This window comes from Phycodurus eques, chromosome 15 (genome assembly GCF_024500275.1).
Source record: "Phycodurus eques isolate BA_2022a chromosome 15, UOR_Pequ_1.1, whole genome shotgun sequence".
NCBI classification, from domain to species: domain Eukaryota; kingdom Metazoa; phylum Chordata; class Actinopteri; order Syngnathiformes; family Syngnathidae; genus Phycodurus; species Phycodurus eques.
This window is the reverse complement of record NC_084539.1, coordinates 9,719,131-9,784,144: the sequence shown is the minus strand read 5'-3', so window position 1 is coordinate 9,784,144 and position 65,014 is coordinate 9,719,131. Positions and strand designations below refer to the sequence as shown.

At 39.3% G+C, this 65,014-nt stretch overlaps 3 protein-coding genes across 4 annotated transcripts; all 3 read left to right on the top strand.

The window, feature by feature from the left end:
- The first annotated feature begins 15,139 nt into the window (after positions 1-15,139).
- lman1 (lectin, mannose-binding, 1) lies at positions 15,140-32,344 on the top strand. Its single transcript, XM_061697728.1, has 13 exons — positions 15,140-15,469; positions 17,830-17,984; positions 19,910-20,017; positions 20,459-20,520; positions 21,195-21,294; positions 21,387-21,510; positions 23,487-23,545; positions 23,699-23,831; positions 24,859-25,046; positions 26,324-26,400; positions 31,100-31,265; positions 31,343-31,467; positions 31,904-32,344. The coding sequence occupies exons 1-13, from the start codon at positions 15,184-15,186 to the stop codon at positions 31,938-31,940; spliced, it is 1,620 nt and encodes a 539-aa protein (XP_061553712.1). The 5' UTR covers positions 15,140-15,183; the 3' UTR covers positions 31,941-32,344.
- A 1,785-nt stretch (positions 32,345-34,129) lies between these two features.
- Positions 34,130-44,065, top strand: cplx4a (complexin 4a). Its single transcript, XM_061697731.1, has 3 exons — positions 34,130-34,876; positions 38,278-38,365; positions 42,439-44,065. The coding sequence occupies exons 1-3, from the start codon at positions 34,713-34,715 to the stop codon at positions 42,664-42,666; spliced, it is 480 nt and encodes a 159-aa protein (XP_061553715.1). The 5' UTR covers positions 34,130-34,712; the 3' UTR covers positions 42,667-44,065.
- Positions 44,066-51,670: 7,605 nt separating this feature from the next.
- Positions 51,671-55,262, top strand: rx3 (retinal homeobox gene 3). 2 transcript variants are annotated; one of them, XM_061697730.1, is made up of 4 exons: positions 51,671-51,686; positions 51,914-52,151; positions 52,980-53,242; positions 54,362-55,262. In XM_061697730.1, the coding sequence occupies exons 2-4, from the start codon at positions 51,926-51,928 to the stop codon at positions 54,806-54,808; spliced, it is 936 nt and encodes a 311-aa protein (XP_061553714.1). In that variant the 5' UTR covers positions 51,671-51,686; positions 51,914-51,925; the 3' UTR covers positions 54,809-55,262. The 2 variants fall into 2 exon arrangements, with proteins under 2 accessions (XP_061553714.1, XP_061553713.1); XM_061697729.1 differs by lacking the exon at positions 51,671-51,686 and having other exon boundaries at positions 51,885-52,151.
- Positions 55,263-65,014: the final 9,752 nt, after the last annotated feature.

Sequence of the window (65,014 nt, the reverse complement as noted above, 5' to 3'; positions counted from 1 at the left end):
ATTTTGCTAAAGTTGTTTTTGTTTTTTTTGTTTGTTTGTTCATGCTACGCCAATCTCATGTTGCGAATTTGTCTCACAGAACTATGACCTAATTCTTGTAAATTTACAACTCTCGCATATTTTTTTCCCCCCATGAAACTATAATGTAATTGATGTAACTTTACTACAGTATTCTGGTTATGTTATTATACAAGTTTTCTGCGAAGAAATACAACATTATTCTCATCACATTACAACTTTTTTCCCCATAAAAAAGCAACTTTGGTAAAATTCCGATTTCATTGTAAAAAAATGTTGGGGTTTTTTTTCTCCCTAAATGAACAATTATAACTTTTTTCGAACAGAAATACGTTTCATAACGGGTGGCATTTTCTGGTAAAATTAAAATTTGTCTCTCATAAATTCCCCTTTTTTTCCCTCATCATACGACATTACGAATGTTCTCATCATGCCACTATTCTGGTAAGGCTACATCTTTTTCATGATAAAATGGCAATTCCTTTCTCAAAAAGATAATGTTATTCTTGAACAAAACAAATTTTTTAGCTCTAAAAACCCATTCCCATGGAACAGCTCTTTATTTTATTACTTGTACTTTATTTTGAACGTCCGGGAAAGAGGTCAAACAATTTTGTTAAATTAACTCAAGATATTAATCTTATAGATTGATGCCACATGTAAGATGAGTCCACTGTGAAGCTTTGTTGCCGTGGTAACAACATAACAACTGGTGGATGATAAAGTAAATATAATTTTTTTTAAGGCTTGTTGACATATTTCACAGCACTCGAGTAAATCTCCACTTAAGTTTGCTGACGTAATATCACCCGTGTGAATCGTTCACACACTTTGGATAACAACATGACAAATATCATATATACACAAACACACACACACACACACACACACTCTCCAGGCTGACAGTGTGACACGTAGCAATAGAAGTGTTGTTACTGTCCTTACTTTTGTTTCCTTCATGTGCTTTACACCTATTTTTTCTTGTAAATGTGCAACTTTATTCCTTTAAACTTAAAACTTAATTATAATTATTTATTTATTTAAACCTGTCTTGTTCCGCTGCATGGCCTTGCAGAATGGTGGAGCTGTATGCCTTTGTGCTGGAACAGTTTGCTGTGCAACAGGGGAGTTTGAAATACTCCCTCTGCTTATTTTTTAATTTTACTCGGACTAGAACATGGGGACTAGGACATGCAATAACTAACCAAGAGAACCAGATAAGAGAGGAGAGACAAGGGCGGGACAGGATGTGGGGAAATGAGCAAGGCAGTGCCACTCTCGAGTGGTGCGGTACGATTCTTTTTTAGTGTCTAAATACCTGAAAAAACCTGTGAGTTGATATGTTAGTATAACCTGTGATGTTATTAGTGATTCCAGCACAAGTCAAGAAAGTCTATAGTGTTTCTATCGAACCTATTAGTGAATGAACACCATATGTTAGTCAACTGGCGTACGGAGTTGCTGAGCCGGCACATTGAGGAAGGGTGAGCACCCCACCGGTGACAATCGTGAAAGGAACCAGCGCTCCACAGCACCCGGCCACATCCATCAAAAAAAATAAAAATAAAAAAATCACCAGCGCCCTGCGAAGCCCCACCCCCGCGCCAAAATGCCGAGCCCCGGCACGCACCCCCCAAAACAAAAGGCCACAAGCTCTAAACAGGGAGCCAAGCCAAAACCCGCACACACAAACCACCCAACGCGATGAAACAGTCCCAAACAACCACCTCAACAACGCTACATCAGGCGCCCAAGAAAATGGAGGCCCACAACTTGCACACCCCCCATCCAAACCACGCAAACTTCCCCGACCCAGCTCCCCAAAAGAACCGGAACCAAGAACCGCCTGGATGTGAAAACCCACCACCCACCCTTTCACTATGGTTACCAGGTCCCCGAACTGGCAACCATTATCCCTGTACCGTGACTGTGTGTGGTGGAGTGTCCATCCATCCATCCATCCATCCATTTTCTAAGCCGCTTCTCCTCACTAGGGTCGCAGGCGTGCTGGACCCTAGCCCAGCTATCATCGGGCAGGAGGCGGGACGCACCCTGAACTGGTTGCCAGCCAATCGCAGGGCACATACAAACAAACAAACATTCACACTTACGGGTAATTTAGAGTCTTCAATCAACCTACCATGCATGTTTTTGGGATGTGGGAGGAAACCGGAGTGCCCGGAGAAAACCCACGCAGGCACGCAAACTCCATACAGGCGGGGCCGGGGATTGAACCCCGGTCCTCAGAACTGTGAGGCAGATGCTGTAACCAGTCACTCCACCATGCTGCCTGGTGGAGTGTCGTGCATTCAAATTGGAGAAACTGGTGAGGGTGAGGGGAGACGGTCACAGGGCAATAATGACCTGCCACCGTCACCCCCACCCAGGCCGACCGGCTCCCCAAAGCATATGCCGATGTATGTAGTGCTTTAAAAATCTGCAGGAGAGAAGCACGGCTGCCTCTCCCCCAGTGCAGTGAAGGAGGGGCCGCGGCCAGACCGGAACCAGTACAAATGTGTCAGCACCCCACCATACCTGGTGCCAGTCGCCCAGGGGACCCTGAATGAGATATGAATATGCCCAATGTGCAAAATATGTACAGTGTGAGTATTACAAAAAAGAGTGTGTTGAGTAAGAGACTAGACTCCTGCGGGTCAGGCCCGTCCCGACCGGTCAGCGGACCACAGAGAAGAGGGGGGAAGTAGGCTCAGGGCATCACCCGAATCCGAGCGACCCTAAAACACTTGATGTCATGTGAGTAAAAATCTCACATTATTTACTATGCTGGCAATATTTATTTTTAATTTTACAAAATAAAACCATTCTTAAAATTATGATGTATTACTATTCTCATAACTATGACTTTTGCTTGTATGTTTTGCTTATATACTGTATATATTTACTATTATTTTCGTAATATTAAGACTTATTTAAGACTTATCTAGTTTTCGTAAAATTTGTCATGTTTTTGTGTGTCACACAAAAGTCACACTTTTATTAAAGATTTCATAGAAATCCCACCTTTGTTCTTGCAAAACTATGACTGACTGACAATTCTCGTAACATTTAGTACGCATTTATAGTAAATTGGGCTTTTTAATCAGTTAAAAATGGCAACTTTTTTGTAAAATTAATTAATTAATAATTAATTCGAAATAACCTTGACTAGATTACAACTTTTTTCTTGTAGAAATCCAACTTTCTTCACGTGACAATGAGATATTTTCCCATGTCTAACCCTCGCCCTATACTGACATGCCCTGTATTTTTGTAATACACTCCTGTTGTTTGATGTTTTTCCACTAGAGGGAGACTTTAAACAGCTAAAGTTTTGAATCCTACTTGTTCCATCGGTAGCAAACACAAACAAAAATAACAGTAACTCCATATAAATAAAGTTGTACCTTGACTTAATGGATTTTAATTTGTTCTGTGACAAAGATTGTAGCTCCCCATTGAAATCCTGTGAAATGAATTCAATTGCCATTATTCCATTTCAGCAACACCCCAAAGCAACCGTTTTAAATGTTTTTAATAAAGCAAAGCAAATTTATTGATATAGCGCATGTGCTTTACATGATTATAAGTATTTAAAAACAAAGAATAAACAGCTTATAAACATTTAAAACAGATTAAAAATAATAATAAAAGTACAATTAAAACAGCGTACAGTGCAAGAAATATCATTTAAAAGTGGAAATTCTCTAAAAAGCATGAGAAAAAAACTAAAGTTTTTAACCTGGACTTAAAAATATGCACACTTGGGGCAGACGTCACTTCTGTTGGCAACTTATTCCATTTGTGTGCAGCATAATAGCTAAATGCTGCTTCACCATGTTTGCTTTGGACTCTGTGCTCCACTATTTGACCTGAGTCTGTCGATCTCAGAGCCCTACTGGGTTTAGATCCCATTAGCATTTCTTTCATGTATTCAGGACCTAAACCATTTCGTTATTTATACACCAGTAGCAGAACTTTAAAATCTATTCCAAAGTTGACTGGAAGCCAGTGTAAAAACTTTAGAATTGGAGTTATATGCTCTGACCTCTTTGTTCTGGTCAGAACCCGAGCTGTGGCATTCTGAATGAGCTGCAGCTGTTTAATGCTCTTTTCGGGGAGTCCAGTCAGAAGACCATTACAACAGTCAAGTCTACATGAGATAAAAGCATGGATGAGCTTCTCCTGGTCTGCTTGACACATGCGAGCCTTCACTCTGGATATGTTCTTCAGATGGTGGAAGGCAGTTTTAGTAATTGATTTGATATGACTGTTGAAAGCCAGGTCGGAATCTATCAGAACACCAAAGTTTCAGGCTTGGTCTTTGGTTTTTAAAGAGAGTGCCTCCAGGTATTTACGAACAGCAATCCATCCATCCATCCATTTTCTGAGCCGCTTATCCTCACAAGGGTCGCAGGAGTGCTAGAGCCTATCTCAGCTATCAATGGGGAGGAGGCGGGTTACACCTTGAACTGGTTGCCAGCCAATCGCAGGGCACATAGAAACAAACAACGATTCGCACTCACATTCACACCTACGGGCAATCCTTTATTGGCAATAAAGAAAAATAGCACTGTATTGTATTTTTTAAAAAAAATGATTTTTTAAAAAAGGAAAGAAATCAAGTGGTTTTATAAAGTGTAATTCCTTTACGCTGGGGATGCCATCTTACACCACAAAGCAAACAAATAAATAAAATAAAATACCAAGAGACTGCTCGAAATACTTGTAAAATGGGGCACTTGTGGTATCACCATTTAATTTGGATTATTTTCCATTAAAATAGGATCACATCTGCTTTATTATATTTACTGTGTCCCAAGTTCACAAGGCTGTGATAGGCCTCTTTTGGGCTCCCAGCTGCGTTGTGAGCAAGCTAAGTTTTTTCTTACTTAGGTCATAAAAGTTTGTTGTTGTTTGACCTTTTTTTGTTGTTGCTGACCTCGCTCACATTTGGAAGAAGAAAAAATGTAGTTCTAATCTTAGGGGCTAAATGTCATTGTTGTTTTCTGGCGTGGTAAGAACGTTGTTAACTGCCCCGTTGGTGTCGTTCATCACTTGTGCTTCTGGGGCTTTCCAAATAGAGACTTCAGAAAATTATGGAAAAAATCTGCCTGGGTCAAACTGTCGCCATTATAAAATTTGCATTAACTACAGTGTGATTTTTAGTAACATTTTTGTATTCTTAACTGTCTTACAAATAAGTTAATCATGCCATCAAATGCTGAGGAACCTCCAACCTCTTTCTAGTTATTATTGTATAAGTGTAGTTTTCCAATTAGTTTCACAATGTTTAACAAAATTCAGATTTCTTTTTTTTTACTGTAATACAATGACTATTCTCATACGATTATAACATTTCTGATAGAAATACGACTTGATTCTCATAACATTAGAACTTTTCTCATAAAATTACAGAATAGTTGTATTTCTAATTCTATGTTACATTGTAATCAGAAAATTGACTTTTTTGAAATACATCTTTATGCTTGTAATTTGACAATGTATTACCCCATAAAATGATGATGCATTACATTTTAATTTTGAAAATACAACTTTAGTCTTGGGAAATTAAGATTTTCTTTCATGAAATAATAACGTTATTCTTTTAATATTAGAAAAATAATCAAATTTCATCTCATAAATTTAGATTTCTAAATTATACATTGCATTCTAAATTACAACTTTATTCACATAAGATTAAGATTATTTTTTTCTTTTTTCTTTTTTTCTAATACTTTAACCTTTTCATTGCATTATGACTTTGTCCTCCTTGCCTTCCAGAATTAGTTTTCAAACTTCTACAATAGGTTTGAATCATAAAAATACAATTGTGCCATTAAATTTACAATGTTATTCTCATAAAATAAAACATCTTGAAAAAGTGTTATTGTAAAATATGACTTTTTATTTTTTTTTTAATAATAAGGGTGCAATTTTGAGGGAATAAATCCTGCAATATTGGAACTTTATTTTCACATAATTGTGCCTTTTTTTTTCAACTTTGTCTCATGAATTACAATTGCAACTTTATTACTGAATCCCAATGCGATATGGTTTTTTTTTTGTATTGTATATGATTTATCGGAACTCATTTCTCATAACATTACGGAATATGTATACATTTAGTTTTAATCATAAGTACAATTTTGCCTTAAAATGAAGATTTTACTCTCACAAAATTATAACTTCATTCTAGTAAATGTACCACTTTTGTCTGATACTATTTTTCTTATAATAGTCGGATTTTATGCTTGTAACATTACCACAGTTTCCCAGTTCTTGGAAGGCTACATCTGTATTCTCTACACTGTAGCTCAAATAACAAAAACACATTGCACTTCAGGGAAGATGGATTCTATTTTGAGTTGTGGGCATAGATTGATGGTGAACTGCATGCCGTAATAGTAGAACTGGGCCAAGTTATTATGAATAAGGAAGTGGCAATTACGCTGAATGGCCACTGCATGGAATGGAATAAGCGCGCTTGGTAATTATATAGTGCAGGGAGGGGCGACTCATGCTGTACCTGATTGCGTCAGCGCGCCCACACAATAGCCCCGCCGAAAATAATCTGGACAAGTGAGATGGTGAAAAAGAGTTGAATGCTACAGCTGAACAATTCAGCACTAAATTGTGCTCAGTTTGTCGACATTTTTCCGCACTTGCTTTCAAACATATTCAATGTATTTTGGGGGGGGCGATGAAAATGACCTCAGTGGGACTTTAAGTAGCTTTTTTTTTTTTTAAGGAGTGTTTTTCCTACGGCATATTTCTACTTTACAGCATGTTTCTGCAGGTTTTTTCATCTTGGGTACTTTACTGCACAACCTCTATTATTTAAACAGTGTATACACGATCCTTTGAGGTGACATCCGACCTTGTTTTAGTTGTTGAATTTACTGCTGCTTTGGCAACTGAACGCACCATGTATACTTTAGGGTTGTGCCATGATGTCATATTGCAGACCAGATGCCGCCAAACGCATGGAGCGCCACAGTCCCATCTGAAACCACTAGATAGCAGTCCTCGCTCACTACAAACCAGATGCTGACATTCCACACGCAAGGCAATTTCAAGCATGAAGGTGCTCGGATCCACAGGGTTCAGCGAGGTGTCAATTGGGTGTCCACAAACTCATTTGCAGTAAATTGTTATGTCGTAACATTTTTAGAAAGTGTATATCTAAGACTGGGGATGAAGAAAAATGTAACGCAGATAATAAACCAATTACTCTTCTCTAACTTAGTTTGGGCCCAATTAAAAGTTCGATCACAGTGACTCTCAAAGTGTGGTTGTGAGCGCCCTCTAGTGGTACGCGAAGAATCACTGAATTCAATATTCAAACTGTGCATAATGTTAGTGGTATAAGCGTCTTTTTTTTTCCATTACAATATATTTTTTAGATAGAGTTCAGTTTTATTTCCTTTTTGAGTCCAACGTAGTTGCATTAAATCTTTTAGAACTGTTTGTTTTCAAACATTTGGGTGCATTTTTTATTTAACTCGTGCAGTACATTTTAATTGAATCATTATTTAAGTATTTTTTTCCAACATTCAAGCACAGTGGTAATGTTACAGTGTTTTACAGCAATATTAAATATAATTTTAGGGGGGGGAAAATGCCTTTTTTTAACACTGAGGCCGACCATGTTACTTTATTTTATTGTTGGTCAAGATGGTGGTATTCAGACAGTGACATTTTTTTTAGGTGGTACTTGATGTAAAAGGTTTGAGAAACACTAATATGATTGTGATCACATAAATCTCAGTTGCTGGTTGTTTTTTAAACAAAAAGGCATATGATTAAAGGAATGTGACATTTTCTCACATATATATATATATTTTTGACAAAAGTACAACAAATTTTGTGACCGTACAACATGTGTTTCTCCAAAAAAAAATCTAACTTTATTCTTGTAACATTTTACGATTCAGGCCTTGTCTTTCATGCAACGTTTGACTTGACGAAAAATTGCGATTTTCTCCACATCATCAATTTTCTCAACATCTTTTTTTTGTTAAAAAAAAAAAGGTTTTACAAATTTTCCTGTAAGCTTACAACAATGAAGACTTTTTCTTGCAATATTATGACTAATCTCATAACACTACGGCCTTAAAATTAAAATACCACTTTATTGTCATAATATATTATGACTTTCTTCTTAACCTACCAAACCTTTTCTTGTAAAAATGCATCTTGTTGTTCTAAAATTATGACTTTATTCTTGCAATTCTTCCAAGAGTTTTTCTCAATATGATACAAGTGATCTTGTAAAATTACATTTTTTAAAGTATTTTTAAGTTGTTTTACTATAGGTTTGAATATATATATATATATATATATATATATATATATATACATATATATATTTTTTTTTTAATGTGGTTATTCAACTTGGCAACCCACTCTCAGTTGTCACCTGTCATTAACGCGACAATGTCGTCAGCATAATGATCAACACTATCCGCCTTTTCCAAATTCGTCTTTATTTGTGTAAACAAGCGAGAAAATCATGACATCATTGCGCGTTGTGCCTTTGTGTCCATAATGAGCCCATTTTCTGAGCATGCGTTTGATTAAAATGTCGGCCCCCACGAAATGAAGAACTACTTCCTAACAAGCTTATCTTGTTAGAGGAAAGTTGCCACTTCATTTACCCCTGCGAAAATCTCTTGTGGAAGTAATTAATCGAGGGTAAGCCTAAAAAGATTCCAAATATTTACTGAAGTGGACCCTTGTATCCTAATTATATCTCCCCCCCCCCCACCTCCCCTCATTATTAACCCCCCCCCCCCCCCTAAAAAAGATGCACCCCCTGAATGGCAGAAAATTAGTGCTACCCAATTCATTAATGAATGCGTTTAGTGTGGGCGGCGAATTAAGCGCCCCAAAAATCCTCCATTCGGGGAAGATTATGACAGAAAAAGAAAAAAGAAAAATACATTGTTGCGGCTAGAAGACAGTGCTAATGCACTTCTAATGAGGTGAAAGGCACCCTTTAACATCCATCCATCCCCCTACCCTTGTTGAAGGAAGTATTGAGAGAGTGGAGGCAGACAATAATAAGAGATTCCAAACAGGTAAAAGAGGATTGAATGGCTCTCTTTCTGGGACTCCTGGGGGGCCCCGGGCTTTGCCAGCACAACAACACTTGGCCCTGGAGAGAAGCCCCCCCCCCCACACACACACACACACACACCACCACCATGACCTCGTGTTGTGAATGGCCAACACTGAACCGACACACACACACACACGCACACACACTCATTGAGTTATCTTTACTCGGGCTTTGTCTCGTCTAATTGGAGCTGATGAGGCCCCTAATTGGTCGCTTTTTCACAAGGCCCGCCCACTTCAAGCCATGGCAAGCATGAGCGGAGTTAATGAGAGGCCTGCAGAGTAAAAAAGAAATCTGTTTCAGCGAATGGAAGAAAGGGAAAGTTGAGGGTATCTCTTTTGAAAAGACCAGCAGGGCACATTCAAAGTGGGAGCGGGGGGTCGGTCCCCCACCACACTTGTGCGCAAAAAAAGGGGGGAACCGTGCGCTATTGTCACTGTCGCTTAAATAATGAGAGAGAAGATCGCTCCTCAAATGAATGTGCCAAAGTCCGACGAGTGGTCTAACCCACTCCAGGACCACACTGGACCGCGTTGAAGCGAAGCCCCCTCAAAGGTAGGACCCTTGGGCATTGTGAGGATGGAGCATGTGCAACACTCACTGCAACTCTCATCAGGGCTAATCATTAATTTGTGGATGTTCCTCTGCGGAAGCACTGAAATAAAACTGAATTTCGTGATCGTAGACAGCCGCAATGTAGTGTAATTCGCCGTACATTCCCATACACACAAAGGTGTGTGAAGGCAATTGCAGTAGGAATCGCATGGTGACCCAACAATACAATAAGCCGATAGTATTACGACACAGCGATTGCCCGACAACCGATACACACTGGTACCTCAACTTACCAGTGACCCCGACTACAAGTTTTTTTTTCCATATAGGAGCCATCGTTCTGTTTTGAATTATGAGCCCAAGGTGACGGCAGCAAACTCAATTGAACTCACAACAAGCAGCAGTTTGGCAGACAGTGAGGAATTCTTCAAAAAGGGGCTTCGAGCTGCTTATCGCCACTCCCCGTCGAAGTGCACTGTCAAAATACACGTGGAACAAAGACAACGACACACATCATGGACAGTATTTAGATCAACCACGTAACTTTGCCTTAGGAAGGTCCGCTAGCGTAACGCTTGCACACGACGCCATAGATGGACTAACGAACAGTGTTGAGGAGTAGCTAATTACATGTAACGAGATTACATAAATGAATGACAAAACTTTTGGAATTGTAATCTATTACATTACTGGAAGAAAAGGTGTGCTTAAATTACAGTTGCTTTTGGAAATTTTCATGATTGCAATTTTAGTTACATTTGAAAAGTAGCTGAAAAACCTTCTTCATATGCCGTCCTCCTTCGAAAACCAACGCTTGCGATTGGTTCGTTCTGGTCATGTGCCACTCTGCTGTAATCTCAAACGTGACATATTTTTCCAAATAAACACATTAAAGAACATTGACTTTTTCAACAGTTTCATCTTCAGAATTTTGGACTTTTATGGAACATTCACTTATCTGGTTTGTCGTATCAAGCGATATTTTCTAAATTGTGCAGATTTGTATCTTTAGGTCAACATGCTGTACACACATAATGCAACAAGCAAATGTGTAATTATATATTTGCATTTCATAACGTTTTGCTAACAGTTTGTTATTTGTGTAAAGAACAAATCTATGGTTTCAATCCACTTTTTTTTCGGAAACATCCAAGGGTTCTGTTGATGCGTTCACTCATAATTAAACGGAAATTTTGCAGTTCTCAACAAAAAAAAACAACAACATTTTGTCATATGTGTTTAAACTGTCTGTATGAATTGACAGTAGGATATTATTAAAATGATCTTTTGAAAAATCACCCGTCTCTAGCCCAATCGAATGCCTCTTATTCAATTTTTATTATTATTGTACAACTGGGCATGGTGGGACAGGAATAACCAATCAGAGAGGGTAGTGCAGGAGCCATGGCCGAAGAGATGTTAACCATTTGTGAGCACATGCATACCGTGCAGTGTGTGTGTGTGTTTGTGTATGTGTATTTCATATGTTGGTGTACACAGTATATAAGGTTTTGATTTTGGTCTTTATAATCGCTTGATTTTACACATGTATATATTGGATCCATTATTTGGATACATTTATACAACAGAATGTAGCATTTTGTGCATGAATAACCTATTATTGTACTAATATAATGTTGGAAATGAAAACTACTTTGAGACTAAGGGTTAGGACGAGGTAAGTTGCTTACTCCTACTTCTTTGAACAAACCGACTGGTGTAATTTATTGCCGCTTTTTTCTTGATTTTATTTGAATTGATTTTGTTTCACACATGTCATGTTCCAACAACAGTGCATAATTGGCTGGCCAAATATTTGTACTGGCTACGGGGATGAGCTTTTCACTGGCACCGCTGACCCATTAACGTCCCACGGGTTGTCATTGTGCACAACTAAATCAATTCATTAGCATGGCTTTTGTGATTGAAAATCCCACGTTTGCCCACAAAGGAGTGCGGGTTTAACTCCCTAATGAGAACTTGATGCCACAAAGGCACAGAGCTCTTATTTATTTTATTCTCTAAATCCACTGAGGTTTTTAAACTGTGCTCCAAGAGGTGACAAATAATTTATGATATCCAATACTGTAAAAAACATTTTGCCTCTACCAAGTCTGCTGTGTTTCTAGTTTGCAGTGGCGTACAACGCCTTTTTAAGCTTCTTGAGGGGGATCAAAATACAGTAAAATCATGTTCCTATTCTATTATTTTGAACCAAAAATGACTTTCCAAAGAATATATCATAAAAAAATAAGGTGAATTTTATGTGCTATCTAAGAGGGTAGAAAATAAATTCTACAGTAATCCCTCGCTGTAGCGCGGTTCACGCTTTGCAGTCCCGCTATTTTGCCGCTTTTTTGTTGTTGTATTATTACAGTTGTTACTCTATTTTTTTTAGAATGTGTACAATATTTTTTGTGTTATCTAGTTCTCTTGCACTCTCTCAATATATTATGTGTTTAAATGTGTTTGTAAAAATGTAAATGTCATAAATAGCTATGCAAACATGCCTAGGGTGTAATTAAATAGGGTATAAATAACAATAGAAATGTGTTGTTGGTTTTTTTTGATTGAAAAAAATATACGGAATAGATATATCATACAATATTATCTTGCAATATATTTTTGTATTTTTAAATCAATATAAAAAGTGTATTTAATTTTTTTTAATATAATAAATACACATAAATGTACATATAATATGCACCAATAATACATACTATTATAAAACTGATACAATATACACTATTTCAGTTTTTTATTCAAAAGCATATTCATTTTAAAAAATTACTTTTCTAAAACTAGAAAATACATGAATAAAATATTGTCTCCAAAAGTTGTGTTTTTTATCCATCCATCCATTTTCTGAGCCGGTTCTCCTCACTGGGGTCGCGAGCGTGCTGGAGCCTATCCCAGCTATCATCGGGCAGAAGGCGGGGTACACCCTGAACTTTGGTTTTAGCATTTAAAAAAAAAAATCACATCTGTTACGCAAGTTCATAGAATTTGTGGATAAAAGACATTTCGGCGTTTATAGCGTGAAATGACACAAGCAGAGCACATGAAACCTTATCAGTGTAGAGCCCCACAGTTCACTTCCTGCCATTTGCTGATCATGCCAGAGACGAGTCAAAATCCCTAGATTAGTGTCACCACAATAGCCCTGTTTTGTTGCGGGGGACAACAAGAGCAGGCCCACGCCGAGAGAAAGGGAGCTCGTGGAGGTGGGTGGGGGGGGAACCAGTGAAAGTCTACAGAAGGTGAGTGGCGCTTCAATTGTGTCACCTCGTGTCTCCCGCTGATGCTTTCACAACCCACTGCTGACCCAAAACGTACGACACAGCCCATCGGTTGAACTGGGACGCTGCTTGCTTTCAAAGATAATAAGAGTGCTTTTGATTGACACATCATCATTATTAACAAAATTCCAATTCTTTATGACGTGCTGGAAAGCATGGGAGTGACTATGTAAATTATAAACATCTATAGGACCAGAGTGTGAGTGAGGAGATACCCAAGAAATTCGCATAGTTATAAGTTATTTGTCGATTTTCATCCCAGGTGATTGACTTGGCCAATCCATAACATTCCACTTCTTTGCCTTAAAAAAAAAAAAAAAAAACTGTGGCTGCTTTCGCAGAATGTTTCGGGTCAATTTTTCCATCTGCACATGGCCAACTATAAAAGAAATAGGCTATCATTATTAAGACAAAATATGTTTTTTACCAAGGCTACCAGAAGCGGGTGGCGGGTTCGTTGGCAATCGCACCCACTATTTTATCTTGGAGGCCTATAAATTATAAAAACAATATCCTTTGGGTCACCTTTAACTAAAAAACAGAGATCTTCAAAAGAGATAAAATCACCCAGTATAATTTCTTTACACTGAAATAATGACTTTAAAATAACAGCAATACCAGCGCCTTTTTTTCCCTTATTCGACACTTGTTCATAAAATTAAAATTGGTTATTGTTGCCTCATTTAAAATGGTATTGCAGCTACTTTCTGTTAACCACGTTTCATTTAGTAACAAAAAGTCCAGATCATAGGTTGTAATGATATCATTAATCAACTGATTTATTACCCAGTGACCTGATATTGAAAAGAGCTAGTCTCGCAGAGATAACTGGAGACAATGGTTCGATAGATTCACATATTATCCTCACAAAGTTTGTAGTTGTTCTTTTTTTGTGCCATATTTCTTTGACCAACTTTGTGTCCCTTGTAATTACAGGGATCAAAAATGCCTGATCTCCATAGGGGTCTGGCTTATTCTGGAAAAGACCCCGCAGATATCAGTCAGATTTGCAGATAAGGTTCTTCATGGGTGGAGGAGGGGCCCTTCGCATTTTAGTGGACGGTGGTTTCAGGCGAGGGGGGATGGGAGGAAAATCTTGCCGTGGTGTGCGTTGGATTCCAATATTGACAATAGCCTTCATCCTGTCCGTAACACCTAGCAGAGAATTTAGGCTAATAGAGAGTGAGTTTTGTGTTGGGCTTTGCTCCAATGGGGCAGGGAGGTGTGTGGGAGATTCAACCTGCTGGCTCATCTCATTTGTCATTCTCTCCTCCGATTGTTTGAATGACGCTGATGAATCCGTCTGTGCCTCGTGTCGCCTTATCTCTTGGCCAAAAACTAACTTAGGCTAACGCAAGCACAGTGTTAGGGTGGCACTGAACCCCCAACCCACCCTCGGAACCGTCACTGAAAAGGAACCACGTTTTCGTCTCTCGTTGACCTGATGACGTATTCCAACAAAGGTTAAGGAACGGTGTCATAAACGTTTGATTTGACTCTACTGTTGCCGCATCTCTCCCAAAGTCAGCTGGGACGGCTCCAGGTCACCTGTGGCCGTTACTCTCGTCAGGATACGTGGTAAAGAAAATGGATGGACTATTTTAAGTTTTTCTCGATTTCAATGTTGAAGTGAAGTGTTCATATTCAAACTGCATCATGTTCTAGTGGCTTACAATAACAAATACAGGTACTTAGGTCCTCTGCCTAATTTTTGATGAGCAAGCTTGGGCCTATTCTGTAACTGTATTGAAATGACGGTGGTATTTTGTAGAGGTTGTACTTGGTGAAAAAAAGTTGGAGAACCACTGCTGTGCACGATTGATGGCGATGTGAATACCATGCACCACGTGTGGAAACTAAATATAATTTGCCGTTTAGCTGAGGCGCTACTGTTAGTTGGGGTTTTTTTTTTTTTTTTTTTTTTTTTAGGTCGGAGGAAGGCTATGGACATGCTGTCGCACTCTGACTCAGAATGTAATGACGCGGCCACAGTCGTGCACCTGTAAACCCGCTGTGTTGGCTTCATTCAAATCAACAACGTGTGTCGTGTCACATCTCCGGTGGCCTGCAGCATGTGTGTGTGAGAGCGAGATCCGTGGACCAATGAAAAGCCGCCCTGTTGGCCTCCAGGCTTCCCGTCATGCGCGTGTGCTTCCGCACTGAGCGCTACGTCAGCACTGACACGGAAACATGGCGGTGCCCGGAGGAGCAAGACGGCGGCGGCAGCGGCAGCGGCGGGCTTCGACCTCGGCGGCGGGGAGCTTGTTCGTCGCTCTTGTCGCGGCGCTGCTGTGCCACGGCGGCGTCGTTCAAGTGACCGCCGACGACGACGTGGCGGACCCCGTCGCGAAGACGCCGGACGCGGCGGACACGGCGGACGCGGCTCCCCACCGCCGCTTCGAGTACAAGTACAGCTTTAAGGGGCCACATCTGGTCCAGGCGGACGGCACTATCCCCTTCTGGATACACAGCGGCAGTAAGTCCAGATGTCAACGTCTTTCCCGGCATGCAGCACACACAGTGGCCGGTAACGGCGCGCGGCGCTAACCTCAACATTGACGCCTCAGACCAGCAAACCTCTTTCACATACATGTCAACCTAAAGTTAGACACGTCACAAGCTTACAATGAACCTTTGGCTTGTTGCGTCACACCGATGATAGTAGACTCTACTGTACCTTTCTGCGCCCATTCATCAAGCACTGAGAAGGTACAGCATACAGCCACAATGGTGTTGTTTACATTTGGGAATTGATATGTTGTGATGTAGAGTGTATGACATGACATAAGAAACGTCATGAGAAAACTCATTCAACCTTACATTTTATCCAATATTAAATACAGGCACCGTATTTTGTTTTTATACAGTGGTGTTTGAGATTCGAGTTCCATTACCTCGCTCGTTACGCCAATCACTCAAATTTTCAAATCATTTCCCCCTCCATTATAATGAATGGAAATATCATTAATCAGTTCCAGCCAAAAACAAACCCAGAAATTTATTTATTTTTTATGAGAAACATGAACATTATAATATTGTACTTTATATAAAAAATAAGAAGACAATAATGACATATTTAAATAGAATTAAACACTTTTTGTCACACTTCGCATCAATTGAATGGACATTTTGCTGCTCCTTCTGTCTGCTCCTTTTATCAGAGCACATCACACACATGACAACCAAAAACTGATGAATGCTTTGTTCGGGATCTGTAGCAGATAAAAAAAAGTGTTAGGGTTATGTGTATACTAGACTTTACACCAATCTGATTGGCAAAAAAAACATACAAAAGCCAAACGGACGCAAACTCTGCACAACACCCGTCCATACAACACCCTTCCGACAGTGACAAAGTTAGATTAAGCATGTCATTAACAGTATTTGCTAAAGTGATTTAATTGCAATGAAGTAATTTAATTACAGTAAGATAGCGGAGTAAATGTCTTTTGCGGAGCCATTGATCGGATCGGCGAATTATTATTACATTAAAGCCGATCAGCATAAAATGCTAATTACCGCCGATACCGATCAGATCAGTGTAAAGTCTAGCAAAAACGGGCGCAAACTTGATTGTGCACGCAAACCAATGTGGAAGTTGAACTACTAAACAGGCGCAACCCCAATTGCAGCTGCAAAAAGTGATAAATTGCAGCATGTTTCACATTTGAGTGTTGATTGAGTATATGTAAATAGATGAATTAAGCACGAACAATGTGATTTTTCAAACCTGAGAAGAATTACGTAGTGCTGTCAAAATGAAAGTTGGTGAGGAGAACCTTTCTGCTCGTGTAAGCACTGGTGAAACGCCAACACAAATTATCGCGACATATCATATATTCAGCAATGCAATTTTGGAGCTGTGGAATGGTCAAAGGACTGACTTGGAGCAAGTCACAAGAAGGAGTCATGCAATATCACCTAGGCTAAAGCTCCTTTCAGCCCTGCATTTCCGTGTGAAAGGGCCATTTTAGCTCACTGTGACAATTAGTGCTGGCCTCTCCCGGAGCAGTTTTCCTGGTGCACTGTGACTGTCCCAAGTTTTAAATGCAATGTTACGCAGGATAGGCATATACCTGTACATTAAATTACCACGCACTGAAAGCATGACTTATGCCATTGCTGACTTTCCCCAAGTTATCAGGGCGAACGATTAAGTAATATGTTTGTTTGCCTGGTCGACTAACACTTCCAATTCCAGCACTTCCAACTTCATTTTGTGTTTGCGGTGTGCTCCAAAATGTTCCATGTTGATCAAAACCCTTTTTTTTTTTTTTGTTCAAATACGGGACATGAGCTTTCTGGGTGGTTCATGTCCAAAATAATCACCACGGCGATGACAAGACTGGCCTCCCCATCTACAATTGCCTAATTAAGTGCCCCTATGGAGCCAAACAGCTCGGTCATCCAAGGAGAACATGTTTCATGTCTGAAGCTCTATGTACACTTGACCTCACTTACGAAAGGAGGTAAAGACAATGTTGTGCTTATGGTGTTTACCTGAAAGATTTTCTCAATTAACTCTTGATTCTCATATCCCATGGTTAGTTTTGCAGCCCTTTTTACACTTGTTGCCAACAGCGCGTGCTATCTTAGTAGCTTAGTAGAGCACATGCAACACACCTACCAACAGCGCGCGTCATCTGTTAAAGCGAACATACAATGTAGTGCCTGCTTTTGTGGATCTTAGTGAATCAAGCCTCTTTGTGTTTACTTGTGATAATCAGAACGATGTAAGCTCTGCAGTACTTTTATGACATGGCATGAGAAAAAATATGAGAAACCTCATGCAAAGGTATCAGGTGCTCTAAGGCTTTTCTCTCATCTTCATGCTAGATGCCATCCCCAGTGCGGACCAGGTACGAATCGCGCCATCCCTCAAGAGTCAGCGTGGGTCCGTGTGGTCCAAAAACAAGGTGTCCTTCGAACACTGGGAGGCCGAGGTGACGTTTCGGGTGTCGGGAAGAGGCCGAATGGGAGCGGACGGCTTGGTAAGAAAATTTCAGCTCTTTAAATTGATCAATAATATGCTGTAGCGTTAACTATTTACATCAAATTGTACCTTTTGACCCTATTGTGGACACTTTTGATAAATGGATATTTTATACTAATGACAAAACCGATGTTAGTTTAAAAAAAAAGTAAAAGAAGGGAATAAAAAACATTCCAAACGGGTAGAAAAGGCCTGCAGTTTAAGGTCCCGTCGTATACCAACACAGATGAGTCTGTATTAGCCACCACCCTGGCTGATTTCAGAAATGACTGTGTGTGATCATAAAGGTACAGATTTACCTACAATTAAAAAGAACAATAAGTCTCTCCTTCCTATGACCATGTCGAGGAAGGTGGAACAGTGTTTCGCCGGCGGCACGCCACAGTGACAATAAGAAAAAGCACAAGTAAACCAAACGCAGGTGTGGTGAGTTTAAATAGCCCAAAGGCATCAGCTTCCTTTTCACTGGTTGCCTTACAGGTTGTGTGAGAATCCATCGTCTTTCCTCAGTAGTCGACCGCCAGCAACAAGTATAGCATGTGTACCAACAATAGTTGACTATTTATGGTAGAGCTTTTATGCTGACTCATCAGTTTTGTGTGTCGGGTCTCTGTTGAAAGGGGTGTTTAGAAATTCCTGACATAATTTTCCCCCCAAAACAGTATTGTAAATAATTGCATTGTTACCGTTGACATATACCAACAATAGGTATCGACAATGTCGCTGTCCAATATCTAAATTTCATGCTTAATGAGTTTTACTGGCAACAAATGTATAATAAAAATAAATGTGAAAATATAAACACTTTTTTGAATAGTTTTCAGTTTTATTAAAACGCACATTTGAAAGTGTTCTTTATCGCCTGTTCTTGCTCGCTCGCTGCCAAGAAAGAACTATCATATGCTTTGAGGAAACAAAAAGAAGACTTTCGCTCGTACAGTTTTACAAATAATAGGCAAAGCTTGCTTGCTTCCATTTGTTAATTTCTCACTTCCAGTTGAAGTTTACGGTAAATATGACATAAAACAAACACACAAATGTCCAACCAAACCAAGGCCATCTAACAAAAGTGGGAACAAAGGGGAATTAAACCCCTTAAAACGTTTAAGGCAACAATATGTCGTATATGTTCTCTGAATAGTGGTGTCACGGTAACAAAATTCTGACTTTGATACTATACCTGAATGAAGTACCTCAATACCAGTACTGGAACGATACCGCGGCAAAAATCTAAGCATCCGTAAATACAGTGTAATGAAAACTGACAAAACAACTTCAAACACTTTTATATTTTTTATTCATTCAAAACATTACGATAAACTTTAAAAATTATGTAATAATGGAATTAGCCCATTTTAACAGTCAGTATATGTTTGATATATATACTAACATAAAAATATATATATATTACACCACCCGTCTCTACAATTTCTTGTTCATTATAATACCTGATGCCACAAAAGGCATTTTACCTGACGAATCCATCCATTTTCTACACCGTTTATCCTTACAAGGGTCGCGGGTGTGCTGGAGCTAACTGGGGGCGAGAGGCTGGGTACACCCTGAACTGATCGCCAGCCAATAGCAGGGCACATATAAACAAACAATCATTCATACTCACATTCACACCAAGTTAATGGCAAGAGTGAAGAAGCTTTTGGAATGTCTGCTAGTTCTAGTTTGCATTGTTCAATTGAAGATCACTGTGAAGACTGGAGCAAGCTGGTCTGCGCAGACTTTGAGGCAAAATGGGGACTCAAGGTCTGGGCCTGCCATTGTCACTTATTTCTTTCTTTTTAGTTTTGTGCTACAATCTACAAACATGACTGTTGCTTTTTTTTTTTTTTTTTCTTTTCTTTTCTTCCCTCCTTCTTCTCTCCAAATAGACAAGCACTGAAACAAACTCTTATGTTGTACCGACAGGCCATCTGGTTCACCTCTGCTCAAGGTCGCCAGGGACCTGTGTACGGCGCCTCCGACAAGTGGAACGGAGTCGGGATTTTCTTCGACTCCTTCGACAACGACGGAAAGGTCGGTGTCAAGTCAGCAGATTCAGTTTGCATAAGTATCTTAAAAGTTGTTAAATGAAGGATAAAGTAAACATTCCTCCCTCTAATTCTGAATGTTAGCGCGCTGTGGCTAAGACTAGGAGAAGCAAATGAGCGGAATTGCAAGAGAGAATTTGTTTGTTTTTTTGATGTAGCTCCCATGGTTAAATTGTCGACTGCTGACCACACATCGTAACCTTAACAGGAATTAACAATGTTGATTCATTTAACTCCCTTGTTTATACAGATCATTTTGCAGTGTTCCTATTGCTATTTTCTTATGATTTACCCAAGGAAGCTAATTATTTAACATTGTTTGCTTGTCGTCATGACAAATTGATCAGCAGGTCATGCTTGATCATGCTTAGGTATGAGGTTTGTGCATGTATTTGTCCAAGATGAACATGTTTTATCTCCCCTCCAGAAAAATAACCCAGTTATCATCGTCGTGGGAAACAATGGCAAACTTGTTTATAACCACAAACAGTAAGTAAACACTTCCTTTGCGGCGACGTCACTGCCGCCACCTCACATTTGAGCAATTTAAAAGAAGATTAGGAAATATGATTATATTTGCTTGAAAGTAAATAATCCGCTATCTTTCCCTAATCTCCCATGGGCCAGTGAAAGCTTGAAATCACTTTTTTCCTGCCTGCTGCTGTCGCAGTTTGTCTTAGAATCGGCACTGTTTACGCGAGCTGAGACTCATGGATGTTTTTCATGGACAGTATTCAATCAACACAGGGTCACGTCCAACAACAGGAGTATGTACAGACAAAAACAATGTTGCGATATATTGTGTTGTTATCACAGTTATAGTGACAGGAGGCCCTGAATGAAACTTCCCAAGGGTGGGGATTTTTGTCAGTTTGTAATTTCCAGCTTCAGCTCTTTAAATAACACACTTTTTACATTGACACTTTTGGCTCTATCTTGGCCACTTTGGATCATTTCAAACTCATGGAAACTAATTATTTAATTCCTTGTTATTTACTGGATTCAATTAGACAATATGGGTAAAGTGGGTTTCATTCTTTACTCAACAGGGAGGGGTTCACAGTGTCATGATGTTATTGCTGTCAAAGTAGCGCTATAATACCCATTACTGATTCCCACGGCAGTGGAGATCACAGTAGTGACGCAGTAAATTGTGTTGGCAGTGACGGCAGCACACAAGCCTTGGGCACATGTTTGCGGGACTTCCGTAACAAACCATATCCCGTCAGGGCCAAAGTGACGTATTACAAAAAGACACTAACGGTATGTGACGACACACTTGTTTTTTTTGGAAATGTTTGGCCCACTTCTTTTGTCGATGTCGGCTGTAACGCTAATCCTGTGGTGCTTGCCAGGTGATGATCAACAACGGTTTCACTCCCGACAAAGATGACTTTGAATTCTGCACGAAAGTGGACAACATGATCATTCCCGACGAGGGCTTCTTTGGCGTCTCGGCTGCGACTGGCGGATTAGCAGGTATTTTTCTGTGGTGAAAAACAGGGTTTCCAATTAGGCTTGTCAACCAGAGTTATGGTTTCAAATAGGGGTGGGTAAAAATATAAATTCATCAATGTGTTGCGATCACTGTTGCCACAGTTACCTTGAAAAAGTAACTTGGTTACTTATTACTTGATTTAAAAAGTAACTAAGTTATCAGATAGCTCCAGAACTCCTAACAGTAGATACATGCAATTCATTATCTTATTTTAGTGAAAAAAATACAATCCATCAGGTTAAATATCAGCACAAATCGGCAAAATGATAAAATGATGCTACATCTGAAACCACCCAGGAAAAAGTCTATTACCCTGTCAGAATTTGATAGTTGACCAAAAAACTGCTGTTCAGCTGCTGAAACTATCAATGAGCTGTGTTAACTCAATACCATCTGACTTTTTCAAAACTATTGCGAAGTCCGTCCATCCATTTTCTGAGACACTTATCCTCACAAGGGTCGCAGGAGTGCTGGAGCGTATCCCAGCTATCATCGGGCAGGAGGCGGGGTACACCTTGAACTGCTTGCCAGCCAATCGCAGGGCACATACAAACAAACAACCATTCGCACTCACATTCACACCTACGGGCAATTTAGAGATGTCAGTTAACCTACCATGCATGTTTTTGGGATGTGGGAGGAAACCCGGAGAAAGCCCACGCAGGCACGGGGAGAACATGCAAACTCCACACAGGCGGGGTCGGGAATTGAACCCCAGTCCTCAGAACTGTGAGGCATACGCTCTAACCAGTCGTTCACCGTGCCGCCTATTGCGAAGTCTGTGCTAGCTGATTTGCAGCAAATAATCAATTGCTCATCAGTCAGGCGATTTTCCTAACGCTCTTGAAGGACCTGCCATTAAACCTCTTCTAAAAAAATAAAAAAAAAAAAAATAGAATGCTGGGCGCTTCCATGTTAGCAAGCTGTAGTCCCATCTCAAATCTCCCTTTCATCGCTAAGATTGTTGAGAAAGTTATTTTTAATCAATTTAATCAACAGTCCTTAAATGGTCCATGTCCTACATGGAGGAAAGGAGTTATTTTGTAACCATTGGTAGTGATCTAATGGCAATGACATATGGGGTCCCTCAAGGGCCAGTTCTTTGACCCCTCCTGTTCAGCCTGTATCTGCTACCCTTGGGTCAAACTCTTCAGAACTTGAATTTCATCGTTCATAGCTATGCAGATGACACACAGTTATATCTAGCAATGTCTCCAAATGACTACAGTCTAATTGAGGTGTTGTGTCATTGTCTAAAACAGATAAATAACTGGATGAGCCAATGGTTTCTTCAATTAAGCCACAACAAAACTGCCATAGCTGTTTTTGGCAATAAAGAAAAGAGGATTGCTGTTAGGAAATACCTGGAGTCACTCTCTTTAAAAACCAAAGACCAAGTCCGAAACATTGGTGTACTGATAGATTTCGACCTGACTTTCAACAGTCATATCAAATCAGTTACTAAAACTGCCTTCTACCAGCTGAAGAACATATCCAGAGTGAAGGCTTGCATGTGTCAAGCAGACCAGGAGAAGCACCTCCATGCTTTTATCTCAAGTAGATCTGGACACTGCACTCCCCCAAAAGAGCACGAAACAGCTGCAGCTCCTTCGGAATGCTGCACCTCCGGTTCTGACCAGAACAAAGAGGTCAGAACATATTACTCCATTCTACAGACTCAGGTCAAATAGTGGCGCACAGAGTCCAAAGCAAACATGGTGAAGCAGCATTTACATGTTATACTGCACACAAATGGAATTTGTTGCCAACAGAAGTGACGTCAGCCCCAAGTGTGAATATTTTTAAGTCCAGGTGAAAAAAAAAACACTGTTTTAATTGTATTTTTCTTTTTGTCTTTGCTTTAAATGTTTTTAATCGGTTTTAATGAGTTGCCGTGTGTATGAAATGCGCTTTGAATGTGCTTTGCTTTGTTTAATTCTATGTGTTGTACTCCCAGATGACCATGATGTCTTATCCTTCTTGTTATTCCAACTCACGGAACCGGGCCACACGCCGGTAAGTTCCATTTACTAGAACTCCTTTTCCAAACCCCACTGCTTGCGTGTGAACGAATCAGTCCAAGCTTCTTTTGAATTCACTCAAGCTTTTCTTTTTCTTTTTCTTTTTTCTTTTTTCTTGTTTTTTTTGTCTGCGGTGGCCCTCTTGAAGCCCCAACCTGAGGCAGAGATTCCTGAAGAAGACAAGGACAAGTACCAGGAGGAATTTCACAACTTCCAGCAAGAGCTTGACAAAAAGAGAGAGGAGTTCCAGAAAGAGCACCCTGACGTCCAAGGAGAGCCAAGTTAGTGTTGTGGTTGTGAAGTTCTACATAAAATTCCAAATATATTCTTGTAAACTATTTTCTCTTAATCATTTGACTTCATCGTCATATGATTAGGACTTGTAAAATTCCAACTGTTCTTGTAATATTACCACACGATAGGTGTTGGGACATTCTCTCTTAATATGACTAACTTTTCTCATAATACTATGTCATTTCTGCTAACATCATAATATTTTGTAATTATGACTTTTTTACAATTACATACTCAGAACTATTTTTACTATTCTCGTAAAAATAATTCTCTCCATTTGACTCAATTCTCAGTCATTAATTCAATTAGTATTATGAGGGTTTTGTCTTGTAAAATTCAGACTTTACGACTATTCTTGTAACATTACAACACTTAAGATAAAACATTTTCTTGTAATACTGCAGCTAATTTCGCGTTACGTTACAACATTTTTCTTGTAATACTATGATCTTATTCTTGTCACATTCCAACCATGTTATCTCGTAAAAGATTTTCTCATTATAATTTGACTTAATTCTTGTTTCATAACTGCCTTGTAAATTTCCCACTATTCTTCTAACAGACTTCTTACAACACTAAAGATATTACGAAAAAAATATTGTACTATATTGTATTATGTATATGTATTCTATGTATTTTCTCATAAAATTAAAAATATTATTTTTACAATCTGTTTTCTCTGTAAAATGCTAACTTTATTTTTGTAACATTACTATCTTGTTCTTGTAACTTTTTTTCTTGTACAATTATTGACTTTAATGACTAAATCTCATTATTTAATTCACATAAAATATTTTCTCATAACATTATGCCTTCGTTCCTGTATGTTGGGCATTATTTTAGTTAGATAATATATTTTTTTAGTTCTGGTATATTGATTAAAAAATGTCTCTTGTCAAATTACAACTTTATTTTTTCAACATTTTGACTTATATAGTATTCATTTAGTTTGTTTTATGATGACAAATGAGCGAACTTATTATTTCTACGGTGTTTGAATTTGTTTCTCCGCAGTTGACGAGTTGTACGAGAGTGTGAACGATCGAGAGATCCGTCAGGTGTTCGAGGGTCAGAACCGCATCCACCTGGAGATCAAGCAGCTCAACCGGCAGCTGGCCATGATTCTGGACGAACAGCGCCGCTATGTGACCGTCGTCACTGATGAGATCTCCAAGAGGGGATCCAATATTGGCTCGGGGCAGGTAGGTTCCAATATGAAAAACTAAAATAGGAAAATCACTCCTTTATTTCGGTAATGTTATGACTTGTACTGCAGCATTCCAATTTTTTTTTCCACTTGAAATGTTTTGTCTCCTTGTAAAATTAAATTTTTTTGGTCGTTATTTTCATCACATTACAACTATGTTCTCGTGACCATCTTGTAATATTACATTATTCTTGTAAAATTTGACTAATTTGTCAACTTACCTCCTTTTTTCTCGTAACTTGATTATTTTAGTCTTGTCACATGACTACTATGTTCTCATAACTTAATGATTACGATGATAAAAATGTTTCCTGTAATAGTACAACTTTCATCTTGTAAAATTGTGACTTTTTCCCATTGCTTTAGAAATTTTTCTCATAACTTAAAAACATTTTTGTCATGATATCATGACTTATTTATCTTCAGATTACAAATATATTCTCATAACTTGTCAATTACAATAGTCCTAACTTTTTCACGTGAAATGACAACCCGTATTACAACTTTCATCTTGTTTATTACTTTTTCTTTCCATTCTTTTCTCTTGAAGTTACATCTTAATTTTAATGTTTTTTTTTGTAAGTATACAATTTTTTCTCCTAAAATGATAACTTTTAATTGTATTACAAATGTTTCTTGTCAAATCAGGACGTCATTTTTGTGACATTACAAAATTTTTGTAAGGTTATCGTTTTTCTAGTCAAAATTGTACGTTTATTTTTATCCTATCGCTGTCGGGACAAGCCGAAAGCCACACGAACAATAGCAACTTTCATTTTGTAAATTGAGGACTTTTCTCGTCGCTTCACAGCCTTTTTTGTGTGTAATATTTGACTAGTTTTGTAACTTTTCAACTTAATTCTAGTAAAATCAACCCTTTTTTTCTTCTCACTTAACGTTTTTATCAGCATACTCTTGTCACATGACAACTTTCTTCTCATAACGTAGAAAATTACAACTTCATTTTAGTATAATTACTTTTTCTATTAACACTACCACATATGTTATTACATTTTAGAAAACACAACTTTTTCTCTAACATTACAATTAAGTCATAATCGTAAAATTATTACTTTTCCTGTGACGTGGCATACAAGATATTACATTTTTTTGTGTCGTGTTGCCATTTTATCCTTCTTCTAGGCTTGCCTTGCTGGCCAGTTGTTTACGCTCAAATCACATTTTTAAACAATCGAGACAAAGTTGTCCGAAGAATCTTATTTTCCCAATGGTAGCCCCTCCTACCATGCTGTTGTTTTTTTTTTTTCCTAGCTGGACGTGGCGAACCAACAGCTGGGCACTATCGTATCCTCCCAACAAGATCTGCTCAGGAACCTCAACGAGTTTAGGTGAGTCTGTTTTGTTTTTGAACATCCACTGAAAAACAAAACAGAGTGAAAATCCTGGCAGTTAAACCCCCCAAATCATATTTAATCTCAGGCTGCGCACATCTCAGGTGTCTGCCTGCCTGACTGCCTGCCCTGGTAATCCCATGAAAATGCTTATATGACATACATGAGAAAGTAAGTCTGTTTTTAAAGGTGCATATACAAGGCATGATACGCACACTAATACCTACCCACTCATAATCTTCTTAAACTTAAAGGGTCTTATACGCCAAAAAAAAAAACAACACAAAAAAAATGTGATTTCCTCGCATTTGAGTGAGAGCCTGCCTGATTTGAAGATTTGAAATATATATATAAAACAATGTACTACATGACATAATTAAAATCCTGATGGCTGTTTAATTACCTAAATTGAAAACCTAATAAAATATATGTTTTAAATTACATAAAATAAAGAATATTAAAAATAATAGATCATGAAATATTGTCTGTGCTTTGCCCCACAGAGGAGTATTAGAGCTAGGCTAAAAAGAAATATTCAGCTATGGAAATTGAGTTATACAATTACAAGAATAAAATGTATATATTACAAGAAATATCTTTAGCGTCTGAGACGGTAACACAACAAAAGTCAGCTTTTTATTATGCCATCCTTGCACACCGTATAAGCCATGCGTCCGAAGATGCTGATTGATCGTACTTTATGCATCCCTGCTAAGTTTTGTGCGTCTCAGACGCGGGATGCACATCAGACGAGATCCCTGTGTAGACAAATTACTATACGTTTTGTAGTAGCTTTGTACATGTGCGTTGAAGAGGCGGGGCCCGGTGGGGTGGCATGTGACGTCGGCGAGTCTGCGTGTGAGTATCTGCGGTGAGAGCTGTGGCCGACAGCAGGTTCTACGTGTGTGCAATCCTCTTCTCCAAAAATAGTACTTAATTCTGGTATGATTACTTTTTTCCCTCCCTTGTAAAATTATAGCCTTGTAGTTCATCTTTATTCTTGTAACATAACTTTTTTCTCATAGCATTGCGATTTTATTTTCATAACTCACATTTTTTTCTGGAAGTATAATGACTTTATTCTCATAGCATTACGACTTTTCGTTATCTTGTTATAACCAAAAAATAGGTCAAAAGGCTATGATAACAAAGTCATAATATTATGAGAAAAAAGTCATAATAGGATTGTCGCATTTTTTTCAGGAAATAACTATTCTTGTAACATGATCTTTGTCTTTTTTCTCATTTTCTGATGTTATTCTATAAAGATATACACCTTTATTTTCACAACATTGCAACTTTTTTTACTTGAGCCAATATTACTTTTTTTGTATCATTTTATCAACTTTTTCTCATATGACACGCTTGTTCTTGAAAATAAATCAATAAAACAAATTCTAGTACTATTCAGGCTTTTTGTCTCCTACCACAACAATTTTTTTTCTCATAAAATCACAATTAATTGACTTAAAAATCCAACTTTGACACCCTTTTTTTCTTGTAATGTTAACAGCTTTATTCTCGTAACGTTCCGACTTTTGTCACTTCCTTTCTAATGATGTGAGCATTTCTTTCCTTTTGAGCGTGGCCCTAATACTCCTTTGTGGGGCGTGCTGTTTTGATGATTAAATAATGTCTCCTTTTGTGGCCGTCACCGTTTGATTGTGTCTTAATTTGAGCGTGCCATCTGCATGACGAATTAATCAGAATGATATTAAAGATTTCATTTTATGTAACATTAATCTGTGTCATGTATCATAAAAGCAAGCTGTCTGTGTGGCCTAAATCCCATGTATACATGATTTTTCTTTATTATTATAATAATAATAATAATAATTATTATTATTATAACGTTGTACCCCGCCTCTCGCCCAAAGATAGCTGGGATAGGCTCCAGCACGCCCGCGACCCTAGTGAGGATAAGCGGAATGGAAGATGAATGAATGAATGAATAGCGTTGACCCACAACTCTCAGGTAGGAGGTGTCTTGGTGATCATTTGATTGACGGCAGCAAAAGGCCAGTCCAGAGTGGAACGTGCTAACTGATTTATGGGGTCACAAGATGAAGATTAGACGCCGGCTTTATTATTAAACACTCACTTTCTCAAGGGAGATTTTCTTTATTATTTCTGAAAACAAATTAGATTTTGTTGATTCGCATAGAAAAGGCCACGTCTTAGCCGCATATCAGATTAGGCGACTTTAAATACATCTGTCATACATGGCCACAGCACGGTCTGTACTACAAATGACGCTCTGCTGGACTTCTTTTCGTCTGTCTTTTTTTTCCCCCTCCTCCATCCTAATCATCTTAGACGTGTTTTAAGATGATAAGAGAGAGTTACTGCTTACTGCCTGCCTCTATTCAACTGGAAGAAATGTAATTTTCTTCTGACCTATTGTATGAGCAAGGTGACCCAATGAAAACATAGGATTAAACCCTTTTTTTATTATTATTGAAGTACTTGAAACAATATGAAATACAATATTTTATGATGAATTACATTTTTACATTATATTCAGACAAATACTACAATACATGAAAGCTGTTGTTTGCGTTCGTCTAAATGTAAACACGAGTAGCGTGCCGTTGCCTTCATGGTAACGATGACCTTCCCAACATGACCACCACGTACACACGACGATCAGCGGGGCAGGGTTATCTAGTGTGAATACCTATATTCGGGAAGCCCAATGGAAGACGTTGTGTGAGGTCATGTGACTTTCTTGTCGTTTGATCGGTGATCTAGACTTAAACGTCACTAGCGCTTAAATTGGATTGACGCAAAGAGCGCCCAATGCGGAGGTCGAAGTCGTAGTCTCACGCACGAAATAGTTGATAAATAAGAAATAATTGATTAATCAATGTAGCGAGCGACATTCAGATCTTTGTAACGGAGTAAAAGTACCGTTACTTTTTAACAGCAGAAGCAGCGGAAGTTTTTTTCCGGTCTCGTCAACTCCTGTGACTAACCCAAACCAGGTCCCGAGCGCACAGGCCGCATATTAGTCCGCCGCGGCGTAATATTCACAATTACATCTGTGTGTGGATGTGTGGAATGAATCTAGCTGCCAGCGTTCAAGGAGTACGAAACAACTTATGGGATGGCCTTTGTGCTGGCATGAAAGTCTGCTGCTTCGTAGACCGCTGGTCCGACGTAGCATTTAGCACATTGGGGTTTACTGACCCGAAGCCGCTGGATCCACGCAGTTGTTGGTAGGTCTAACGATGCTCCGCGGAGCTGTTGGAACGGATTCCAGTTGTTTTGATGCCGTGTTTAGTCGTCGTTTGGCGAGCCGAAGCAGGCATGGGTTTCGTCATGTGCAGTATACATATCCTCTGCCATTGACTGTACATCACAAATCTAACGCAGCAGCTATTGTCATTTGATGAGCAATTTGTGCCACATACACACACAACAGCCTTCCGCTGCAGAAGTTTGGTTGAACGGACAACTAGTTAGTTTTTTTTTTTCTTTTGGCATGATTAGGGCCGACAGTAATTTTCCGATGTCTCAATAAAAGACACTTTTGCCACGTTGCAGAAAAACATGCAAATAATAAGCTATTTTTTTTTCACAAATAGAGGATAGGTTCCAAAATGCTGGGGTCCACTATACTTTATTCTCGTAACTACTTTGTTTTCATGTCATTACGACTTTACATTTTTCTTGCAGCATTCCAACATCTTTCTGGTAGCATTATGACTTTTCTTGTAATATTACAGTCTTATTTTTGGAGCGTTCCACCTTTTTGTAATAAAAAAAAATGTTACAGCTTTATTATTGTAATGTTGGCCATTTTTCTCATACTATTATGGCATTGGGGGGGGGGGAAACCCCTACATTATTATTGCAACTTTTTTTTTTTCCTCGTAGCAATGCATGTTTTTGTCATAACATTGCATTTTTTTCAGGTAGCATAACCACTTGTCCCGGCAAAAAAAAAATTCTGGTACCATAACTTTTTTTTTTTGGTGGGATTACATCTTTTTTTGTTGTAGCATTACAATTTTTTTCTTGTAATACACATGAACAAATGTGCTGACATTATTGTTCGAGCGTGCTAATTCTGTCTGCTAGCATCACGGCTAGTAGTTGTACCCTTTCAGCCCTTGTAATCGGATGTCGGAACATGTTTTTATAAGGGATTAATTTGGCAATCATGACCTGTTTTATCAGATGGTAATTTTCTGCTTTTCGAACTTTGGCTACACAGATCCTCTGGTGAATAAGGATTCAAAGATTAGACGGGAAACAATTTGTATCACTGTTTTTAAAAAGAAAAAAAAAAAAGGGGGACGATACCCACCGTATGGTACGTCATGTTTGCCAACATGAAAATCTGAATATTTTGGTTCGATTTTGGTTCAATTTTTATTGGTCAATTTTTATACGGCTTTTGATCTCCACGTGAACCGTTTCTATGAATGCCTCTATCAAAATATATTGCCGTTTATATTTTCTTTTTCTTTTAAATTGCTTCTTTTTTGTCAAAAGAATATGGCTAGTCTTGTAGCATTACGGCTTTTTCTTTCATTATTACTTTTCTCCGAATTTCCGACTTAAGTCTCAAAACATGGCAACTTTGCCGTCTTTATATTTTAACTTGACATTTTAACTAACCGAAAAATCTATCTCAATTGTGTGGGGTCCCCCCCCCCCCCCCCCCCAACGACATTCTTTATCTCTGCAGGAACGCCTTTTACGAAACTCTGAAGCAGATAAGCGCGTCCCAGCAGCATCATCAGCAGGGCGGCGGTGTGGCCACGTATGAGAGCGTTCAGCATTTCAACGACATCAAGGAGCACCTGCACTCAGTCAGACGCGACTTGGAGCACCTGGTACAGCGTGGCGCTCAGGTCAGAACACGAAATTAACTTTAGCGTCGTAGCGTTATTTTTTTTTTCCTGCATACTAATATGTGGACTCACTGCAGAACCCTGGTGAGAAGGTCCAAAAGTGCCCCGAGGTTCCACCCATGCCCTCGTGCTTGTCCACTGTCCATTTTGTCATATTCATCGTGGTCCAGTCAGTTCTGTTCTTGTGTTACATCATGTACAAGTAAGTTTGTTTTTATTTATTTTAATAATTGAAATTAAATGAGCCCTTAATGCCTCAAGATCCGGCCCACCCGTGAAAGCAAATCATGTGTGCCAACTTTCATATTTCTTGCTAAAACCTGTACTAAAATTTCAAATTGTCATATGTAATAAATGATTGCATGGATATATTTGAAGCATTTCTTGTTACAAAACCCTTTTAACAGTAGCTTGAACAACGCTTGAGCAAACTGTTATCCTTCACTTCTGATTTCAAAAGTAGTTATCCATCAATTTGTAGTGTACAGTGTATGTTATATGTTGAGGCGATTCAACAATTATATGGTTTCACAGTCATAACAGGCCTGCCCTCTGAGGGAAACCATAACTATAATGTGGCCTGTGACAAAAATGAGTTTGACGCTCCTGCACTAATATGTCATTTTTCTCTACTGCAGAAGCCAACAGGAAGCAGCAGCCAAGAAGTTTTTTTGATGCCAAAAAAACATTTTAATCCAAATGAGTTTGTAAATGAGGGAATGTTTATTTTGGGTGATTTTTTTTTTTTTTTTTATATTTTTTTCTCCCCCCTCCTCAAATTTTCTAAGTTATTGTATCTGGAAGGAAAATATGATTTATGTGGAAGAATTTAGTTTTAATGAATTGCTTCCAGAGTCTTAATTTGGTGCTGTTTGCAACATGTGACACGCAAAACTTAATCCTGGCAGTATTTTTGTCAAATCACATCTTTTTGAATTTTTGTTTAAAAAAGGAAAAAGGAAAAACTCTGCCTTAGTGGTTTCCGGGCACGTTGCTGATAACAAACCTGTCTTTTTTTTTTTTTTTTTTTTTAATGTACAATTTTGTATGAATAAAGCTGGAAACTTGGTGGAATCTGACACTCTCTACTGAGGTATTTTTCCAAAAACTCATTGTTTGCAGAAACATATGTGGCAAATTGGACGGCCCACCCTCCGGTATCGGGCTCATGTACCGGCGGTTTGGCCGTCCAATTCTCCATCACTCGCTTTAATATCATAATTCGCCGATATTGATCGCCTCCGCAAAAGACATTTACTCTGCGTCGGTATATTTTGAATCCAAAAGCTAGTTTATTTTTAGCCTTGTCTCGTGTCTTTTGACATAGGACTGTAAATATCTGACCGCCAATTCAGTTATTTAGGAAAAAAAAAAATGTCGGCGGTGTGGGACAGACAGCACGTAATGCGTGGATCAGACGACAAGACAGATTTCGTCGTGTGTCGTGTGTATTATAAGAACAAAATGGGTAAAAACGTGTGTTTGTGGTCACCTGTGCTCGGGAGAGGACTTTAATTCAACGATTGCGTGAGGTATGTTCATGTACTTTTAATACGATACAGCTCGCAAGTAGGCAACAAAACGTAACGTAGCCTAGCAAGCTAGTGCTACCACTAACTGTTGTACGTAAACAGGCCGGCGTTCTGTCGAATCATGCTCAAAAGTTTCGGTGTGTGTGAAGTAATTTAATTACAGTAAGTTAGCACCCATTATTTCTTTCATGTTGTAATGTTGGTTTGACCTGACTGATTAGAATACACGACCTGACTAGAGCAGCGATTTCCATCCTTTATGGAGCCAAGGACCATATTTTGTATTTGAAAAATCTCACAGCGCACCAACAAACAAATGTCACAAAAAGTGGAGACATTAACTACTGTATGTAGTTCCTGTCATCTAATAGAAGAGCATTTATTTGTGATGTTTATTTCACTATGAAATGCTCCCACACGTTCAATATTTTCTCTTTTTTTTTTATTCCTCTTCTCAATTCGGCGTCGCAGTTTGCCCGCTGGGTTCCCGCTCCTTTAACCGAATAACTTCACTTCCGCATTTCACTTCCCAAGCATCAGTGACGTAAACGCGTTGCGTCACATACGCTCCTGCATGTTTACGTCTCCACGACAATCTAATCCGCGGTAAAACTGATTCGCAGTTTTGCTTTTTAATGTTTTTTGAGGCACAAAATGTGAATTTTTACACGCAAACTGCGATGCGAGACCACTTAATTCGAGCCTTGCAGTGTCTTCTAGTTTGCGCTGAGGGTGGCCGGTCGGTGTGGTGTCTCCATGTTCTTAAAAAGCGTGGCGCAAACGGGCCAACAGAATTGAGGCAAAATTCCGAAAATGTCCATTGTGTAACATTACATTGTGTAGCTACTACTATTCCATTTGGAGAGGTTTTTGTACCTTTGAATTCCTTTGTCACTTTGTGACATTTAAAATGCCGGAAAATGAATAAAAAGAATCTTTTTCACCCAATCTCGATCATCTGATTTTCAGATGATCGGATCAAGACATCGCTCGTATTAACCCAATACCTAAAACCCTAACCATATATGGGCCACTGGGAGCTAGAGTGCGCTAACTCCGTTTTTGGCATTTTACAGGAGAGTGATTTGAAGTGTATGGCTGCCACTAAATGTTTAATGCAATGCTGGTATAAATCAAACCCTCCGTCAAATCTATGAATATTTCACAGAAGATGGTAAATAACATTCAACTATGCTAAAATGCAGCTGCAATAGGACTCAAGATTAAAAAAAAAAAATGAACAAATTGGGTGCACTTATATATCAAAATTGGGACTAAACCTTGATTTACACCAGAATTCATCTTAAAAATAGGGCTTTTCTCTTCATTTCTGCTTATAATTTAAACCTGAGAAAAATGGAGTTAGCCCACTGCCTGCCGTCCTTCTCTCTCTCAACCGTCATGAGTGCCGTCCTTCTCCCTCAAACAATAGCACGACACGGAGGAAGGTTAAAGCGGGGATAAACCCGACCTGTAATCCCGCTTCTCTCACCGCACGTACTCTGCTAATACAATTAAGCGACCGTCTCGGGTTCCATCTCGAGTTTTGTTTTGAAAACATGCTTTTCGGTGCACAAATCAATTAAAAAAAAACATGTAAGTGTTCTGGAAGGCCTGCTTGATTTAAAAATAGATAGGAAACAGGCCATCTGTCTCTTAGCATAGCGGAGCCGGGGGAGGATTTAATCCAGATTATGGCCGAAGCACACAACCTTGTGTGTATGTGTGTGTGTGTGTGTGTGTGTGTGTGTGTGTGTGTGAAATTGTATGTGTTTGTTGCTTGTCATCAGTACTCCCTTGGCCACATAGACAAGCAGCAGGTTAGCTCGGGAGCTAAGGGAACCGGAGCGGAGAAACCAACCCGACCCATTTGCCTCGTTCCTCGTCCGCCCCAAAAAACATCCAAAAAGTCACCATGGCTTTCTTAATCAAGAGCATGATCGGGAATCCGCTTTCGGGAATGGGCCTGGGCGGCGGAGGAGACAAGGAGGAGGAGGCCGCCCCCTCGGACCCGGCCAAGGCGGCGGGCATGACGCGCGAGGAGTACGAGGAGTACCAGAAACAGTTGGTGGAGGAGAAGTAAGTGAAGGCCTCCATTTTGGATTAGCGCGGAGTGACCTTGAAAAGACCGCTTGTATGGCACAAACTCACCTTCATTGGAAGAAATAATTCAGTTTTGCCTTTGCATAACAAACGTGCACCTATATAAATAGAGTATTTTATAAAGGACGATAATAATAACCTTGTCCAGGCTACATATCGTGTATTAGTTGATCAATAATCTGCCTTAATCTACAATTTTATTTGGATTTTTTTTTTTCTGTGATGATACTCAAAATGATTTCAGTACACAATCACAAAATGGATTCAAGTGATGCCCGTGCGTGTCAATTAGTTTATGTAAAAATGATTATTTGATTTTAACAATGTACAGGCTACATTGTATTAGTGTTGTACGCAGATTAATAATTTGCTTTAAAATGGCATTTCATGAGATATTTTTGTTAAACATTCCCCAAAAAATCGTGTCAAAATGAAAAAAGACTTAACACGTTTTCACTGAGATTTTAGGAAGTATGGGAATATATGGACTATGTATGGTGAATATATATGTATGTTGTCCAGGCTTCATGTTGTGTTCACTGGAATCAATAATCTGCCTTCATCTGGCATTTAATTAGGATTTTTTTAAAATAAATTCTGGAAGACATTTCATGCTAAGATCCTAAAAAACGATTTAAGTAAGCAACCACAACATTATCAGTTAGCGTGTGTAAAATTAGGTTTGGAGCACATATTTGAAGAGAGAATTGTCAATTAGTAGTCTTATAGAAGAAACATTTGTTTACAAGCATATCATTGACAAAAAAAATCGAATCTTGTAATAATGAGTATTTTTTTTTTTTTTTTTTTGTTGATGTGTTGGTGAGGACACGGGCGAGGGGGGTGGTATTTCAGAGCATGAGGCAAATCTCGTCAACCCGAATTACATAACCAGATTTCTCCACCTCCCTTGTTAATGGAAAATGTGCTTTTTTAGTTTTCATGTTGAAAAATCAAAGCATCTTTTCCCCATTTCAGTTTGTATGAAGTCCTCTGAGAGTAATAAAAAGCCACTATGAAACTGTTTTGTTTTTTTTAATTATTATTATTATCATGTCATCAAATATGTGGGCATCATGTTTTGAGGGAATTTTTATAACAGTTCTTCAGAGGCTTAAACACTATCCAAGGTTTCAAAAACACACCAAACCTTAAAAAGAAAGCTGTGTTTTGTGTTGATTTTTACTGTGCTCCTCCCAGTCTGGTCTGATAATCCCAATCTTTAATTGGCTGAGGGAAAAGTGCTCACCTCAAAGAAACTTTGCAAAGTCAAACCTGGGACAAGCACGTTCACTTTTCTAGCGGGGTGGGCAACCTACAACCCCGTGGGTCATATACTGACCACAAGAGCATTTTTACCAGCCCGTTCATGAACTATCGCACACGTGATCATTTAATTGATCATTGTATAATTGTTTTTCAGAAAAACTCCCTACATTTTACAAAAGCGTACATTTGGTCAAATTGTCTCGGCGGTGCTGCCCAGACATTTTTGAAAAATCTTCAGCCCCAGTGAGGGTCGGCGTGACAGGTTCATATCGGTTGCAAATATCCGATCATTTTGAATTTGATGTCTGCACCATGTTCCCAAAAAGATGGGACAGGGGCATGTTTAGCACTGTGTGTGACATCACCTTTCCTTTTAACCAGGGGCGCGTTCTGATATGGGTGAGGCGCCACAACAATTTACCCGTGCCATGGGCACAAACACACTCCAATGCCATCACAGATGCTGGCTTTTGAACTTTGAGCCTATAACAATCCGGATGGAGCTTTTCCTCTTTGGCCAGGTGGACACGACGTCAGACTTTTTCACTTTGCATCCGTCCATGTCAGATGAGCTCGGTCTGTGAAAAAATGGCAGCAGTTCTGGGTATTGGCGATATATGGCTTTCGCTTTGCACGGTAGAGTTTTAACTTGCATTTGTAGATAGAATGATGAATATAGATAGATATTTCTCCAGATTTTCTTGTCTTATTTTGATGATATTATGGGGCGAAGATGATGAAATCCCTGAAACCATTGCAATTGTACGTTGAGAAACATTTTTTTGTAATCTGCTGGACTATTTGCTCACACAGTTGTTCACAAAGTGGTACACCTCGCCACATCCTTGCTCGTGAACAACTGAACCTTTCGGAGTTGCTCCTTTTATACCCAATCATGATACTCACCTGTTTCAAAGTTACTTGTTCACCCGCGGAATTGACCAAACAGGTGTTTTTTGCGCATTCCTCAACTTTCTCCGTCTTTTGTTGCCCTTGTCCCGGCTTTTTTCGGAATGTGCATTAAATTCAAAATGAGACAAAGAAAACAATAAGGTTCATCAGTTTTAGCATCAAGTATCTTTGTAGAGTATTCAGTTGTCTATAGGTTGAAAATAATTTGTATATCATTGCATTCTGTTTTTATTTATGTTGTACACAAAGTCCCAACTTCATTGGAATTGGGGTTTGTAATTGTCCAAAGAACATTGTTGGGGTGTAAATAAAGACAAATGTACGAAATTGGGAGTTACATGTTTTTCTTTGAAAAGCGATGACGACCCACTCCACTGAACTATTTGATCATCATTGCGCTTTGAAAGTAATTTTACCATCTTTTTTTTAAATTTTTTTTTAAAATTAAGTCACGTGATTTTCATTGGCAGCAACAATTGGTGTCATTTAATTTTGGGGGTTGGAAGATAACACACACCACAAACACTCCTCTGCTATTTGGTTATCACTTATTACGGGCCTTGAAAGACATTTTCAGAAATGTTATGATCATTAAAATTGAGACAAGCGAGAAGGTATAAAGATCTGTGAAAAATCCTAACATTTTGAGTTTTTTCTTTATACCTGATGCAAAACTCATTTAATAGATCCCTTTTCAGGTATAAAATGTTGAATTTTAATGTTTTTCACTGGACAGCAATAATTTGTATTGTTTTTTTTTTACCTTGTTTAATGGATAGAAGAAAACACAAAAAGGAAGAGCCACTCCTCTTAGCTATTTTTATATTCTTATTTTTTATTTTTGTATTATTTGTTTTTAATTGTTTTATATTTGATTGGCATGCTTTGAAAAAATGTTTCAGAAATTTTACAATGGTTAAACATGATGTAGAGAAATTTATTCTGCGTGTCGTCACAGTCCAGTGAAAATCACAAAAGTTTTTCTTCATACTCAAAATCCAAAGTTCATTCTGGGGCTTTTTTTTCATTTTATTATTTTTAGAGCTAAATATAAAGCGAACAATAATTTGGAGTTACAGGTATGTGATTTTTTTTTTTTTTTTTTTTTATGTGGAAGTCTAAATGCTTTTCATTGCACATCGGCGAGTTAAGCAAATAGTGTAATAAGTTATTTTTAATGTATGAATGTGTTTCAGGATGGAGAGAGATGCAGATTTCTTGCACAAGAAGGCAGAGAGGGCAACGCTGAGGGTGTGCCTCAGGGAAAAGTACAGGCTGCCTAAGGTAGGCACATTCAAGCCATAACTGTCCTAGAAGAACAGTAACGGATGCGAGCATTTTATATAAAAATTTAAATTGCGCAAAGGTGGAAATAAATTCATCAAGTGCACATTTATTTAGAAATCCATGAGGCACTTCAGTGTCTCAATTACCACCCCCAGAAAATGTGGACTAATAATTAAAAGGCCACATTTGAATTATGATTTATTCATAGTTTTTATTTATTGTATATCTATTTTTAAAATAATTTGTTATCACAAATGTTATACTTTTTTTTAACTTTATTGTTGTTTTGTACATTTTTGGCAAAAACTGTGTTGATATGTTTTCGTGAATATCGTAACTAACCCTAAAAGTAAAAAGCATGTCACACAAATACCCATTTAGAAATACGTCACTATCATTTTAACTAGCAATTGAAAAAAACATGTATCTCCAAATTTTGCAAGATTATTTAATTTTTTTCCAATTATGAAGAAGAAAATGTTTATTTTTCAGTTAATAAAATGAAGCAACTGATATGGTTATTTATTTGGGGTCGATCAGAAGTACGTACTTCAAATGGTGGCAGCCTGGCAGGTGTTTGCTGACTCTCATTTAACATTAAGTTTGAATGTGATTGGTTAATTCTGCACCCAACCCCATCCCCAGTTACTGTATAAGGGGGTGTGCACACATTTTGTTTTTACTTGCCCTCTCGAAATTATTATTTTTTTTCTTCCAATTGAGTTGTACAGGTTATAGGTCACATTAATGGTAGAAAACGTTTTGAAATTGATTTATCTTGATCGAATTTTTCCATATGACACAAAACATTGCATTTGAGCAGTGGTGTTTACACTGTTTTATTTTTGTTGAGAGAAAAAAATACAAATACATTGAGTTATGTTGCAACCGATCATATCGACTAGTAATTTCCCCCAAAAATCTGACAGGTGTCTCCAAATTTGGGTGTGGGTTGTATTCAAAACATGAAGGAATAATACTATTGTCTTTACAAGCTAAATCAAATTTTGCTTTACCTGTTTTTTTTTTTTTTTGCAATTTGTTTGCATAGTTTAACCCCTCATGCCACTATAATATTACATATTCATAGATAGACTGTATTTATTACTGTTCATTTAAAATCTAGCTAACAGTGACCATCATCACTGAGCATTAATATCTGATACATTCTTCAGTCATTAGGTGTTCCTACTATTATATATCAAAAAAGAATATATGGACAGGTAGGAGCATCAGTTAGCTTGGCGGTGATTAAAAGAGGAGGTGCAAAGCGTGTCAGCAGATTATAGACAGGAAGGTATTGACCCATGTGACCCTTTGTGGAAGCCAAAAATCCAGTGAGCAGAGATCCCGGGATCACTTGCTATTGCGTCTGTCCGCGTGATCGGACTTCTTCTACTTGGTATCTCCCATACACAGAAAAAAAAGGACTATTAACGAACATTTAGTAGGCATGGATGGAGCACAAAAGGTACGTCGTTCATTATTTAAATGTGGCTCCTAATGAACCGTTAACGACAAAAGGGAACCCCTATTTAAAAGGTGTGATTTTAATGCATGCTCATGACCTTGTCTGCTGTTGTGTGATGGGAAAAAGAAATTTTAAAAAATGGCTGCTCTGTGGCCTTTTAAAGCACATGTATGTATAAATCTAATTATTTCACGCTAATGATGTTTACATTGTACGTGCAATAACAAAGGCCAACGTGTTTTTATTGAACGTTAAATGGATTTGGAGCATCGTGACAAAAGTAAAAGCATACAATGGATTCTTTCTTGAAAGCAAGGGTGACGGGTTAGTTGAAGTGGTAAATACTTTCACTGAATAGCAGCATGGAAACAGGAAGTTGTCGTCCCTCATATGGCATTAGCATCTCGTGCGATTCCGTGGACGTTATCTTTAGACAGCTGGCCGCGGATAATCCCCATGATTGGACGTTAAAATCACATGACGCCGTCCATGCAGGCATGATTGTCAGAAATAGATCACCTAAACCAAATGAGAGCTTTTACTTTGAAATCCAGGATGTTCTTCCACGTTGTAAATGCCACCCCGAAAAAGTACTTTTACAAAATAAAATGACAGAATTTGGAATTTCATGATATCCAATCATATCATCAGGTCTCATGATTTTAGTTGCAATACTGTTATAATTGACAGTACGCTATTCTATGAACTGTACGTCAATAATTGATTGGTTATATTCACATTATTATTTTGAATATTATTGATTTATTTCTGTGTTCTATTGTACGGACTTGTATATATTTTGGTTCATTTTTTGTTAAATAAAACTGTCAATATGTTTTAGTGTCTATAGTGTAGCGCACAAGTGTCAAACTTAAGGCCCCGGAGGGCAGATCCGGCCCGCCGTAGCATTTTATATGGCCCACAACACCAAATCTTGTGCGTCGACCACATGTTTCTTGCTAAAATAACAAAATTATAAAATTGTCTTCACTTTTAATAACTTGATATGGCTAAGTTTTCTTTTTAAATATCAAGAAAAATGTTTAAATTGTCACAGGCAATCATATCAAAGGTCTATTTAAGAAATCATAGATCTTCAAATTTAATGTTTTTTTGTTTTGTAAAATAGATTGTCTTAAAAAAATGTTTTCTCCTTGCGTCGTACCTGCTTTTCACACACTAACGGATTCATAATAGTAATAACATGGATAAAGAAAGATTCATCCGCTTGTTTACAGCCTATGTAATCTTGCATTCAAGCCGCAGCCTCACTTTACAGTGTTTCAGTCATTTGTGGGAAAACAGCATGTTAATCCGGGAAAAAGTTGTTTACCATTCTCATGGGTATGATTTTCAATAAGTAAGAGTACCAACAAACTGAGCCTCTCACAAAGACTTTTATATGAATGAGGTGACCCTTCTGATGAAACGTCAGCAAACCAGCAGAGACCTCTGCCAAAGCCAAACAATCCTAATCCTCGGATCAGCACCAGATTCTACACCTTCCTATTGCCACCACCTACGAACGTGTTATTTGTTGTTCGGATTCATATACTATTTACTGAAATCGGGAATGTTATAGTGTTAAATGTGGGGAAAAAAAGAAAAAAAAAATATATATATATATATACTGTTTATGACTTTTTTGGATAAGTGCCAAAATTCAACCAAGTTTCGTGAAAATTGAAAAAACCCTTTCGGCAAAGGTACCTGGACTGCCCACCAGTAGAGTGTCGAGCTCTTCCTCTGTTGACCAATCTTGGGATGGAATAGCCTCATAGATACCCACCTTTTATTAATGCCTTAATACTCGCATGGAGATTTACATATATTTATTACTGATCAAATTATCACAAAGTGTGCAGTGTTAACATAAATGAAAAACAAATCGGTACGTATGCCTTTTTTTTTATCTGGACCAAAATTCACCAAGTTTCGAGAAAATTGATGGAACACGTTTTGCGTAATCCTACGAACAAATGGCAAAACAAAACAAAAAACCCTGTTAGCCTCCTTGCCGTTGGTAACTGGAATGCCAATCTTTGCCAAGGTGGACCAATTTTTCGGATGGTATAGCCTCATAGCCATCTGCATATGCCTGAATTTTTATTCAAAAAAGATTCATTATTACTGAGGAAATGATTGGAAATATTGCAGCGTTAACAAAAGTGCAATAAATATGTTTGCCTATTTGTAGGTTCACCCCACATCCACAATGTTCAATAAAATGGGCCTAAACTTTGAATTTAAAAAAATTACAATATTCGCCACCACGGTAAAAAAGACTTGGCTATTCGCTATTGTTGTGTCATTGCAGTTACGTTAAAAATATTTACAAAAAAAACCCAAAGAAAACAAAACTGGGCACTTGACCTTACCTCTGCCAAGACCAAACACTTTTATCATAAGAACACACGCATTATTAGCGAAGAAAATAGTGAAAATGTCTGAAAACAGTTTAGCATAATTTTCCATAATCATTCAAGCTAGCTAACTACCTGAGAAATGCCAACGAAAACAGCTTCCTTGGTGGAGGTAATGGAAACTATTTGTCTACAAACTCCAGTTTGAGTGTTTTTGTTGTTGTTGTTTCATGCAGAGCGAGCAGGACGAGAACATGATCGAGATGGCCGGCGACGACGTGGACGTGCCCGAGGACCTGCTCAAGATGGTGGACGAGGACGCCACCGAGGAGGAGGGCAAGGACTCCCTCATGGGCCAGATTCAGAACTTGCAGAACATGGACATGGACCAGTTGAAGGAGAAGGCGTCGGCCACCGTCACTGAGCTCAAGACCAAAGCCGAGGAGAAGTGCGTCGTCATGTGAGGAAAAGTCAAGGAACAAGAAGAAAATCCACCATTAGATTTGTTGTTTTAGCAACACTATCATCACCAACAAATCGTTAGGTAGCCCGCAGACTACCGCCAGCAACAAGAACATTTTTGTTTTCCCATTTGTTCGTTGGTGGGTGACTTCCTGGTTCTCGAACAGAAGGCCGTGGCCATTATGATTCAGTCATCGAAAATAACTTCCTGTATCCGCACCTTTATACAGATCTTCACTAAACTGTAATGTAAATTTTGTGAAAAATATTTTTGTGTTCTTATCTTAATTCCCCTAACTATCTGTCCTACTATTTACTGTTTATTCACGTTGTGACAAAAAAAAATGTCTTTTTTTAAGAATATTGATAGAACAACAAAGATAGTGGTGGCCCAAAGACTTTTGCACTGTATTTAAAACAAGACATTTCTTGTTGACTTTTAACATGATTACAGCCAATATTCCTGATTGTAGCAATGCACAAAAAATCCTCAATCCACCCTCTCAGAAAATATACAAATAAAACCATCTAAATAAAACGTAAACAATAAAATATGAAAATGTAATTAAATTCATTCATGCCACGTGCTCGAATCTACAGCTATCTTTTAAAAAAAGATAGCCTATTTTAAAAAATCGTAAATTTTAACATGACCACAGTCACCGTTCCTATTTGATTAATCGTTGCAAAAACACATTTAAAAAAAATAAATAAATCCCCCTACTCAAAAGATGTACAAAATGTTATAAAATTTAGACAATAACAATTTCATGAAAATAATATAGATTAGGTTCCCTAATTTACCAAAATGAAATTTTGGGAAAAAAAAAAAAAAGCCGGGTTCAATGTCTGTTTATTAACTGCAGCAACACCAAAAGTCTTTAATCTCCCCACTCAAAAATAAAATATACAAAATAATATATGATACAGACACTAAAACTTAAAATTTGATTATTATCTATTCCCCCCCAGGTGCCCTGACTTCCCATAAAGACCTTTTGGGGGCAAAAAATAATAAATCCCTCCCATGTAAATACCCTTCTTATGGTTGCTTAAAAACTTTATTTCTGTTTGCTGTAACAAGCGAGACCATCATAGTCTCCTAAAATATTTTTTACAGCCAAGTATGTTTAAAGAGAGTGTTTTGGTTTCCCTTTCGCTTTAATGGTTAAGTTAGTTTTTTTGTTGTTGTTGTTTTTTTTGTATCTGGTGTTTGAGTTAATTGAGACCAGTTCTATCTGTTATCAACGCAAATCAGGCGCTTGTTATAATGTTCTCACATTAAGATATATATATATATATATATATATATATGTATATATATCCTGTATATATATATATATATATCCTGTATATACAGTGTGTGTGTGTTTGTGTGTGTATATATATATATATATATATATATATATATATATATATATATATATATATATATATATTGTCACGCTCATGTTTAACAACCAAACATGATCGTAACAATATATATACTGTAGATACAGTATATATAAATATATATAAATATATAAATATATATACACATATATACTGTATATATACATATATATCATAATATCTACAGCCCAATGTGATTTCAATAAATGTGTATAAGAACGTGTGGGTCAAATAAAGATGTGTATCATACAGTATTTTTGTGCATGCTGGATGCTTAATTATTCCTGTTTTGCTCTTATTTCTATTGACAAAGAGAAACCTGGTGACTGTATAAACATTGCGTAATCAATATAATCAATATAGTGATAAATCATATCTTTATTCCTCACAGTACAGTGCTGATACATAATTACCTATTGTTTCTATTTTGTTGTTTCTATTAACAAATAGCGAAGAGACACAACATCAATGAGTAAGGAGTCAGCTGTTATTTTGTATTAATAATAATGACGATATACTGTATTGTATCTTGATTTTCCAAGGTAGAGTATAGATACACCAACCTCAGATATTGTTTATAGTTCCTATTTTGCAAAGAGTCACAACCCACCGTTACTTTGTTTTAATAAATAACAGAATATAGTGTGTTAAATTAAAAGCGCGAACCCACTACAAGCGACCACCACCCCAAGCGGATAACAATAAAGGACTAGCTGACGACATGAACACCTTCTACTGCAGATTTGAAAAGGACACTTTTCACACCACGCACCCACCCAGCCGCACCACGGACCACCATCGCACCTGCGTTGACCATTCATGAACAGGATGTAAGACAAACAAACAAAACAAAACAAAACAAACAAGCTACAAAAGACCAACAAAGCGGCGGGCCAGACCTTGTCTCCCCATCTTGCCTCAAACTCTGTGCGGACCAGCTCGCTCCAGTCTTCACACAGATGTTCAATTGATCTCTGGAACTGTGTGAAGTACCATCTTGTTATTACAGTCTATCAGGACCTGACGTGGGAGACCAACACCAACTCCATCCTCAAAAAGGCCCAGCAGAGGATGTGCACTTCCTGCGGCTTCTGAGGAAGCACGGCCTTCCGCAGGAGTTGTTGAGGTAGTTCTACACAGAAGTCATCGAATCAGTCCCGTCTCCATCCATCGCAGTCTGGTTTGGTGCTGCCACAAAAAAAAGGACAAACTCCGACTGCAACAGGCAATCGGGACTGCCGGAAAAATCGTCGGGTGGGTACACCCTTGAGGACTTGCACGCTGCCAGAACTAAGACAAAAGCATGCAAAATCCTCTTGGACGCTCCACATCCTGGTCACCGCCTCTTCCAGCTGCTTCCCTCAGGTAGGCACTATCGAACAATTCAAACTAAAACCAGCAGACATTCCAACAGCTTCTTCCCTCGTGCCATTAAATTGCTAGAGGCGAAGTGACTCTCCGTCGTGTGAATTTATGTTTTTATGTCTGAAAAGTATTTTGTGTCAAAATGGCTGTCCATTGTCGTACTGGAGAGGCTCCAACTACCGGGGACAAATTCCTTTTGTGTTTTTGACATACTTATGATACAAATAAACAGGGTCCTGATTCTGATTTAGATTCTTTATCCCTCGAAGTACAGTATTGATACATCAACATTAAATCATATCAATCATTCCTATTTTGACAAAGCCCAAAGAGTCACAACTCCATTAACAAAGTTGAAAAGCTGATCATTACCTTATTTTATATTAATCAATATTTCACCCTCAAGGCACAATTTTGATGTATCAACGTCAGATACGATCTGTAAGTCCTATTTTACAACGAGCAAAGTCTAACAATATCATTAAGAAACTAGGAAGAGTACAGTGTCAATATGCCAATGTTAGATATTATCTAGTATTCTAATGTTGCTGTTATTTCTTCTGACTGAGTGGAGATTCACTACACTGTTAAGAGCTAACTATTACTTTGTTTTGCAAAATATTGCGAACAGTGTTGCCGAAGTTACCTTGAAAAAGTAACTTAGTTACTTGACTGAATGCTTGATTTCAAAAGTAACTAAGTTAGAAAAAAGTAACTTTTGAGTTACTTTCAGCAGCTACCGAGTGGCAGGCACATCACTTATCCACAGTACAAAAAAAGCATTAGCTTAACTGCACCCATTACTTGGCAATGTACCCCACACAAGTTACACAATGATGTCATCAATATGAACCAACAACTGAAATATGTGTGTCGTTGAAGCCCCATTAAATCAGTAACTTAGTGCAGACTTGACATGACAACACAGTACAGTAAGTACCTAAACGTAAACAAGAACACCATTCTCAGGAAACTTCTCTATTGTGGTCCATGAAGGCAACTGTGTGTGCGCGTGCGTGTGTGTACATAAACGTGAAAGTGAGCGGTGGATTGATATTGGGGGCATACAAACACACACACCATTGCTCCCACCACTCACCATCGTAATTTTGATGCAAAGAGCGAGAATTGGTGACAAGATCAGGCAACTGTGTAACTAGCCAAGCTGTGGGTGATTGACGGGAGAGAAGCACTTACTACATGACGTCCGCCGTGCAGCGCGTTAAACCAGCTCGCAGTCTGGAGTACAATGAAGCTGAAAGTTCTCACTTTTCATTGTAAATATTATTTAAGATAAGTATTGTCAGTCCTTATTGTATGACGATTTGTGACCGCGCATTTCGGTATGAATGACTAACTCACAATGCATTGCGCGCTTAACACGACAGTAAAACTGTATTCTTAATGCGTAAATAAAAAAGTAAGGACAATCAAATACACTTTTTACAAAGGGAAATAACAAAAATAGTGCGGCAATAGTGACATTTCTATGCACTTTCGTGGTCACTGTGCATTGTAGAATCAACAATCGCTTTCTTCTGCTTATTGAGAAATCCGTGGTCTGTGTGACCGTTCGACTGGCTGGACTGCGACCTTTCGAGTCACCAGCAGCCACAAATCAGTACTTATTGAAAGACATTGATAACTCAAAAGTAACTATTGCTGGTCTGAAAAAGGAACTGTAGTCTGATTACTCTCCCGGGGAAAGTAACTTGCGACTTTGCTCATTACTCAGAATGGTGGAATTCTGGAGCGTTACCGGCATCACTGATTGCGATGTATCGTTCTTGTGACTCTCAAGCAGGGGCGTAGCACCAGATTATGGGCCACCATATTGAAATTTGCTGGAGGGTCGGCCCTGTGTCGGACATCCGGGGCCACCCCAAATGGTCAGTAGCCCTTGCCAGTGTCACGTTTATGAGCCCCTGTTCGATGCCCCGGCTCTCAAGGTACAGAAATGATACACTAACATCAGATATTATCTATGATTTCTATTTTGCTGTTATTTCTTTTGACAAAGAGCAAAGCGTCACAGCACAATGAACTAATGACTGTTACTTAGTATTAATAAATATTCTACTATTTTCTATCTTTATCGCTCAGGGTTCAGCATTGATAAGGCAAAATCAATTATTATTGAGCGTTCCTCTTTTGCAGTAGCAAAGAGTCACAACACCATTAGGGAAACAGCAGACCATTACTTTCTATTAATAAATATTCCAATATATCAAATCTTGATTTCTCAAGGTACAGTACTGATACACCGTCATCAGCTATTATCTATTATTCTTATTTTATTTAGAAAAGAGTTGATTATTACTTGCTATTAATAAATACTAGCTAATAAGTACTGTGCTGTATCGTGGCTATTTTCCCCCTATAGAATATATCGATTATCTCTTCATCGCTGTATCGTGCTATTTGCATAAGTCAATTAAGGCTAGCTGTAACTCTCATATGATTGTGTATGTTTGGATTAAACACGATGTGATCACATTTCAAATCCTTAATTGGATTTTGAGATGCATTCAAGAGATGGCCCTGCGCAGCCACTGAGCATGATCAAAATAAGTGCGATTAATACCTGGTGGAGTTAAGGTTTTAATTTAATTGGGCATTATCCAAACACTTGTCAATGAGGGGATGATTAGGGGTTAGTTGTGATGGAAGGGGGTGGGGGATGGGACATGAGGGGGTTACATGGCCAATGGTTAAGAGTTTCACAGCAGCCCAAGTTTGAGCGGCTGCGGATTTGCAGTCTGAAGATTAACGTCTAATAGGATCATCACCCGGGCCTCGCTTGTCAGCCGGGCCCCTCCCACTCCATCCGTCCATTTATCTATCTGTGAGTGTTATTATTTTGACTGAACTTGTGACCTGTGACTCCTCAAATCTCTCCACATAAGAGATTATGAAATGGTCAATCGTGGGATAAACACACAAAGATTCACTGGACACAATATAAGGCAGGATTTCTCCAAAATCAATAAATGTCTATGTTATGAAGATACCCTCCCAGTTGAGATCCAAGTACAGTATTGATTTCTACCTCATTTTATATTTCAATTTTTGACAATTTTTTGGTCCTGTATTATTAATATTATTATTATTATTATTATTATTATTATGGACGTGCCTCATAATAAGTTAGTATTTTGGATTGTGGGTATTCAAAAATTCATCCTTCATAGAAAATGATGCTCAGTTTTGATTGATGATTAGTGATTGCAGTGATGTATAACTGCACAACAATATGTTTTATTAATATTTTGATACAATTTTAATTTCATGGAGCTAAAAGAGATGACCAAAATATTTCAAATAATAATAAACTAAATAATCATGGTTTTTGTATGTATATGGTTCAAAAAACAAGTATATGATGAATAATATAATAAATAATGAATGTAAATATATAAATATAAAATATAAATGTACAATAACATGAATATATATAATAAAGAGTCAACCGAAACAAATCAAATCAAACATCTATTGTATCAGTCAAGATAACCATATCCAAGTCTAGATTTCCATCCAATTTTACATTTAAATTTTGGGGATTCTTTTCTGTTACTTGATAGTTTAAGGCGGCACGGTGGACGACTGGTTAGCACATCTGCCTCACAGTTCTGAGGACCGGGGTTCAAATCCCTGTTTGGAGTTTGCACGTTCTCCTGCGTGCCTGCGTGGGTTTTCTCCAGGTATTCCGCTTTCCTCCCACATCCCAAAAACATGCATGGTAGGTTGACTGAAGACTCTAAATTGCCCAAAGGTGTGAATGGTGGTTTGTTTCTACGTGCCCTGCGATTGGCTGGCGACCAGTTCAGGGTGGAGCCCGCCTCTCGCCCGAAGATAGCTGAGATACGCTCCAGCACGCCCGCGACCCGCGTGAGGATAAGCGGTACAGAAAATGGATGGGTGATATTTTAATTTTTAAGCCTTTGTTTGTAAAGTGTCATTGGGTGTTTTCAAAGGCAGTTAAAGACCAAAGTGTCTAATTACGCACTCATGAACAAACAACACTCAGAAATAACAATAACGTCAATCAATGAATCAATCCATTGAATAATTAGGGGTTGGATTAGAGTCTAGAATATATTTGATATATTTTCATATATTTCCATATTTTTTTCCCCATTTCTACTCTAGTCTCTCTCCAAATGCTGGTTGCCATACAAAACAACAATCGATAAACAAATAAAAGCACTAACAAGGAAGTTGTGCATTGAGTCAGTGGCGTTAATTAGCATCTCTTTCCCCCTCCTCCTCTCGCGGGCCGACAAAGGGTGAGGTCGCCTTGTGCAATTAGCAAAAGCTAAATACTTTTAGGGGGTTTTAACTCTTTTGAGCAACATCATGTAATCCCCCTTAAGCGGGATTACCACACTGCTGTCAATCTTTGTTTGCTCCAAAGTGGTTATCGCTGAAAATTGTCTTGATTGTGCGGTTCCCGTTGGGGCCCACCCCGCACTTCAAATATAGGCTTGTTTCATGGATCAGAGTGGGGAAAATTGAATTATTATTATGCATTAGTATTTATGGACATGCGGCTCGCTGGCCCGAGGCCGCCTTGCAATTGTGCATGGAAATGAAAGCTATGAGCGGCGACACATGGGGCTGCACAAGTTGGTAGAAGTTTCAAACCAATTGGGGCATCGTTATTGGAGCCAGACGTTTCCGTGGGGCGCCTACGAATCCATGGCGTGAAATTCATCGCGCGCAAAATGTTCGATCATGATTTGCTCAAGTTTTCCCAAAACGTTGTTTCCCGATACACCGGGAGTCACACTTTTTCTGCTGCTGTGAGTTAGAACGTGAGTGAGGGTCAATCGCCCGCCTGGTCTGCGGGTTTGACTCGCATATCGTCATTTATTCACAGTTTTCCAGTTCAGCTGCGTCGCTCGGTGCGCGGCGGGCCATTCCAAACCAAACTGGCAGCCTCCCTGTGTTGTTCCGTATTTTATGGCGAGACATGAAACTTTGCAGCCATGCTCCGCCCACACACAATGACGCTAACTCAAATGCTTTGGAGTATTACAATATTGATGTTCGCTGGAGAAGGGATCGAGTCATACCGCAAATCGTGAAGATCCCCCGTGTACTTGACGCACCCCATAAAAAAGGATTCCATTGTACAGTAATTGCCTATAGATGCCACAAGATGGCGCAAAGGACTACTTTTGTCTAAACTAGGCATCACCCACATTTTTGAACTGGAGAGCTACTTCTCGGGTACTGATGAATGCAAAGGGATACCAGTTTGACACAGACTTTTCAAATAACAAATTTGCTCGGTTTTCCTTTACTTATTATTAACTAATGATGACACTTAGCATGTTAATGACGTCACATAATAATTATCAACAGTAATTTATCAGGCTAGGCGAGGGCTACATGTTGATATGCAACACTTTACTTCTCTGCAAGTATTTATATTTTCAAATGATAACCTCTACAACGTTCCTAGGAAATCACAATGTGCCTTCACTGGTGAGCTATTGTCAGAACAGGCCTACGGGCGACTCGCGTGGTCCTCGGTGGCCCTGTTGGTGAGTCCTGCTCTCAATGAAGCTCCTGAACTCACATCAACTGTTCCTCGGCACTAAGGTATTATCAGAAGATAGAGCACAAAAAAAGAGAACAGGTGAGTTTTTCAGCTAATAACGGATAGGTTCCCCTAAAATGTACTGCGAAGAGGCAAATTAACGAATGGCAAAGTGTGACTACAAGGGAGTAAGTGTACTGTAGACGTGGCGCCGACTTGATGGCAATTGAACAAAATCCCTGGGAAATGTTCGACTTTGACAGAGCCTTGGAAATGCCCAAAATGGTTGGGAAAAGGCAGGCTTCCTGTCTGCTTGGTTTTCAGCGAGTGGTATCACCACTTTTGTGGGCCCCGAACCAATAAAAATCAACGCACAAATAATGAAATGTGCTACTTCATATTTTTTCATACATTGAGGACTGAAATGGGGGAGATGATGGCCCACTCACGCTTTTAGCGCTATGAACGCCAATCGCATCAGTCCAACTAATGAGACCTCCATTCGGTTTGGCATCAATATTTGAATATTTTGATTAAATATTAAGCTGGCAATCCTGGCAAAAAAAGAAAAAAAAAAAATCTTGTAATTATGATTTTGTTGTACCTTAATCTGCAAACCTAATCTTTCTTCTTTCTTTTTTTTTCTCCCTCTCCCCTCCTCTCAGACCGGCATGAACATGACATCTGGAGGAGTGGAAAGATGGTTTTAAGATTGATGTAAGTAGGTTTTACACATGCAGGCGCCGGTTACTCAAATCCGGGACGTCCCCCCCCCCCCCCCTTCTGTGACGTCATAACAAGAGAGCAGGTGGGGTGAGGAGTTGGGGGGCGGGGGGGTTGGGGGGTGGGGCGTTAGTTTAAAAACTGAGGACGCTCGACGCAACAAGAAACACATATTTGTTAGTCCTACCCGACCCATGTGGCTGATTGGACCGCCTTCCCAGAGGAGGAAGAGGATGATGACCATGATGATGATGGACGAGCGTCTGCAGTCACCCTCCGCGCGCACCCTCCTTCACCACCCGGGCAACCCGGCCAGGGTGCACAGCATCGAGGCCATCCTGGGCTTCAAGGAGGACCTCTTGTTCCATAAATCGGCCGCCTGCAGCCTCGCAGACAAAGTTGGGGGCAAGAACTCCGCGGGAGCCGGCCAGAAAAGTCACTTCACAGACAGTTTGGACGGTTGGTTGGATTTCATTTCATTTGGTTAAAATGATCTTTTATTTTGTTTGAATCGAATGCTGATTCACATTTTTTCACTTTACGTTACTTCTTTTTGTTTTATTTTATTTTGGTTTTTAATTGAATGCAGGTTAGTTTTCTTGTTTTTTCTTAAATACTGTTTCACTTTACTATTCAAACGCAGTTTTGTTTTATTTAAATACATTTCATTTTATTCCCTTTTTCTTTTTTATTTTCAATTTTATTACAATTTTCTTTGTTATTTCATTCAAGTTGTCTTATTAGTTTTTTTTAAAGTGCGTTCTATTTTATTTCACAAACAAATATATCTTGTTTTATTTTTGTTATTTAATATTAATGTATTTAATTTACTTATACTACATTAGGTTTTTTTCATGTACATTTGATTTGTTGTATTTAAATGCAATTAGTTTCGTTTTAGTTTAATTCACTTCATGGTGTCTTTTAATTACCTTTTGTTTCATTCGTTTTACTTATTTACTTTTGTATTTCCTTTTGTTTTATTTGAATACAAGTAATTTCATTTGATTTAAATGTATTACTATTATTTTTAACTGAGTTCATACAATTTCGTCGAATTTGTTTCAGTTAAATTGTGTTTGTTTCCTTTTATTTTCGCTATTTTTTGTTTTATTCTATTTTAAAGTATGTAATGTTTTGTTTTGTTTTGTTTTATGTATTTCATTAGTTTTCATTAGACATGATACTGTAGGTATTCCCCCCCATCCGTAGTAAACTATTTAAAAATAAATCTGACCAGGATCATAATCAATCCGAATTGTTTTTTTTTTTTTTTTTTTTGCGCAGGCGCGTGCTGCCGGAGCGGTGCGTGCGCGTGCGCTGGTGTTGATGGCGGCGACGCGCCGCCGTGTCCCGACTCGCCGGAACGGGAGGGCTGCAAGCTGTCGGACGACGAGAACCCGAAGAAGAAGCACCGCCGCAACCGCACCACGTTCACCACCTTCCAGCTGCACGAACTGGAGAGAGCCTTCGAGAAGTCTCACTACCCGGACGTGTACAGCCGAGAGGAGCTGGCCCTCAAAGTCAACCTGCCAGAGGTCCGAGTACAGGTATGGAAGGATCATCTGGATTTTCTTCTGTTGACTTATCCTCATTAGTATTAGTTTTTAATCAACGCGGCACCTATATGGTTTTAATGTTTTATGATTTAGACACGCTCCCGAAGCGCCATAATTTCTAATAATTTTCTAATTCATTGATATGTTTTCATGTTCACTCGAAAACAAATGCGTTCCCCGTATAATATGAAAAGTTTGTTTGTTTGTTTGTTTGTTTTTAACTGTTATTTCTATGTGGTTCACATGCATGGGGAAAAAAATCATTCTAAAGTAAAGTTAAAATCATTACAAACGTTTGTCACCACTGCATGGGAAAATAGAAGAACAGTTGTATCGTATAATGCTGGTTTATAAAACTCTACACAATGTAAAATAAACTATATTTTTCAAATGTAATTACTAAGGTCATATGTTCAGATTTGATTGGCACTCCTGTCAGTGAGGAATTCGTTTAAAATTTTATTGTGCTCCTGTTGTTGTTTTTTTCAAATATTTGGATAACGTTTTAAAAAGTCTTAGTTGTTTTTGCCTCTGATATCGTTGCCTCGTTTATGTTAAGGTAAAATATTGGAAGCAGCTCTCAGTATGATGCTGTGAAGTTCTACCACTGCAAACCACAAGCAAAATAACAAACATTAATATAGAAAATTAAGGATTGGGATCTTTGAAACATCTCATTATATCACAAGTTGTCCTATTGAAGGCCTCGGGGCCATATCCGGCAAACCACATCTTTTTATGTGGCCTACTGAAGTTACTAGTTAAACGTTACTTCATGTCACTTGCTCAAATCTGTACCAAAACTGCAAAAATGTCTTCACTTTTAATAATGTTGAGATGTTGCAAGCAGATACTACAAACAACCTTTTTTTTTTTGGGGGGGGGGGGTAACTATTGCGCAAACTACTTTCCTTGGCTTCAGATTGAAAAAAACAGTCCGTTTGTATATGAATATATGACGAGGCTGCGGTTTCATACCGGCCTTCGGAGGGTAACAATAACTACAATGTGACCCTGCAATAGAGTGTGGAGGTGTACCTAATGTTTTGGCAGGCCTTACCTTCCAGAGGAGAAATAAAAAAGCGATGAACTCCTTGCGGCTGCTCTCAGGTCTGGTTCCAAAACCGCAGGGCCAAGTGGCGTCGTCAGGAGAAGCTGGAAGTGAACTCCGTCAAGCTCCAGGAGACCGCCGCCGCCTCCTCCTTGCTCTCCTTCGGCCGCCCCCCCGCCTCGGGCTCCCTGGGCACCCTGGGCTCGGGCCTGCAGCTGGACCCCTGGTTGGCCTCCCCCATCGGGGCCTCCGCCACCCTGCAGTCGCTCCCGGGCTTCATGGGCGGCGGCGGTAGCGCCTACACTGCCTCGCCTCCCCCGTCCGTGCAGCCCTCCTTCCTCAACGTCCCCGCCCTGGGGCACACCACCCACCTGACCCGGATGGGCTCCATGTGCCCCCCGCCGCTGTCGGCCTACCAGTGCTCGTCAGATCCGAGGAACAGCAGCATCGCCTCATTGAGGATGAAGGCCAAAGAACACATTCAGTCTATTGGCAAGACGTGGTGACGGATATGGCTCCTGAGTCTGTGGGAAAACCGATGGGATTGGCAGGCCGCTGTTGCTATGGCAACACTCTGACTGACGCAAACTGTGAAAAACTTGTCATACTTCTCAGATTTCTGTTCATTCAGTCTCATTCTTACCTGTTGCAACATGGATTAGCTATTTATTTCACACTTCTACATGAAAAGCCCTTTCCGATGTTTCTGGACGTAACATTTGTCTGATGTGAATAGTTTCAAGAAAACGTTTGAGTTGTTCGGATTCTGAAACAATTTCTCCCATAGGAAATATAGTGGAGCCTTGAGATACGAGTTGAATTTGTTCGATGACCACGCCTGTGAGTCAAAACACTCAAATGATATTTCCCAATTGAAATAAATGGGATTTGCGATGAATCTGTTCCAGCCACTCAAAAAAAAAAAACGTTTGCAATGTGTTTTCCAATAAGATGAATAGGACGATACAATATTGGTTTTTTTTTTTTTTTTTTTTTTTTTTTTTTTATAAAAATGCACAGAAATGACATAACTGTCACATTTTTTGCTTCAATTCAGTGGACATTATGCCACTCCTTCTGGTGTGTGCACTTTGGCCACCTGGAGGCAGTAAAATATAAACATACGGATTTACATGGTGACATTTCAGCTCCTGAGTTAAGCTGCAGTAATATTAATAATTCTTCGCAGAGTACAAATATATGCCTGTGAGAGTTGTTGTAATATCTCTCTACATGTGTTGTTCCGCCATTTGATTTCAACTATCTGCTGCTTAAAGGTTTATAACATTGCTAAACCGTTGCTATTCATTCGCCTGTCTATGGCGTTTCCCATCATGGGTTGGCATTAAGCCGGCTGACTTTAAGTGACCCGACCCGGTGGTTTTAAAATGCCCGTGCTGTTCTCTTTGTTTTATGTTCAGTTTGACCACAAACGTCAACTTTTGACGAATTGTTCACGATCTGCCAAACCGCTGCTTGTTGCGAAGTGAGTCGTGTTCACTGCCATCATTCAGTGTTCGTATCTCATGCTCCAAGCAAAATAATCGGCTTAACGACGGCTCGCAGCGAGAGAAACTTGTAAAAATAAGTTAACAACTGGTAAGAATAAAACGTAAATAGACTCACTCTTAATTGTCTCCGCATTGTAGTGACAAGGGCCGTAATGGGAAGTTGAGTTAACATTATTCATGGTCACAAAAGCGTCAGAAGTTAACCGCTGTGTAACGTCCAAAGCAATAAAACGTTTGACCTCAACTTTGACGACAAGTGACAACATTTATGGTGACATCGGAGTCTCACTACTTGGAATGTCACTTCATAACGTATATTGTTCTCTTTGAACCTTCTTCTCTTAGCAGGCCCTGTTGAGGCTGCCCCGTAGTGAATCAGAGAAAAGAAACAAAAGACAAACGCACGCACACACAAAGCGAGGTTTCATGAGCTACGTAACGAGCTCAAACTCAATCTATTGTCTGAGATATTTTTCACAAAGATTGAAGTCAATTTCGGATATTTTTTCGCTTCAGAAGTTCCGCTGTGTTCGTATTGAAGACACGAATACATCGTCTCAAGCGGCGCTCGTAATGTAATGATGAAAACAAACAATTTCAGGAGAAAAATAGACATTAGACATTTTTGTTTGTTCGATGATTTGATCCCATGAGATTTCAGTTACGATTTTTTGGAAATGATTATTTTTAAGAAGAACTTAAGTCGTGAAGATCGGCGATACCTTTTGGCATCTTTACATTTTTTGCAACGCGTTTTGCCCAAAATTTCCGGTCGAAGTCCAAATTTGAATGTTTGGACATTCGAGGTTCCACTGTATTCATAAGCAAAACAGGAGTAGAATGGCCCAGTTGTGGCGATGTAATATAATAATGAAAACAAATATAAACGTTTGAGGAACAAATAGGTACAAATCCATGTTTTAGATTTCAGTTGTGATCTTTTTAAGGAATTTCTCTAACTCATCAGGATTGGCAATAACTTTTTTTTTTGCTCTTCGCAATTGTGTCACTGTGGTTTGATCTCCGAAGAGTTCATGCCAGGTTTACTTTTTTGCCTTTCCCCCGTTGTGTGTTCAACTTAAAAGAGAATCCACTATACAAGAGGTTCTTTGTTCACGACAGAGTACCGTTGCTATTTTTTCCTATTTTCATTCCAGGTATCATTCAGATAGACGCGAGGCCATCCGCATTTGACAGCCTAGGTTGAGCGGTTTTCATAAGCATACCAAAGGCTTCTAGCGGAAGATTTCAGTACGGGTGAAGCTTTACACTCTGCGAAGCATCCGCTGAATCCAGCTTTTGTCGGTGCGGAGTTCCAGTGCGGCCCTTCAGATAAACCTTCCCCGGCTTTGCGCGAATGCCTGCTCTAAGAGTTCAGTGGTTTTTTTTGTTTTCAGTGGTGGCGGTAGTAGCAGGCCTTCCGCTGTGTGGCTTGTCAAGAACAGATATCTTGTTTCTAGAAATTTGCCATGGATAGCGATGAATTGTACTGCAGCTTTAAAGCTTCTCAAACCGGCTCTGAACTGCTTTCACGTACAGAAAACGTCTCGCCAGGTGGCAAAAGTGCATCGCTGCTCCAACGTCAATTGGCGAACCACGGGCAAGTGAAGGATACAAAAACTGCAAAGCCTAAGCTGTCAAATGCTGATGGCCTTTTGTGTGTCCGAATAATACTGTATCTGAAACTAAATAGAAATAACAGAAGTGTATGGTGACTTTTGGGAAGTTCATTGCATTCGTAACCTCGAAACGAATGTGGTTGGTACTGTCGTAAACTGAGTAGCGTGTCTATTTACATGTAAATTAGTGGAATGCCCCCTGGAGCTTGCGTAATATGATAATGAAAACAAACAACGATTTGAGGAATAAAAAAAGGGTACCTGTGCAAATCATGGTGGAAGATTTCAGGTGATTTTTTATTTTTATTTTTTTCTTGTTGATGACCTGCGAAAACATTCTGTTTCTTTTTTGTTAACTTTGTCAACATTTTCTCCTCGCAATGTTTATGAATGCATTTTCCATTAAAACATAAAATAAACACTGAGGGTCTTTCTTACACATAAAGCAGTTTAACCTGGCTGACTTCCTCCCGGGCCCTTCAGAGAACCATTTGTTTCCTGCTCATTAACTCCGGTAAACGTTATCCCATTGGCCGGCGAGATTAGAGGCATAATCGCAGGGGTGAAAGTGGCTCGTTGCCCCTTTGTTCACCAATCAGCCGTGAAACAAATGAGGGATGAGGAAACTTTTCATTTTGGTATTAAGAGGGAAGACGTGTGCAACCAACTTGTTGCAATTAGCACTCGCCATTGTCTGGAAATCCAGAGGGACCAAAACTCTCTCCGTCAAAGTGTGTCCTACTGTTTTATACATGCTGAGAGAAAGAGAGCGAGAGTAATTCTGTATGTTTTTCTTCAACGTTCCCTTGCTCATGCTAACTTGCTTTGCTATTCTATTCACTATCGTTGTAACCTTAACCTGGATGCTCTTAAAAAGGTGATTATATAACCCCCCCTGTTGAGAAGAAGAAGAAAAAAATCATTGACTGTGTAATCAATCACCTTTTACTTTGCGTCATTTCATGGACCACAATATTAGGTACCCCGCACTCTGATGAGATCCACTTGAAGAGCTGGGAGAAAATTCTGCCATCAAAAAGGAGAATATTGCTCAGCTTTGATTGACATTTCAAATTGGATGACTTTTGTTCATTCATTTAGGTCTACTGTGACAATAAATAGCGCGACGGTTAAAGAAAAGGGCTTGATTCTCAGCATCACACAATCCTCTCTGGATGCGTCAATCAACATTTTTAAAAAGGGTGTTTGAGCGCCCCCTGCTGGAAATCAAATTACCCTAAATGAGTGAACGATATTCTGTGCACAGTACGGTACTACATAACATGGAAGAAAGTGATTAAAATGGATCCCCGATTATGATTCCCACTAATCGCCCTTTCACATAACGCACAGAAAGGTATCATATTTGCATGTGAGGAAAAAGCAGATATTTATCAAAAGTAACATGAAAGCGGGGAAAGAGACACATTTGAGTCACTGCCAGAACGGTTAATCACGACTGTCTACATAGTTCTACTAGTTTCATGATATTTGAATACTTCTACGGCCAGAAGATGGAGGTCTGCCATCTACGAGGTCATACAATGGAGAAAACCATGTATCCGTGCTGTCCTGTTCCGAACGCATCACTGTCGTCTGTGCTTTTGGAATTGTGAAAGGGTGAACTCAAGTCCGAGGACTGACCTCTCAAGGACCATTTTCTGATCGCCGATTGAGTGATCAGCTTTTGGCGCTCATATCGGATCAGAGCGTCCACAAAGGGGTCTTCGGCTCTTCCTCCACAAGATACTGGCTGCCTTTCATCTCCCTTCTTTCCCATCAAATGTCCTGAAATCGTTAGGTGCAGTCTTAACTGTCAGTCCGGTCGAAGGCTGTAATTAAATCAACGCTTGGTAATTGCGTGCCTGCGCTACTTTTTTGTTATGATATTCTTTTCGGATTTACTTCTTTGTTTTGTATTCTTTTTCCGTACTTTTTCATTCGATTGTATGATCTTCTCATTCTCAAGTTTTGTCATTTGAATGCTCTTCTTATTCACTGCTTTTTTGATATTGGATTCATTTCTTTTCTCATTCATTACTTTATTTGTTTCTTTTTTATTGTAGTCTCGTCTCCTCTATATGCTGGTAGTCATCTTCTTTTGCTATAATACACTTCGTTTCTCCAACTAAAGTGCATACATCATTTCACAGCTGCAACTATTCTAGATTCTTACAAGGTGTCCAAGATTGAACTGAATCCTTCACTGATGCAAGATGGACATTACTGTACAGTATATCACTCTGCTTTCTATGATCATCCTCACAGTGAAAAATGGATGTTTCTCTTACCGACTGCCCAGTGCCGACCGGTCGGATGCGTATTCCCAAGAGGTGCTGCGGGACTGTGACAGCAGTGAGAAATCAGAATGATCAAAACTCCCACTCTTCTGTCCATGTTCAGCAACGGTCAGAGATCTGGGCCCGTTGGCATTGTGATCCGCGCGGTGAATCAGCGTGACCAGTGGGAGAAAATCTCCACCGCCGTCCGCGGCGGAAGCAGCAGCTGTTGACTTTCCTGATGCCTTGGACAGGAAGGACGGAAGTAGGATGCCCCTCCTGAAGCAGACGGAGTTCAGTGGGAGATTTTTGTTTTGCTTTTTTTTTTTTTAGATGAGAAGATGACAAAACACTTGGCACTTTTACTAATTAATTGTGGTTCTACTTGAAAATCTTTCCGTTTCGTCCCAGAAACGAACAAATAAACAAAGGTTCATGAAACTCTTGGTTGCATACAGGACCGGAACCCTAAGATGCTTTTAATTATTCATCCTCTTCGTCGTACCCGACTGATCACTTCGAGACCACTGAAATACAGTGGGTATTAAAAGTCTACACACCCCTGTTCAAATGCAAGGTATTTCTGATATGTAAAAAGAGACCAGGATAAATCATTTCAAAACTTTGCCCACCATTCCTGTACAACTTAATAGAAACAACAAGTAATATTTTAGAAAGCGGAAGTAAAAATTCATAACTGAGATAACGTGGTTGCGCAAGTGTCCACACCCTCTTATAACCTGAGATGGGGCTGTGTTCAGGCGTAACCAATCGCATTCAAACTAACGACAAAATGGGACTCAGCACACGCCCGCCACCATTTAAAGTGCGTCATTAACCCCAAATAAAGTTCGGATGTTCTAGTAGGCCTTTCCGGAGATTTTTAGGATCACATCATACAGCACAAGCCATGGTCTGCAGGGATCTCGTTGTTCAAAGCTATTTAATCGATTTTTCACAGAACACAGTGACGACAGTCTTCAGCAAGTAGAGAAAATATGGCACAAAGACATCAGTGGCATTGCCAAGAACTTGACGTCCTTCCAGAATAGATGAAAAGACAAGAAAACTGGACAGGGAGGCTGCCAGGAGGCCAACAGTAACATTCATGGAGCTCCGGCTATTTCTGGCAAGTACTGGCTGTTTAGTACATGTGACAACAATCTCCCGTCTTCGTCATGTCTGGGCTATGCAGTAGGGTGGCCAGACCGATGCTTTATCTTACAAAGGGAAAAAAAAGCACACACACGCTTAAGGCCTCCCTAAACACACATGGGAAAATGTGTTGTGGTCTATGAAAGCAAGGTTGTATTTTTTGGCCATAATTTCAAAAGGTGTGTTCGGCACAGCACTGCATAACACCAAAATAACACCGTACCTACAGAGAAGTATGGTGGCGGCAGCTTCATGCGTTTGGGCAAATGGGCTTCTAGTAGAAAGCAAAAGATGGCACGGAAAAAAACTATGAGAACATCTGAACTTTATTTTTTGGGGTTGTCAGAGGCACTTTAAATGGTGGCATATGTTTGCTGACTCTCATTTAACGTGTTTGAATGTGATTGGTTAATTCCGAACACAGCCACACCTCCAGTTTTAAAAGGTTGTGAACAGTGAACACTCACATCACATTATCTCAGTTGTTGATTTTTATTTCCCCTCTCAAATGAGATTTTTTCCCCCCCACTTCATTTGTAGAGGTTATAGGTCACATCAATGGCAGAAAACGTTTGAAATTAAATTTCTTAATGATCTTTTCATATCACAAAACCCTGGCATTCGAAGAGGGCTGTGTACTTTTATTGTACACTTTTAATAGCCACTGTAACTTAGCGCTACATCTTTAAAACATCATGATAAATGCGTCTTCCACATGACTGTGTAAGACGCAAAGGGAACTATGCGAAAATAAAAGCCTTCACTTTGACTGTTTAAGGGTGTTTTCGCCCGAACCGTCAACCAGTGTGCTGCAATTCAAAATATGAATGAACGACATCACTGTGTCACTGTTGTAACAGCCGATGAAAAATGCACGTGAGCTTTCACCGAAAAAAAAAAAAGATTTATATACACGTACACTGTGTTTTGCAATAATACTTACCTTGGGTATACAGTATATTTCATGGATATTGTGCTTGAGTTGTGCTTTTTAAGTGATCACTGCTATTTACAGGTGTATTGTGCCACGTTGGATTGTTGAATAATAAAAAATCGAACACCACACCACCCCCAAAAAAATGTAACTCAAACCCTATATACAGTAAATCCGCGATTAACGGGGGTAATTACTTATAAATGCCACAAGATGGCAGCAAATAACTTGAAATGAAGAAGATCATATATTTCTAACACCAGTTGTATTGTACTTTTTTGCACAAGTTAAAATGCACATAAGCAGCCACAGGGAGAAAAATAATAAGCCCACAATCAAGGGTGTGTCCTCTCTCCCCTGCTCTTCTCTCTCTACACGAACGGCTGCACCTCAACGCACCCTGCTGTCAAACCCCTGAAGTTTGCAGATGACACCACTGTCATCGGCCTCATCAAGGACGGTGACGAGTCTGCATAGTGACAGGAAGCGGAGCGGCTGGAGCTCTGGTGTGGCCGACACAACCTGGAGTTGAACACGCTCAAGACTGTAGAGATGATCGTGGACTTCAGGAGGCATCCTTCGCCACAGCTGCCCCTCACGCTGTCCAGCTGCCTTGTGTCAACCGTTGAGACCTTCAAGTTCATGCCAATTACACATTACTCGTGCACTCACTGCAGTAGTCTCGCCACGCTGCACTATTTGCATATCTGTTGTTGATCTGCAACATTTGCACAATCAACATTGTCCCAGATTATCGTGCTACTAGTCACTTTAAACTGCATGCACTCCTTGAATTCTAGGCGCCCTTTGCACAATGGTCATTGCACCAGACTATTTTTACATTAGTCATTCAAACGGCTCTAAGTGCTAGAGGACTCTGCATCTTTTTGCAGAATTGTCAAAAACAAAGAAACAAACAAAAAAAATTGCACCGGTGACTGTTTTTCTCAATGTCTTTACGTCTCAAAAGTCTTGTCTGCCAATTGACTGATCTGTTGTCGTACTAGAGCGGCTCCAAATACTGGAGACAAATTCCTTGTGTGTTTTTGGACATACTTGGCAAATAAAGATGATTCTGATTCTGATAGGTTAATTGTATCTTCTGCCATCTAGCATTTAATTGTCTGGCTGTCACGCTACGTCGCTGGCATAGATGAACAGAGATGATTTGTAGTCGGGGCTTGACATTCATTTTCTTGGTCGACAGCCACTGTGGCTACTCGTTTCCCAGAATTACCAGCCACTCAGCATTTTAACCAGCCACAATCATATACTGTCCCGTATGTAAGCGAAATGCATTCGTCAACGGAGATGGTGGTGAGTTCTTGATTGAACCTGTTCCCAATTGAAATACATTCATCAACGGAGGAAAGGAGGGAGAGGAGGGGACCTGACATGACGACATGAATTTTTCACAATCTAAATGCAACCTGCCACAGTGACTAGTGGGAACTACTCGCCACTGCTGAAATTCACCCACATTTGGCGGCTTGGCGAGTGTTAATGTCAAGCCCTGTTTGTAGTGAACACATTTTTTCTTTTTTTGAACCAGTTCAGTGAAATTCAATAATCTCCCAAACACTAATGTGCCATTTGGAATCAGTCATCAACAAATTCCAATTTTTCACCAAGTGCTGTATCATTTGCTTGTCACTTGCTCGTCTGTACAGAAAACATATTTCCTGTTTACATTCTTGAGACCAATAAGAGAAGAGAGCAACATCACATGCTATGTGGAGCCTATCCCTGCTGACTTGGAGCACGAGGCCAATCCTACGCACATGTAGACACAATTTCGATTTTTCAATTAACCTACTATGCATGTTTTTGGAATGAGGGAGGATAACGGAATACCCGGAGAAGTCCACACAGGCACGCGAGAACATGCAAAGTCCACATGTCCAGATATGAGCCCAAGACCTCAGAACTGTGAAACGGATATGCAAACAAGTCGTTCACTGTGCCGCCACAAATACACCTGCTTTCCTGTATAAAACTTGATGACTAATTTAAACAAATTTGTTCTAACTGATTGGCACTCATGCCTGGCCATCAGAGGGCCCCTGCTGGCCGGCCTTGCAGCGATGTTTGGGCGGACGCCATTTCCTCCTGCCTGCGGGATCGCCTCTGCTGCCTGCCTCTTCCCTGCTGCACAGCGAGACCAAAACACACCAGCTAACCCAGCTGCCAAGAAAGAAAATAAAAAGGAAAAAAAAGACTGTGACAGTCACACTATATTTTCAGTTGATAGCTTTCTGGAAGTCTCTTTTACAATATTATTAGTGTAATTGCATCCAACTGCAATATAATATTTGACATCCCAAAAACATGCATTAATTGGAGACTCTAAATTGCCCGTAGGCATGACTGTGGGCACGAATGGCTGTTTGTTTCTGTGTGCCCTGCGATTGGCTGGCAATCAGTTCAGGGTGTACCCCGCCTCCTGCCCGATGACAGCTGGGATAGGTTCCAGCACGCCCGCGACCCGAGTGAGGAAAAGCGGCTCAGAAAATGGATGGATGGATGGATGGATGGATGGACCTTCTCCAGGCGCTTGACTTACTCCAGCCTCTGAAGCGCATAAGAGGAAAAGTGCTTGACTGTAGATGGAGTGCCCACATTTCAGGGTTACCCAGAGCGCGTATCTACCAGGAAGGTGCATCAATGGGAGAAGGTGGGCAGCCAGAAAAGCGTGCCACTGTGCGCCTTTTCTCTCTTATATGCATGGGAGAATATGGCTCATATTATATAAGGCAAATGAGGGCGATGTGGAAATATACTGTAGGCATATACCTTATATGACAAGAGACAAACAAGGAGCAAAAATAGTCCTACAGTGGAACCCCTCTAATCGTGGGGAATAGGGACCGGGCCGAACGTGAATCACGAAAATCCACAAAGAACCGACGCTCAGTATAATTGGCATGAAGGAAAGAATTAATTGTAAAATAAAAATCTAATAAAAGAACGAATAAGCGGGGGGTCGGATCTAATAACAACTCCAAACAGTGAATATGCAGGGGTCCACTATTGTATACTACAGTGTATAAGACATAGCGACGAAATGGGCTACCATGCAAGACAACGGAAAACTATGGAAATGTAGGCTCATGCTGTGCAAGGTGAAAGAAAAACTAGGTGAAAATAAAAGCCTAATACTGTATGAGATGAACGAAAGCCTTGATGCAAATGTAGGCATATACCGTGTGAGACA

Coding starts and splice junctions, on each gene's coding strand:
- lman1 (XM_061697728.1), top strand. CDS start 15,184: ATGGCGGTGCCCGGAGGAGCAAGACGGCGGCGGCAGCGGCAGCGGCGG. Junction 15,470..17,829: donor CTTCTGGATACACAGCGGCA/GTAAGTCCAGAT, acceptor TCTTCATGCTAG/ATGCCATCCCCAGTGCGGAC. Junction 20,018..20,458: donor CCTTCGACAACGACGGAAAG/GTCGGTGTCAAG, acceptor TCTCCCCTCCAG/AAAAATAACCCAGTTATCAT.
- cplx4a (XM_061697731.1), top strand. CDS start 34,713: ATGGCTTTCTTAATCAAGAGCATGATCGGGAATCCGCTTTCGGGAATG. Junction 34,877..38,277: donor AAACAGTTGGTGGAGGAGAA/GTAAGTGAAGGC, acceptor AATGTGTTTCAG/GATGGAGAGAGATGCAGATT. Junction 38,366..42,438: donor AAAAGTACAGGCTGCCTAAG/GTAGGCACATTC, acceptor TGTTTCATGCAG/AGCGAGCAGGACGAGAACAT.
- rx3 (XM_061697729.1), top strand. CDS start 51,887: ATGTGGCTGATTGGACCGCCTTCCCAGAGGAGGAAGAGGATGATGACC. Junction 52,152..52,979: donor CTTCACAGACAGTTTGGACG/GTTGGTTGGATT, acceptor TTTTTTGCGCAG/GCGCGTGCTGCCGGAGCGGT. Junction 53,243..54,361: donor TGCCAGAGGTCCGAGTACAG/GTATGGAAGGAT, acceptor GGCTGCTCTCAG/GTCTGGTTCCAAAACCGCAG.